At 53.1% G+C, this 70,997-nt stretch overlaps 3 protein-coding genes across 5 annotated transcripts; all 3 read left to right on the top strand.

The window, feature by feature from the left end:
• Positions 1–18,549: 18,549 nt before the first annotated feature.
• LOC119091637 (guanine nucleotide exchange factor for Rab-3A) lies at positions 18,550–23,310 on the top strand (the record flags this gene model as incomplete). The annotated part of the gene is made up of 7 exons (XM_037214444.1): position 18,550; positions 18,600–18,766; positions 19,354–19,543; positions 20,204–20,337; positions 20,777–20,994; positions 22,016–22,130; positions 22,824–23,310. Coding segments are annotated over 7 exons (966 nt in total), but the record flags the coding sequence as incomplete, so codon positions are not given.
• Positions 23,311–29,725: 6,415 nt separating this feature from the next.
• On the top strand, positions 29,726–54,611 carry LOC119091752 (putative phosphatidate phosphatase). 3 transcript variants are annotated; one of them, XM_037214618.1, is made up of 8 exons: positions 29,726–29,861; positions 30,492–30,624; positions 41,223–41,374; positions 47,329–47,485; positions 48,763–48,904; positions 49,712–49,769; positions 52,069–52,245; positions 53,091–54,611. In XM_037214618.1, the coding sequence occupies exons 2-8, from the start codon at positions 30,561–30,563 to the stop codon at positions 53,187–53,189; spliced, it is 849 nt and encodes a 282-aa protein (XP_037070513.1). In that variant the 5' UTR covers positions 29,726–29,861; positions 30,492–30,560; the 3' UTR covers positions 53,190–54,611. The 3 variants fall into 3 exon arrangements, with proteins under 3 accessions (XP_037070513.1, XP_037070514.1, XP_037070512.1); XM_037214619.1 differs by lacking the exon at positions 41,223–41,374 and adding an exon at positions 37,780–37,931; XM_037214617.1 differs by lacking the exon at positions 41,223–41,374 and adding an exon at positions 36,339–36,490.
• A 9,379-nt stretch (positions 54,612–63,990) lies between these two features.
• On the top strand, positions 63,991–66,789 carry LOC119091750 (dynamin; the record flags this gene model as incomplete). The annotated part of the gene is made up of 1 exon (XM_037214614.1): positions 63,991–66,789. A coding segment is annotated over exon 1 (2,424 nt), but the record flags the coding sequence as incomplete, so codon positions are not given.
• Between the last annotated feature and the right edge of the window lie 4,208 nt (positions 66,790–70,997).

Here is a 70,997-nt window from a genome sequence, read left to right as displayed (position 1 = left end):
GAGCAAGATGTTCTCCGCTGAATGACCGAGACAATGCGCATACTGACATCTGTTGAGCAGGAAGTTGGCTGCCAGATATCCAGCTAAGCTGGCCGCAAACGAAGCGCTCTGATTGGGGAATCACTGAGGATGGTGAGATGGATCCGGTAATTAATCGCCAGGCCGCGGTCACCGTTCTTGTACAAATAAGTCACTTTTGAGAATGCACTCAGAGAATCCATTCGGAACGCTGGATGGATTCCTTCCAATGGTACAACCTGTCTAACTGGGGTAAGTGGCGCCACCTGTGGTAGGCAAGATCAAGTAGTTCGTTCATGGAGTAAGCCGCATCGCACGTAATTTCAGTGTGCTATGGCATCGGGAAAAAACTTGTCTATGTTGCCTCGTATTTTGTTGTGATTGTGGTATAAGAAAATTGTGGCCTCTTTACTAATTTGGCGTTTCAGTTACTGCTACTCCGATATCGTTTCCTGATGTGGCAATTATCGACCAACGCGGGCAGCATAAACAGAAGCCTGTTGTCCGGATGACACTTATTGACACCATTTTCGGTGCATTGAATCGCTGATACAACATTCCCCACACACAGCTGCCACAGCATGTATCGCCTGACATTTTGGAAGAATGTTGCTACTGCTCCGAAATGTTTGACTGCCAGACGCGAGGTGAGCTGCGGTATACGCGGCACGCGTACTTGCTCACCGCTGTGCATATCATTCAGATCAGTCCGGTAACACTGTGAGACCTCGAACGCACATTTCAACGACGGCAAAAGCTTACAAATGTCTGTCGTGCTCGCCCCAAGACGCACATGCGCATGCAGCCGGAACAACACTAAAACATAAAAGGTGCTAATGTGTAAGCCGAGTGATTCAAGACTGTCATTCGTCGCTTAGATTCAGGGCAAATATGCTTGATACTAGAACCTGGTTATGACATCTCAAAACGCTCTTCCATAGCCGAATGGGTCCTCAAATGAGCTTCATCCTTTTAGCCCGATCAGACCCTATCCACATGCCTCAGGTTTCATCGCAAGCACAAACGGCTTCATAATTTGTAAGCATGTCACGAACCATCGAATCAGGCAACATACGTATGGCTATTTATACCAGAAATATATCTATAAATTATGTCAATTCCTGGCTTCCATGCAACCCCACACTTTCGTCCAAACTAAGAATAGATCAAAGCCAGCAATTTCCTTGGGGAAAGGTCGTGGAAGGTAGGGGAAAGTTTCAGAACCTCAAGCTTCCCCAACCGTCTTGGAAAATGCTTCTGATTTTCCAAGCCTCTCCCGATCAATCCCTACCATCGGCCACCGCCTTGGAAAACTTGGGATTCGCCCGAGCCTCCTCGGCCGTCAGATGTGGGATTTGCTTAAGGAAGTCGTTTTTCGTACGCAATCCCCACAGGCAGATCGGAGAACGTTCGTGATTCCGTGACAGGCTGTTTGGGAAAGGTCGGCAGATTCCAATCCGGACTGGACATTTTTCAGTGCGTAATTGCCATCGGTAGCTCGAGGAACACCTCGGACACCCTGCTTACGGAAATATGGGAAACGATTCGAAAAAGGATCGAAATCACAACCCGAATGCATCACTTTCGTAGTTGTTCCCAGGCATTCCCCAGCCGGAAAGTTGGCGGACGGCCTTGATATCCCGGTTGGGGTCCGACCGAAATTGCGAGCTGGGTTGGTACGATTCCAGCCGGTCTCTTGCATACACGTAAGAACAAAGCTACACTTCCTCCGCATAAAAAGGATTGCAAGAATGAAAAGGGAGTGCTTGCTCACCGTGTGAGCACTCACACGATCCGCGCGTGCTTGCTCACCAACGCAAGCCACACGCGGCACCGCTGGCCTCCCACGGTTCGGAGGTCTTGTACACTCTGCCGTGAGTGTGATCTAGTGCCCGCTTCAGTTCTTGTGCAGCATCTGGGGTTGCTCGCCGCGAGTTTCGAGATTTCCACCGACAAGAACCAGAAATGCAGGGGTGACCGGCCCGGGCAGCGAGCGGGTCATGGGTGAGGCGCAGGGCGGCTGGTGACACGGCCGCCGGACCTCCCTGGCGGCCGGGACGGGATGAGATCGCCACCGACGGGAACCGGAAGTGCAGGATGACCGGCCCGGGCTGCGAGACGGCACGAGACGGCACAGTCGCACCGATCGATGGAATAAGAGCTGTCGCCGTACAGTAAGCGCGCATTCCAGGCAGGAGCTCGCTCCGGAGAAACAGACGGCATGTCTGACCAGTGAACGGCTCGTCTCTGCACAGCCAGGTTATGAGTCAGTCCTCCTCAACACTGGCCCCACTCCCGGCCTTTTTCCCAGCCATGAGTCCTGCATTCGGCACTGATCCGTCAGACTGGGTTGGCTGGGTCCCCAATATCGCTCATTTTGCTTGAATTGTGCTGAAGACAGAATCCTTCATCATCAGTCCAAATTACATTCTCTTCGGATCCATCCGGGAGGCCGGGGGCGCTGGCAGAAAGTGACGCGGCCCGAAGAGTGGCTGGGAGGGTCCATCCGGAAGGCCGGGAGGCCTCTGGCAGAAAGTGACGCGGCCCGAAGAGTGGCTGGGAGGATCCATCGGAAGGCCGGGAGGCCTCTGGCAGAAAGTGACGCGGCCGACGAGTGGTGGAGGATCCATCCGGAAGGCCCGGGGGCCTCTGGCAGAAAGTGACGCGGCCGACAGTGGCTGGGAGGATCCATCCGGAAGGCCGGGAGGCCTCTGGCAGAAAGTGACGCGGCCCGACCAGTGGCTGGGAGTAATAGGCACGACAGTGTGTGGTTTGACAAGAACCATCCCAGTTTCGTTTGTGGCACTCCGCACCGTTGCAATGGAGATGTTAAGCGGGCCCGGTTCTGATGACGGGGACACGGGCTCCCCTCTTTTCTGGAATGGTTTGATAAACTTCCGCACCCTGTCAGCCAAGTCAGCAGCACGCTTCACCTGCGGACGCGTATGACATGCCTGTTTCAACTAAATCGGTCAAAAGCTTTTGAAGGCATACAGCTTTAGCGCTTGCGTTGGAGATAATCCGTACTATGTTAAAGAATCTCCTTCGAGCAGTGGTAGCGTTTCAGAGCACACTATGCACAGGTAGTCTAGAATCATCCAGGCCTCCTGGTCGGCCTAAAAGACGGCCTTTTCGATTTTATTCTTGATTAACTGTTTTACTTTGACCTGCTGTTTACACAAACTGTCTAATCTTCGACTCCGCGTTCCCAACTTCGCCGACGAAACGCGTAGTCTTCAACGGCCACCTTAACAAGGTGTTAAGATAAGTCCATTTTCCGCCAAATACTATCCTGCAAATATCTGACATTTAGTAATGCCAACTCCCTTGTTGGTATGCCAGTCTAATAATATGACCAGATTTTCATGAGATAACCAAACTGGATGGCTTAGGAAAAATTGGAAAAATTGACCCGTAAGACGCAGCGGAGTAAAAAAAACAGTGTGGCTAAGATACAAAGTTAAACAGCATTTCTTTGAAACAGGGGGAAAGGTATTTGTCAAAACAAACGTTACTGTGGTGTATCAAACGTCCGTTCAATGGCAAAACACGAGCAGCGCCAGGTGTAGTCATCAGCGATTTCACACCCGGCAAAGCCTGATGCACCGGAGGGAGCCCAGAAGTCCAAGCTGCACAACAGCTGAACATGCTACAGGTGGTCGATTGTCGGCCAGTCTTGTCGGCCGGTGATGCCTTCCCTCACAAGTCTGAAGGCGGCTTCCAGTTCTTGAAGGTCGCTGGTTGTCCGGGTGGACGTGGATCTTGAGCTCACCCCACACCCACAGCATGAAGCCCAGGCAGAATTTTGCGTGCGAAAGCATACCATGCCACAATGCCCGGTGCGGCGCTGAGGTCACCTGCCTTCTGAGGTCAACCTGGCCCCCGTTAGCGTTGGCTGCTGTCACCGGCTTCAGGCCTTCCCAGTCAGTGACATACAGCCAGCACCTAAAGCGACTCAACGCAACCCGCCACGGTTGGGTGAATTATCGGATCTTAAATATCATGACAGTGCTGGGGATATGACGCGCTCAAGAATGCTGTTTGTGATGTGACATCACATATGAAGTCACTAAAAACTGCCAACAGTAAATTGAAAAGGGCTAAAAAAGTCACATTCGTGTTCTCAGAGTGAAAGAACACAAGCTGGTGTCATTTCAGCGCATTGGGAAAGTGGGGGGCAAAAATCGCTATTCACTGGATGAGTTGACATGTTACATCCCCCGTATTGTAGCGAGCATCAGAAACAGTCGCCGCGGAATAGCCAACATCAAAGGCACCGACGGCGAGTTTCTGCTCAGTCATGCATAGTCCATGGTCTGTCTAGACGCATCCTGCCCAGCCAACATAGTTCACTGAGTGCGCGTGTTGCAAATTCTACGAGAAATGAAACTAATGCTCCCAAAACGCGGTCCGTACAACTGATGTGCCAACAGTGTATAGGATTCGTCCATATATTGCCTGAAATATAACAAAAATGAAAAATAAAAAATGATGAAAAGCTGACTCTGTTACGCTTAGGAATTCAACCTCAGCGCGACAAGGAGAAGAAGGAGGTGGTTGATGGCTTGGTAGCGAAATATAGTGATCAGGCGTTAGTTGCAAATAATGCCTCGTGTTGTCATGTTTTAACCCCTAAAGCTAGATGTCGTTGTTGATGCATATGTTGCTATTGTTGGCTTTCCCTCTTAACAAGTAATATGTTGCTTTTAAACTTTAATCCCGTCTAATCCAGACCGGCTCTCCAAAATTGAATTTTTTCACTCTTTTTTTTCCAGCTTTGTCCGGTCCGATCCAGCCGAGTTATAAGTATGCCTTTGTTCACAAAAATCGGTTGCCAGCCAGTGTTCATTTTTGTAGTCATAAACCGACAAATATGGTACAGCTCAGACTATTTGCTTGTTTCCCTTTAACAATGTTCCATTCCATTACATAATTCAATATAAGTAGTCTGCTTGGCTGCAGTTAATGCTCAGTTTGAAACATTATGACTGGCTGCAATAATCGGCTGATACTTAATAATAAGCAGGTCGTGTCTCGCTCTTTGCCAATGCAATGCCTGGGGTCCTGAGGATGTTTCCCAGTCGTGGGAACTGGGGTATCTAGCCCCCCACTCACACTGCCCCTGCTTAAGGCATCTGAAGAGTGCTGGGCGGGCATTTGCGCGGCAGCCTGATCCGCGCAGAAGCCTTTTCAAGCAGTGAGTGTCTCACCTCAGTTTGGAGGGGGAGGGACGGCAATCGAGGACCCATTGACCTAACCTCTCCAAATGTGTGTTTCTCTTAGGGGCTAGTCGCTTCGTTTCGACGTCCACCAATATACGACAGCCATGCCATTTATATTTGCATTTTGTGATTTTTAGAGTCGATCAAAAACCCTTCACTTGAGCGGCATAGGTAGAAATTACCTGTAATTAACGTCCAAGGAAGACTGAGTTTGGATCAGTCGGCTTTTCACCTCTTTTTTTGTTCTTGTAATATTACAGTCACCAATCTTGGGGAGAGCCCGGGCGAACATGGGAAGCAATTATACATTGGAGGGCCAGCGCTCTCACAAAAAACACAACTCGACATCCCTGATAACGCCTGCAAAATACATGGCATTCGCGGTTCATGTGCAAAGCACATCAGTGAGTTCCCATACTTCAGCGCGCATGGGTCACTGAAGAAGTGGCGCTACATTTGAACCCTGATTGCCAGATTCATCTAGGTTCTCCCTACCAGCGTACTTGATCATAGACACACGTAGGTAGCCGAGTATCTATAACACTTCGGTGCATCTATAATGCTTTGCGCATTTTATTCGTTTTGGCAATATTGCTGAATTGCATTATTACTAAAATTAATACAATAAAAACTCTTTGCCCTTCCACAAAATAACGCAGGCTTTGCGCTATATCCTTGCCACCCTGAACAAACTTGCGATTTTGGAACGTGTCAGGGAGCAAACAGAAGAACTGGATTGGTAGCAACTCTTGAATCGAACAATCTTGAGCTACTCGTGGTCTCCACCAGCAAAAAAAAAATTATTTAATATGTCAATTCACATCCCTTCAGCAACATAATACTATCCTACCAAATCGCTCTCGTTCTTAGCTCACTGCATTCACCGTAAGACCAGTAACGACTATCGTCGCACCGAATTTTTGTTATCGGCGTTGTTGGATTTACTGGGGGCTCCAACAAAATAGATTATCCATCATAACATGGGTGTATAGATCATCCCACCTTTCAGAGTTCATCCGTCAACGGTAGAAAATCAGTGCGACGAGAGACGAAAGTAGCTCTCTCCCGATCGCTGTGTTTTAAGATAACGCTCCAGGTAAGTATTCCACGTATTTATCGCCACAATGAGACCTTGGCACGCATCTTGGTGCGAGTTTTGTCGAGGACGGTATCAGATAAATTTATATAACGGCATTAATAGGACGTGCGCTCGGAAAATGCTACCGCACATGACATGCCTATACCTCTGTGACAGGCCTACGCTTCTGAGTATACACCTCTGATTACGTGACATGCATACACCTCTGTGATATGCCTACACTTCTGAGGATACACCTCTGAGTACGTAACATGCCTACACATCTGGGGCGTTAAAAAGCTCGAGGTTTTTTGCAGTTCTGAGGTGGGGGTAGCCTGCACGTATTTTAATTTTTCTTCATGTCTTGCATAGCATCCAATTGAAGCTACTCAACAGTATCGAAAAATATCATGGATATCATCTTTAATATTTATTTTGTCTTTTACGCTATGTGTTTTAGGTACCTGGATAGCAGTCAGCTTTGGTTTACCCCGGCAGCGTAGGCTCTGCAAACGGTTCTACAACTAAAACCCAGGGTTCCAGTATTGTCTGAATTGGGTCCGTAATATGTTTCTGCATATCTTCGTAACAACATATTATCAACTCCATGCAAGCTGCATAACTGAGACAATCCTGGTCACAATGCCGAATATTGCGGCTTGATGCAACCCAACATACAATTGTAGCTGGTACGCGCTGCGTTTTGTGTGTGTGTGTGTGTGTGTGTGTGGTGTGTGTGTGTGTGTGTGTGTGTGTGTGTATGTGTGTGTGTGTGTGTGTGTGTGTGTGTGTGTGGTGTGTGTGTGTGTGTGTGTGTGTGTGTGTGTGTGTGTGTGTGTGTGTGTGTGTGTGTGTGTGTGTGTGTGTGTGTGTGGTGTGTGTGTGTGTGTGTGTGCTCAGTGCTGTCAGACGACCCGTCCAGTTAACAAACAGCTCCCTCCTGAGCTTCCCGATCCGGTCCGTGGCTTCGCACCTTCAGAGGGTGTAAATGGTGGCTCTATCCTACCAACGCGAACAGCCCGATCCCTAGAGACGCGCTAAGCACTGTATACTGCCCTTCCTAGACGAGCCGAGGCTGCTTCTGGTTGGTATGTGGCCGGCATCAATTGCTATAACGTTTCCGGAAGCGCGAGGTACAATCCGAGGCGTATTCACTGACACCAGGGTCGGTGTGCCTGAGCAACAGCGGTGCCCCAAATGAGCGGAACCGTTAACTCGGGCCGGTACCAATGCCATGTAAAGAAGGCATTGCGGCGTTGGTCATGGCGGGGATATGGGACATCAATATTTGTTGCAGTGCAGATTAAATCGTAAAGGAACATCTGCCACCCAGTTTTGATGGCTTACTGCCGATAAGCAGCGGCAGGACGCGGCAACGCGTTCGCGAACGCGCACACAGATGTCACACGATACGAGGCACGCCACTCCCAGTCACGCTCGTCGATACTCACTGGCTTAGTCAGAGGGAGCTACGCAGACGCTTAATTTCGATCACATCCAAAAATACGCTCGCAATAAAGATGTCAGGTTTGGGACAACTGTGCCCGCACAGCTTGGCGAATAAACACCTCCGAATGTGTGCAGTCGGTATCGGAGCACTGTTGACTTGAACTGAATACATGGAGAGCCTGTAGCAGTGATGATACCAGCCGGATCCTTCCGAGTCTACCGCGACGACCATGAATCTGGAATGCTGTCGGCGCGCGCGGTACAATATTTCCAAAAAAAACATTCCCTCTCTTTTGAGCGATCCTCGGCCGCAGCCCCAGTTTCGCCCGCCTGGCGTTTGTCGGGGGCGCCCTGGCCACAGCCTCACCTGTGGCCGACCCACCGCCGCCGAGCGCGTGGCCGCGGCGCGCGCCGCGCCGTCGTCCCGGCGTCGCTCGAGCGCCCCGCTCCAACTCCCTCCAGCCGCACCTCGCTCGCAAGACTGGAGCGCGCGCGTCGACGGCGGCGCGCCGTCGGCACCGCGTGACGGCGTCGGTGCGCCGTCGGCGTCGCCGCTTAGCGCGTGGGTGGGGCCGGACCCGGGGGAGCGGCGGCGCCAGCACTGAAAGCCGCGGGCTGGAGAGGCAGAGTGGCTGGCGGACACACGGCATCCGCGGCGTCTCCGTCACCAGGTGGTGCGGCTCGATGCGAACGACGGGCGTCATGCGTGCTTAGATTGCATGTTGTGGCTGGGGTACCGTCATGCGAATTGAATAACCTGTCTTTTTTTGTATGCCGCCATTGCAGTGTAATATTTGCTTTGTAGCCGAGGCCTCTTTTTCATTCCAGCTACCTTTTGCTTTGGTGTTGAGTTAACGCGCGCTCGTCAGATAAACCCAAACGCTCATGTCAAGCGAATGAAAGGCTAATCGTTCGCCGCGATGCATAGTTTGACTATGGGTGCCTGAGGTACTGACCACGTGATGTTCCTACAATGTGCGCGGACGAGTGAGAAACGCCACAGTGGGAAATGTGTTGCTAGCGCAATTGAATGACGTACGCGCAGCGTATTTCCTTGCCCAAGTCACGACATCGGCATGGATTACGTCGTAGGAGCGTAGTCCCACCTACGAACAACGTGCATGAGACTTGACGAGCCAAAATGGGGTGTGTTCGTCGTCATTATGGTGTGCTGCGTTATTTGGGCTCCTCACTTCTTAAGGTCCCGATTAGATTCCATACTTTTGGAACTCCAGAAATTTCCCGAAGTCAGGCTGGAAATTGGCCGGACAAGAAATACGGTCTTGAATTTGTTTAGAAAGCCCATGTTATTCTGTCGTGTCGCGAACTGGCATGAACCTCCACATATTCAATGCTGTTCATTTTCAAAATAACTTGATTCTGAAGCATGAACAAATCGATAACAGAGCACACTAGAAATCACTGTCTATTGAAGCATGAAACAGGACCCTCATCATGTGCGCCGTCATATATGCCTCAGGCCGGTACTTATCAGCCGAGATGGGAAGGCGAGCACTGATTATCACAACATTTACAGTTCGCAGCAACTGCTAGATCCCCGTTTTACAGCTGCCGCCTTTGCCGCCATATTCTCATTGAGCAGCTTCAGTCTGAAATGCACTCTAAAATTGTGTTCCCGGAAGAACGTGATGCACATTGTTTAACCACGATTATTTTCTTTCTTACTCTCGATTCGAATGAGGGAATCCAGCGACGCGAGCAGTGACCAGGATGATCGGCTATAGGAAGTAGTTATTTGATAGAACTTTCAGAAATTGTCCTCTCTGGTCACCACCAGTTTTATTTGAGGTATGCTTTCCCACACATGTGCCTGATAACCAAGAAAAGAAGCAGAATCCCAGAATCCGTTGGTGCCTTGGTTGTCTGTTTCCTACCACGCACTTTGGGCGGATATTTCGCCCCGTCCTGTGCTCACTATGACACGTTTCGCGAGCCACTCGGCCATGCAGATGTGATTTCATTGGCCTCCGGTTTTCCAGCCTGTTTCGGTGGCTTTCGCCTTCCATTACAGCACAAATTTTGTATGGTCATGCCAGCAGGCCTTGGCGTGATTCATACACATTAGTTTCTGATTGTGCGTAAACGCGAGGCCTAATCACGCAAGTACACTCGTAATGACTTCGCACTGGCGCACACCATATCACATTGCCCTATATTGCGACCTGCGATGGCAAATGGGCAGCAATATGGATATATATATATATATATGTATATATATACGCATATACATGTATATATATATATAGATATATGCATATGTAGCGGCGTGCAACAGCAAGCTGCGTGATACCTATCCTTGAAAAAACAAGCACGCAATCGTGAACGTACCTGCGATAATCGAAAGAGAGGGAGTCAGACGGCAAAATCCCCTTTTGGAAAGAAAATGCGTAGGTAACCATTTTGTTTTTTGTACGGAGACGTGCAAAAGAGAATTTTGCCGTCTGATTCATCTCCTCTTTCATCTCTGATTCCTCCTCGATGCTTACTGTTCAAGAAATAAATGCGTTGAGCAGCGTGACACCTGGCATTAAAAAGAACTAATTGTCATCATACATGTGATAAAGGGAAGGAGGCGGCACAATTCTGTTTTTAGCCGTCTCGTACGCAAGGAAGGTGGTCGCCTACACACGTCAGCACACCGAACGTCTGTGGTCTGGGCACGATTTAGTTCATTTTGGGTGCCGACAGTGTCATCGTTAACTCGTCTGCGTTAACCACTGCGCGTCTGGGAAACCAAGGCACGAGGTTCGATTTCCCGCGGTGCCTGCTCTTCCTGCCAGGGTGAGAAGCAAGCGGCGCCGTGCGGCCCAGCAGCTGAGCGGATCGTGAAGCCCCAATGACGACGGCGACGAGCTATTTCAGTTTTATTTCAGAATCACCCATGCTTTGTGCCTATGGACGGAGATTCGTAGAGCATCGGCACCCATCTCGGCTCCATTTATCAATTCTTTCATGCTGAGCCTAGAGGCCTGAAAAGGCATTTCGGAAGCAGTGGCTTGCCATTAGGAGTTGTCTTTTTCTTCATTTAGAGGTGACTTCACTCTATGTATCTGCCGTTGTCCAGGCCCTTAGAAGTGACGAACTTCAAAAAGTATTTGGCTCTGCCGCATTTTAGCTCAGTCACTGAGAGTCTAACTTTGCATAGCTGTGGAAAATTAAATAGCGGAGCTTTATATGCAGAGAAATTGATGTACCTTGTAAGGTCGCTGGCCTATCGCAGACCAAAGTCAGGCCATGGCTGATAGCAAAAGACATTCCTAAGGAATCGCTCAATGTGATGCAACAATGGAGTTTTGGCCAAAGGCATACATACATACATATATATATATATATATATATATATATATATATATATGTGTGGTATATATATATATATATATATATATATATATATCCGAGATAGATGGATGGATAGATCAGTTTAAAACTGGATGTGGTCAATTCAACACTCATCATTATATTATACTGAACTATGGCAAAATCATCTGCATCCGATTTCTACTAACATGGCACAGGTATTTGCCATTTGCCATGGTCTATACATTCCCAACCAGCTTGGGTGATAGGCGGGAGCTCAAGGCGGTACATAAGCCATTTAACCATTCCCGCCAGGGCAAAAACTCAACCGAAGGCTTGCAGTCTACCTTTATAGGGAGTGTCCCACCTTTGGAACATATTCTATATATATATATATATCTATATATATATATATATACTATATATATATATACATATAATATATATACATAGATTTTAGCGTAACCTCAAGACTATAATTTTAATGTCTAATAATGACACTGGACAGTACCACTACAGCGCCCGTCAAGACATGATAGGGAAATCAGTTTAGATTATTTTCAAGTTCAAATTACGCTGTCGACGGTTTATAACAGCATTACACCTCTTCCCTGAAGTCACGGCCACCGTCGTCGTGACAGCGACCGTGCGCACCCCTACTGGTGCGAATAAAAGAGTTAAAAAATTGACACAGCGGACATCGGCCTGTGGACCGAAAAGCGCAATTGTTAAATTTGGAACCAGTGCGCCACTTTGGACCATCTGATATTCCCATTCCCAAAGACAAAGTGCGCCTCGACAAGAACCAGTGTGGTTAACGTCACCGGGGAGAATCAAGGCCATAGCATAACGTTTCGTTGAACTCGTGGAATAATAGTTTCATGTTTGCCTAGCTTTATGTATGGAGTGTTTCAAGCCTACGTAGCATTTATTGCACGAACATTTTCATACATTGGAGTGTTGCAAACAGTACCGAAGACATACGTTGGAAAAAGCAAGGCAAATGAAATGCATTACTTTCATAGTGCCAAGCATCGAGTCGCATGAAATGTGTCCCGCAGGGTCGCCTACTTCAAATCGAAATGCTGTGCTATTCAGAAAGGTCTCGAAAAAAGCTGGCATTCCTGATCAAATCGTGCGCGTCTGATGTAACCATAATTGAGAAGTACAAAAAGGCGGGATGCTCCATTTTAGTAAGTTGATTGACATGTTTCCAATCATACTTTCCCCTGCCCCGACCCTTGTCACGGTCTTTGTTCGCCACACAGTGGGGAGTCGGTCCTGCACAGTCGGTACTAACGTGACTTTTCTCGGCATTTTCCACCATGATTTTACTAATTGCCATTACACTATGGCGATTAGTAAAATCATGACGACTCAACACATCGATATATTGGATCACCACATCTCACCTTTCCAACCACCTCCATTCCTGATTTTCGCCCGGTCATGACAAGTTAGTGTCCGGTCACGGTCCGACATATCAGTGCTTACATAAACGGGCGCGCGCGCGCACGTGTGTTTGTGTGTGTGTGTGTGTGTGTGTGTGTGTGTGTGTGTGTGTGTGTGTGTGTGTGTGTGTGTGGTGTGTGTGCGTGTGTGTGTGTGTGTGTGTGTGTGTGTGTGTGTGTGTGTGCGTGTGCATTCGCGTGTACGCGACATGTGCACGTGTGCTCGAATGCACAGGTGTGTTTTGTACCTCACTGTTATACATTGCTCACACTTTGTAACAATTTGTCTAGATCGAGCAGTACTGATATGTTTGAAAGTATCAGTGATAAAAGTGCGTATGTATGGTGGCAAAAGCTTCGCAGGGTGATATTTCAAGTACGTTTACCCCGCAGCTATACTATGGGGTGAACGCCCGGAGCGTGTTTTGTTTGCTTTTGAAAAACCGAAAGCAGAGTAAATCTGGACATTTATGACGGTGCTGATCACAGATTCCCAACGAAACTCTGCTCGAGGATCGCAGAGTGCACATACTCCTTACAAGTTCGCATCAGCAACGTCCATGGTGCGGCCCTAAGCACAGCCAACGTTCTCTAACGTGAGGCATTTAACCTGATGAAGGCGACTGCGGTATGATCTAGATCCACTCGATCCAGACGAAGGCCGTGCACGTGACACACTTCTGTTGATTTGATCCTCATCTGCGTCACTATTAAACAAAGCAAGTTTTCAGTTCCCGCCGTGCGCTGAAACTGCATTCACCTATGCCTGAACTGGCATGCTGGTCATGAGAACATCAAGTTTGATGACGTCTAGGATGGGCTACTGCGCGTTGTAAAATCTGTGAAACGTAAAAATATAAAAATCTGCAGTGTGAAATGTAAAATCTCCTCCGAAATCCTGCGAGTTTGGGCCAAACGTTGTTTTGTTTTTATGTTCATACTTTTGTTAATAAAATTGATATAATTGTTTCTATTTCAATACCTTCGATGTAAGGACCGTCCCAATAGCTCTCTTGATTACAGCCAGGGTGGCAGCCAAGGGAAGGCCTGGGCCTCCCTTGGACCTGGATTTTTCGTTTTTCACCATGCACGGCTCCCGACAGGTTTAAAAGCAGTAAACTAGAATACAGACCTCGTTCGGGTCACGTGCGCTGCCTGAGCGAATGCGGACCTCGTGACCCATCGACCGGGACGTGACGTGACACCCCCCACAGTGGCAACGGCGATTTCACTTTACCAATCCAATCCAGGCAACAGGCAATCCAATTACCAATTAGGCAACGACTCAAACACTCAACAACGTCAACAACGACTCAAACACTCACACGCACCTAACCAAGCGCTTCGCCACGTTCAGACAGGTACAGATCTTCGTCTCCGTTGGTCTTATTGCACGTGGACGAAAACAGAGCGCCGACATAACGAAGACATCGACAGTAGCAAGGGGCCCGCCCATACTCAGTCGCGCTCTGCCTGTCGCACCAGCTACAGCATGGTGTCGGCGTCCTCGGTTGCAGCATGGTCCACTTTGCTGGCTTCTTCTAGTTCGTCTCTGCAGACAACGACGGAGCCCTGCTGACGGCAACGGGATTGGACGCGATGAAGTGGAAGATGGTGCCGAACACCAAATCCAACGTCGACATCAACGTAGACGGCGATCATGGGACCATCAGCACCGCTAGCGCCATTCATACAAGAGGCGTGAGTTTTACTGGGTCAGCCACATCAGTTCACCAGGCAAGGTGGCAAGGCGGTGACGGGAACGGTCACCAATGAGGGTAACAAGCTGCTCGAGACGCGGAAACACGAGCAAGACGCAAACCTGGAGATCACGCGCAAGTTCACCGACTCGCAGATGATCATCACCAACAAGGTCGGCGACGTCGTGTCCGTGAGGATGAATGAGAGGAAGTGAGTGGGCAGCGGCAGCCGTCGCTACCGATGCCAGTTGGGCGCAGCAGCGGAGAAGACCGCCTGTAACCACAGCAATACATCATGCAAAATGGACAGCACCCGTTATGAGCGCCATATAACTATCGTAGTCGGTGCGTCCGAAAAGCCCCAAATCATCATCATCGGACAGCACCCGTTATCTATAGTTTCATTCCGAATGAATCTATGTCTGTTAAACTCCCAATCTGCCATTTCTCTTTTTGGCCCAGGAACTTCCTTGGTTTTGACTGTGCTATTGTTATGCCTGTTTCATCAACATTGAATGTTCTGTGCGGATCGGTGATGCCACCGCGTTCCTGTCCCATCAAATGGAAGAACTTGTGAAGGGCACCATGCTCAATCCGCGCACACGTGCCGCAGACGTAGCTGTCGTTGTTTGTGATACTCCACAATGAAGGTGCTGTGGCGCTTCTTTTGTGAGGGGGGGTCTATCCAGAATTTGGTCAGTATGAAAAGCAAAGAAATCGTGGTGTCCCTTAAGATGAAGGTTTCGGGGCCTTTTCAGTAGGCGGCACGGACTTATTGCCTCTAGTGTATAGATGTTTTGATGGTGCGAAATGAGGTTTTGGTGTCCCTTAGCCAAATGGGTCGCCCTGAAATTTGTTGTCATCGAATATACAGGTCTAGGAACGTTTCAGGTACCCCTGGAATTAAGCGTCTGGAGAAAATGCAGGTTACGGATCCCCAAAATTAGAAATTCACATTGGTGACAATTTACCGAACTTCGAAGAACGGGCCGATCAGGAATTTTGTCGCAGTGAAGCGTACAAAGATCCTCTTGAAAATGAAGGTCATGGCGCCCAAAAATAGAAGTTTTGCTGAACATCGCGCTCAGAAAATATTCCAGGATTTGTTTCGGCGTGTAAGGCACAACATTGTAGCGTTTCTTGATAATGGAGGCTTGCGGCCCTTCGGGATGTTCTCCGGAATTTAGTGCCTGTTGAAAATAAAGATTATAGTGTGGAGATATTGGTTTTAGTACTTTTTTACCGAATGCACCAATCCAGGATTTTGTCAAACGGACAACGCACATATCTTGTATTGCCCCTGGAATTCGATACCTCCCGCAAATGAAAATTCGGGATCTTTTGCGGTGTTCCAGGAACTTGGTGCCTCTTTGAAATAAAGGCTATGTGGTTCCGGAATAAAGGTCTTGGTATTCCTTCACCATGAGTTTTGAGTGGTTTAAGGGGTCGGGTACCATAGCTCATGCCTTCTCCCACCCATCCTCAGGATACGCTCCTATCTGTATTTTCGATTACAAGCAGAATGGGACCATCGCATTTAGACAGCCCTGGAGCATTGCCATCACGTCATTCAATGCAGGATCTTCTTTAGCACTAGTGACTGATAATGCCGGCAGGAGCCCAGCAGTCATTTAAAATCACAAGGCTCCACACAGCACACAGCACAAAAAAATCACAAACCGGTACCTCCTTATACATCGAAGGTCGTTTACCCAACGCGAGGACTTTGAGCTCATAATGCCGAAAAACCAGAAGCTAAAGGGCTTTCTTTATGGCCGCAGAGTAAGTGAACAAAACTCGCGGAGATATGTGTCTCGGATACAGAATGGTCAATCTTTATGGATTCGCCCCCGCCCCTCATGTAAAACGCAAAGCACCACCTCCGGCTGAGACATCAGAAAAGTAAAAAAAGATGTTCCAACCAGCTCTTGCATTGTTGACTGGTCCTAATGCGCTTGATCTAATTCCCCCACTGGAGTCGATCTCTTTACCTTCTGGCTCGTTGCCTTCCGTAAATGTTACAGGGGCTTCCGGAACATCAAATTCGTTACATCTTAGGCACGTTTCGGTATATTTCTGAACATACATGTGCCTGGATCCACAATGGATCCTGGGTCCTATAGGATTTTATAATTCCGGAATCTTGGATCAGATACCGATATTTTTCACGTCCAGACATGCACATTCTAGGCACAGACAATAACCCCTCATTACATGGGCCAGGCCGAAGTTGGAAGTCGAGAATTTCTATTCCTCTTATGGCGCCGCTAGAATTATCTCTGGATTAAGAGGTAATAGTGAAATATAACGCAAATATCTCTAGGGTCGTATTACCTGGCATCACTTTCTGGGGCGAAAGTGACGCGCACACTCGCGTGAACCAAAACAATAGATACGCCTCGATCGGCATTGAGTATCACGGTCCGATGGATATCGTGGTTTCCGGGGACTTGTCGTTCAAGGGCAAGGGGAAACACGGCCCACCGTCGGCTAACTAGGTAGGTTGGTGTCTTCTACGATCGTCGTGTGACTGCCCTGTGACCTAGACAACGAAGTGAGCACTCACATCGCGTGCAGCGTCAAAAGTCTGCTCTGTGCGAACAAGGACGCGTGATCAGTTGTATGGCTTGCGTAGACAACGTAGGCTGTTGCCTTCGTCCCCCCCCCCCCCCGAAAAAAATGTTGTTTCGCTTGAGTATGTCCAGGGAAGATGATAGTTGGTCCTGAAAAGCTGTTGGAGGTTGGTTTAGATTGATATGGCCAGGTCATATGGGCTTTCACTAAAGTGAAAGCTTAGTGCAAACATATGTATGTTGTCCTAAGAGAAGTTAATGGAAGTTTTGATGCTTTTTCTTGAATACCCAATTATGGATGCTGATCCTGGATTTAGGCATAGTTATTTAAAGTTTATTTTCATTGTAGACCCACATGATAAGGATGATCACCTGGTGCTCAAACCATGTAAGGATCATTCCCTGCGCCCCTAGCTTCTCAGAAGGGGGGGGGGGGTGCTTAGTTGTTTTTCCATGGTCACTAGTCCTGGGGGACATTGTGTCTCATATTTAAAATCGCATTGATATTTTTAACCACATACATTTTTCAGCCTGGGCTTTGTTGTTATTGTGATTAGCCATAAAAGGGTACTTATGTCTGATTATTACTATGCAAGCACTTAAATGATAAGTTTGTTTGTTTAGCCTCTTGCACTTAAGATATCATGTGAATTTTTAACATAATGCCATTTGATTTGCTTTGTTTTGAAAACTGGGTTGTTTCTCAATAGTTGTGGGTCCCGATTTTGCTCAAGGAAATAACCATCCCAGGCTCTGGTCAAGGGATAGACATTTTTTAATGAAGTGGAAACTCCTTACAGTCAAAACATTTCTGATGTGAGCAAAGTCTGTTGAGTCTTAAGTCAAAGTCCATGTGACTTCATTATTCATTGATTGTATTACTCTTTACTGGGGATTTAGGTATTTGGTCTTCAATCATGTTTGTATGAAAAATAAGCTGTATTTAAAGCAATATGAAGACTGGACTACTGTGACAGTGGATTTAGAGGGATTGGGCATGCCCTAAATAGTCTTAACCAACGTTCTAGAGAAATGAAGTAATGAAGGTTATGACTGTAAAAGATAACTTCAATTCCAAGAAGCATAAAACAACATGATTAGGCCACTCTTGTGCTTTCTTGTGCCTTTGATCATGGGCAAAGCACTGCTCAGCAGGAACTCTGGAAAATCATGCATGCAAAAGACATGGTCATATCTCCCATTGTCAGGGGTTAAGGTCTGTTCAAAGCAGTCTAAGTTGTTTGTCATAGCACACAACCAAACTTCTTGCCAAAGAAACAGGTTTTCACCTACCAACAATAAATGCAAAACAATATATTTATTGTCACTGTTACACATCTGTAAGTGCAATATATTCATTGAATTGGAATGTGTCTCCCACATTGCATGTGGTTTAGGCATAAACATTATATTTTGCAAGAACTCTGGTTCTGAGCCATGCATCTTAAACATATGACCATGGGAATTATTTTTCAAAACTTGTTTCATGCTGGCAAGGTACCAGAGTCTCCCAACCAAAACTTTAATGTGTGTGTACCTCTGCCCACAGGCCATGCCAGGCCCTGAGGACGTGGCGCCGCCGCCGTCGGCGCACGCGGTGGCCGAGCTGGGTGAGGGCGCGTGCGACGCCGACTGGTCGGACGAGGCGGACGGCCGGCGCGGTCGTGTGGCGCCGCTGACGCTGGCCGCCTGCCACGTCTCACTGCTCGAGCTCAGCCTGGAGGAGCCGGAGCGGCGCGCGGCTAGCGGCGGCGGCGATGGCGGCGCGCCGCCCGACGCGCCGTCGCCGCGCGAGCCGCCGCGCGTGCGCGGCCTCGACAAGCTGGAGCAGCTGGAGAAGGAGCTGGGCGCCGCGCAGCAGGAGCTCAAGCTCAAGGACGAGGAGGTGGCCAAGCTGAACCGCATCCGGAACGAGATCGAGGCCGAGATGGAAGAGCTGACGGCCAGTCTTTTCCAGGTGGGCTGGAGCTGCCATGGTGGGCTGTGGGGGGAGGGGGTGTGGGCCATTTGTGGATGGGGTATATCAGACCATTTGCAAAGGTTGGAGTGTCGCCCGTGATGTCACTCAGACAAATAGTTGGCAATCAGAGATTTTCATCTGGGGAAATAGTTGTAGAAGTGTATGCTACTGGACTTTGTGCCTGCTAAATTATGTACTGTTTATGTTACAGCACCACTTTGTGTGTGCATCTATTGGAAGTGTAGGCAGTACCTTGACTGCTGCAAGGTTCATCATAATAGCCCTGATGTCATCATACTGAGTGTCAAGCATCAATGTTGCTGCAATCCTCACTGCCCTGCTAAGCTTCCTTGGTGTGTTTGCTCGCTGTCTCCACCTCTGTGATTGGAAATAACCATACATGTTTTAGTGATTTCAGTCTATTTCATTCAGTGTTTCTACTTTGGCTTCCACTCTCCCAGAATTGTGTCAGATGAGGTTTGACCCTGTCCACGTCCGTCCACTGTTTTACATGGATGGAGACACTCAAAGTGCTGTGAAGGGTGTGGCATTGTCCGTGACTAACCATCCGCCTCCGTCGGCAGGAAGCACACAAGATGGTGCTGGCGGCGAACGAGAAGCAGGCCGCGGCCGAGAAGGCGCTTCAGGAGGCCACCATGAAAATCGACGTGCTGCAGGCTGAGGTGGCCGCGCTCAAGACGCTGGTCATTACGTCCACGCCCAGCCGACCCAACGCCCACCTGCATCCACAGATTGACCTGGGCAAGTCAAATGGTAAGGCTGGAGCCGACCCTGGCCTGGCGGCAGCCACGGCCAGCCGGGCGTGCCGACGTTGGACTAGTGTTTTATTGTTTGTGAAGGTTCATGGTCTGGCATGATTCAGATTCAGATCCCAATACTCAAATTTTGCAACGATTAACTCAATCATGTTTCAAGACATCGCGTACCGAAACTTTCCCTGGTGAGGATGCCATCTGCACTCATCTACCATTGTGGCTGAGTTCCTGCCAATGTAACGCCTCCCCCCCCCCCCTCCCCCACCAATGTGGCTAGACTCCCCACCATTGTGGCTGAGCTCGCCATCATTGTACCTGAGATTCCCGCTATTGTGACTGAGCTCCCCACCATTATGGCTGTGCACCACCCATTGTGACTGAGCTCCGCAACATTGTGGCTGAGCTTCCCACCATGGTGACTGGGTGCTGCGAGTCTGCTCTCCGGGCGCCCTGGAGGTGTTAAGTCTTCAGCAAGACCGGCCGGTATCTCTGCCGTTGCTGGCGTGCTGCCCGCACTCATCTGCTCATCACGGCTCATCTGCCCATCATGGCGCATCTGCCCATCATGGCGCACTTTATCACCACCCATCATAGCGCTGCCCGCCATTGTCACCGGCCGTCGCGTGTTCGTCGCTCACTCTCGGCGGCTGCTCCACAGGCATCAAGATATTCAAGAAGGGCCACCACCGTTCTCCGTCGAACCAGGAGCTGACGCGGCCGGACGCGTCGCCGCCTGACTCGCCGGCCCGCTCGCCGCCGCACCACCCGGCCGCACCCGAACACATCGACGAGGTCAGCGACCGGCCCGGGGTCGGGTCACGCCTGTCTGCCGCCGCCTGCGGCCAGTGCCGCCACCTGGGGATCCCGTATCACAATTTGTTACGGGAGCCAGTCTACGGATAGAGCTTCGTCTGCCTTGTCGCTGATTCAGTCAGCCGCAAAGCCGAGGGATGTCGCCCTTGTCTTGGTTGTCTGCGGACGGTGAGCCGTGCGCGTCACGTTCCGGAGCGTGTTTGGTACGACACTGATCCCGCCGCTCATTTGCTGTCTGCGTCCTGGCAGTTAGCGGAGCACTTCTCATGCGTGTCATGCTGTCACACCTGGAACTAGTGCTCTGTCTGTAACTGGTGAACACGTATCACTGATGGTCGCGGCGCGGGGCTGAGCGATGCAGCACGTCTGTGACCGGAGCCGGTGAGGCGCTGAGGCTGCTGCGTGCTGCGTGCGCCAGGTGGACCCGCGCCTCCTCTCTGACGTGTCGGCGTGGCGCGAGAGGCCGTCGCTGGAGCTGACGGCGCCCTTCCTCTCGGACGTCTACCGCGAGGACATCGAGCCGTGTCTGCGGTTCGCCAGTGACCTGCTGACCGAGCAGGTCACCAGCGCCGTCCTCCAGAACTCGGTGTGCATCGAGGACGTATCCACGGGCATCCGCGGGCCCAACTTTCCCAGGTAGGCACGGCGCGCTTCTGGCCTGGGGGCGCGCTCCGCGTGGCGGGTACGAAACGCTCAGCCATCTCATGACATGCCACACCAGAATACCGTACTACCGGAGCGAGCTTGGGATGAATGGCCCGTCATGCCGTGTGGTAAGGATAACTTATGCAGCAGCCTATGATGGAAGCATGGCATAGCGCATGTTTCATTGTTGCTGCGTTTCGCTGGGCTGCCTGCTTTTCTCGGACCTGTGCTCTACGCCATGTTGAGTTCTGGTATGTTCGTGGGTTGTATCCTCCAAAAAGGACGGAACCGTTATTCATGGGGAGCGTCAGCATGGAATAATTTTGTGCTGAACGAAATATGAATGCTATAAATGATACGATATGGTCGGTACACTCGCAGTTATGCGTTCGTTCTTTTACGCGTAAGTAATCCGTTCGTTTTACATGCATTTATTTTTCATGACGCATGCTGCAATCGGCCCGCAATCGGGAGTTAGTTCCGCTGAGTTCTACTCTGCGAAGTTTCGTGATCAGCACTTAAGAAGATAATCTATGCTAGCATGATATCGTAGGACTGATTCGGGACGGGAATTACTTGGCTCTGCTTCCATGTGAGGGGTCTAGGGCGTGCCTAAGTGTTCGCCTTTCCGAGGCATGACTCCTCCGTAATTCACAGCGGGGAACAGCAGCGCCGAAGCACGCCGCTTTGTACCGCCGCACGTGCATCCGTGCGCCCGTTCGGGCCGTGTCACCGCCTGAACGTCTCAGATTTCGATGTTTTCACCGCGACTGGCAGTTTGATTGTTGTGAATGTGCCACGCCGGCTGCCGCTGCCGAGCGTCGGCGGCGCCGCCGCCCGTGTGCTGCTGCGTGTTCGTGCCTGATGAGTGTTCGCGTCTGCCCGGGCATGGCGCCGGCCCGACTCCGGTCGCTGCGAACGCCGGCGTCGCCTCGGTGTCGAGCTCGGCTGCCGGGCCGGCCGGCCGCCGCGATGCGCCGCTCCCGGCGGTGACGCCCGCCTCTGTGCTCAGCAGTGACGATTCCAGGCGGTGCGCCCTGCTCAACGTGCACAGGACGTGCCGCTACCGCATGAAGCTGCCGTGCCGGCCCGACTGGATGGACATCTCGCAGATCTGCCGCAACCGGGTCAGTGGTGGAACGGTCCGAACCTATGGCAGAGACTGGCGGATGGAGTAACCCGAGAGAAAATTGTGGACAAGACGTGAACGAGCTGCATGTGAAGTTTAACCTACATGACCTTGCCATATGGAGGGTTGAGTATCAGTAATCTCTTTGCTGCACAAATCGTGTTTTCAATATGTTAACTATGCCGTGGGCTGTCAAAAAAGGCATGTTGTAAACCCTTGATGCTGCCAACTTGCCTTGGTGTTGGCAGGTTCATACTATACATGATTTGACGTGCCGTTAGCGGGAAAGATTTGCACCAAAACAAGAAAAGATCTGAAACAGCTATGAGCTTAGTGATATGTCCCGGCTATCTTTTTTGTGCCACGTTCTGCCCTAGCGTCTGTGTGCCAAAACCATTTGGTGGCACTTGATGCTGCTGAGACCTGTCACATTGCTGCGATCCCTGCGTCTTGTGAAATGTAGCCCAGCCAGCTAGGCCCCATTCTGAGAGCAGTTGTGGTGCTGCGAAGCATTGGAATTTTAACTCCCTGCCTCAGCCCGCGAGATCCCTGTATGTGTTTTCATGAATGTTTGCGCCGACGTGTGGCTCTCCGGCGCGAGGCTGCTGCCCGGCCGGGCAGCGGCATGGCGACGCCCGAATGTCGGCGCCGCCGCCGCCGCCTGCCGCTGATATTTCTCATCCTCGGGCAGATCACGGCCGTGTGCGACTTCCTCAACTACCTGCGCTACATCCAGCAGGGCATGGTCAAAGGCTCCGTGATAGACATCTACCGCGAGATCATGCGTCTGCGTCGCAACATGGCCGTGGCGCGGCTCGGCTTCACCACCTGAGCGCCGCCCGCCCCGGGGCACGCTCGGGCGCGACCTGACCTGGCTCGCGGCCCTCCCGGCCCTCCCGGCCGGGCCCCGCAGTGTGACCCGGCCTCGACGCACTGCTTGACCTTGCCCGCCTTGCCGTCGTTTGCCGCCGGCGCCGCGTGAGATCGCACTGCGTGACCGCGGCTGCCGGCGGCCGCTAGGTGTAACTTGCAAGAGGGCGGCTGTCGACGGCTGGTGACGGACAGACGGGTGGCGTCGCTCGCCAGCGCTGCGAGCAGTGGAGGCGGGGTGGCCGGCGTGCTCGGGTCTGGCAGCGGCGGGCGGCGGAGGCGGGATGGCCGGCGTACCCAGGCCTGGCAGCGGCGGGCGGCCCGGCGTGCCCAGGCCTGGCAGCGGCGGACGCTGCTGTTACCCCTCTAGGGTCGTCAGGAGACTGTCGCTCAGTCGTATCGAGCCACGCTTGGTCACCCGGCGCGTTTCCTCTCGGCCTGCTGGGGCGTGTGCGGCGGGACTCATGCCTCTGGCGCCTAACGCGATGTCAGTCGCGCAGTCTCCCCGACACGTGGCGGGCCGCGGCAGGGTCGCTCTCGGCTGGCCTCCTTCTCTCGCCGGCTGGTCCGACGCCGGTGGGCGGCCGACGCCGTCTGCGATCGCTGCTCGCAGCTTCCCCGCAAGAGGTCGTGGGGTCCAGCGAGTCTCCACCCGTGCGGAGAATCTCAGACCCCAGCTCCTGCCGCGCGTGGGGGAGAGGTCGTTCCACGGCGCTACCAACCGGTGGTCGTGGGTCCGGGCTAGGGGCGGATGCACAGCCGACCTCTCCCGAGGTCAGAGCATGCAGAATGGCTGTTCACTTTCGGTCACAATGGCCGTGGTGCTTGGTGGTGTATGGTGCAGTAGCTGGTGATAGAGGACGTGGCCACACACGTCCATTCGGTTGATTGTACTATGATGTTATAACGAACGCCGCTTTAAGATGTCTCGCAGCGGTCTATTTTTGGTGTTGCCTTGTACGATGTGCGGGGCAGCAGACGTCACGTAACGGCCGTATTGCGCCTGAGGCTGGTGTTCTCCGCCTGTTCAGAGGAAACAAAACCGGCTGGTCGTTCAGGCGGCCGGCGTACGCCACTCGCGAGTTGTTGGCGTTATCTGCGGCCGGTTTTGACCGGTCCAGACCCGTCGCAGCCGGTGGAGGTCTCGGCTGACTGGATAGTGGACCACTGACACGGTCACAGTCACCGGCTGAGGCTCCGTTCCCTCGTCTCATTCCTGCAGCGGCCGAGGAGCGCGGCGCGCTTCCCTATACTCAGGCGCTGTTGTTCCGGAGCGTGGCCACTCATTCGCGAGGCGCCACTGAAGCCCTGCATTGTTGGTTTGTTGCCCGGGCCGGACTCAGTTGCAGTTCAACTGTGAATCCATATGATTTTGCCGACAGGTTTGGCGTTGTTTATTGCATTTGTGTTTTCCCCACGGTACCTGCGGAACTGTGAGACGGCCGAGACGACGCCCCAGAAAGCGGATGGGACGAGCGCCGATAGGTCAATGATTGACGGCATGTAGTGGTCAGGTGTAGTAGAATCTAGTGGTTTATCTGATGTCTATGCTCATTCGATGGTCGTGGGGTGTTTGGGATGTACGTATCAGGGGTGCATAGGCGCGCTGCCCCGTTTGATCTGAATGTCGAATTGGCTTTATCCCGAAACGGCGTTTCAGTTTTCGGTCTTGCCTGGAACACCTGTGAAAGAGATTGTGCCAAAGCCAAACCGAACTTGCCAGCCGAGTCTTCCAAAACAAACTGCGTTCGTTGATCGTGGTGGAGTCGGTGAGGTCTATTGGTTTTCGCGTACGCCATGTTCGATTGGAGCGCAATCTCTTATGATATTTGTTATTTGCCTATGCTATTACGATCGTAGAGCACATTAGAGCTGTCACGCGATGATACACCATGCATAGCGTAAGTAATGCACCGTTCAATCCACACTGATAACGTCGTGTGAACGAGCTACATTCGGCGAATAAACGAGTCACTCAGCAGAATTTTTGTGTCGCCTCCAGCGTGTACAGCCTGATCGCTCACAGTCAGTCCTATATTTTACCAGCGTCGTTCCACTGCAGCCGCCGCATTGCATTGATACACTCCGACGTTCTCTGGCTCAAGGAATTTGTTTGCTTTCCAACTTTCCATATAAAAGCTCATTTCAGAGGTAAATCTCGGAATAAACTACACCAAGCTGAGGCTGAGGTCGCCATTTCACGGGCGTCCTCCACCGGGCGCCCGTAAGATGGCGTGTGCTGAATTTCGCAAAAATGTCATGAATTTTGCTCCTATGTCGGCGAAGCATCCTTCCATCCTCCCCGTGGCAGAACCAATGGTTGGAGCCGCGGCCGTAGGAACGGGGTGTCCGTGGGTACCATCGCATCCCCATTTTCCGTGTATGCTGAACATTTATCCTGGCGATATGACACAAATCCACATCGAAACTCGATTTGGCACCTCTTTCTTCTGAGACATTCCTTCGCTGATGACTGGAGCTCTAATAGACACGAATGTCTGGTTGGTTTGCAGCCTGCGCTTCAAAGTATCAGAAGGTGATGACACACGCCCTGGACATCGGGAATGAGGTCCGAGGCTCTCTAGACATCCAACAGATGCCATTCTAAGAGGGTGTTCTACGGAAATGGGTGATATCTTCAAGAGTCGTCTGGGGTGTACTTGACGAAATGCTACACCTTTTCATCATCTACAACAAAGACTGGAAAATGCAAGTGGTTTGGTACAACCAGGTACGCAGCCAGTCTTGGCAAGGGAGAGGCGCATGACTGACAAAGAGCTCTTGTCAGTAAAAGCCCCCCGCCCCCCCCCCCCAAAAGCCAAATTGCCAAATATGGCCCATTTGTTAATGAGACAATGGTTTTCTTTTATATTTCTTTTCATTTTTATCTTCTAAAACTGGAACAGAAGTCATAAGCTGCCGCGCGATCGATTCTGCCTGAATTTTGTAGCCAATCAACTGAAGAAATCGTGCGTTAAACAACTGCATGAAATAAATCACCAGCGCTCTTCGTTCTATGATGGTCTAGTGGATTTTTTTCCAAACTGATAAAGCTCAGAAGCTTTACCAGATTCTTACCTGGGCTTTACATAGACTCCAACAACCCCGCAAATGCAGATCGGAATGGGTTAGCGATTTGCATCGACATGGCCAAGCCATGTTTGCCTGGAGACGTTCAACATTCGGTCAGAAATGATTTAGTGATACGAATTATGTAACGTAGTTCTAAGCATGCGTCGTCGCTTTGCAACAAAAACCTAGGTGCCAGGCGCTGTAGCCTCGGCAGGTCCCGCAGGTCGGCCCAGCTGCTAACACTGAGATGAGGCCATCGGGTGGACGGAAATGATGGCGCATCTGGCAGATATACCTTTGAACATCAAACCGTTCTTTTAAAGGTAGTTGATGTACGTTTCACCTGTGTGATTTCAGATCGATGAAATGACGAATTAGCCTTTACAGCACCGCGAAGCGATGCTGCAATATGGTGGTAGAACTGGGAGAGCAAAAGAAGAACCTCTATTTTTGGTGTTGCTGCAGCTGTTGATCGCCCCAGAGCACAACCTCAAAGTTGAAAAGGATATGCCCAGCCTAATTCTGAATGGTACGAATTAAACTTTAAAATATTGGGAAGCATTATACCACGACGGTCGTTGACACGCACACGCACCTGCCGCCTCACGTTACCTGCAGTGGCCGACGTCGTTCGGTTTTACAGAAACTGCGACTCAGGCCATCGCTGTCGTTGCTGCCGAGATGCAGTCGCGCAGGCTTAGACCCTTCGATTTCTTGTTTGGCTAGTCGATTCTGTGACAAAAGTTATCGGGCAAACATGGGATGGCCTCGTGCGTGTCTGCATTAATTTCGACTCACTCAGATCCTTTATTTATTTCCAGGGAAGAGCCCCCTTGAGTAGGACACTAGGGGACACATTGTTGCTTCCTGCCAAGGGCTGAAGAGCCGTTAGGAAGACACCCACCACGGAGTGTCTTCCGGTTGTCATTCTGACGACACGAGGCGGGATCCCCTGGTCGATCCGGAGGCCCCCAGAGGAATGCATCATATCACATTGATCCTCCCTGACGTGGGAAGCATTTTGATCCGTGCAGATTGCGGTAGACATTGGATCGATGCAGGAAGCCTCTTAAGGATGCCAATAGTGCAGTGGTTAACGCGCCTGCAGTAACCACTGCACGTCTGGGAAACCAGAGGTACGGAATTCGATTTCCGCAGTGCCTGCCCATCCTGCTAGGGTGATAGGCAAGCGACGCCATATAACCTCAGCAGCTGAGTGCGTCGTTAAGACCCAATGACCAGGTACCCTCATTGACGCAACAACATTCCTGCTCGCCGCAGGTGGTCCAATAATCGGTACATATACTCTAGTTCGACTTAAAGGGCCCATGCCGGAATTGGGTTGGAGGGCCACCTTTCGGCACAGGGAGCCCTGATTGGCATATAACCCTTCCACGGCATCAATGTGAGCAATCATCGTAAGCTGTCAAGTTTCCTTTCATAGTCAGAGCCCCGACCAACGCGAGAGGCCCTCTGTCACTCGGGGTCCCGTCCACATCCCTCATGAACAAATTTCCCCTGACTGACTCGAGGCCCCTTGTTGACAACGAATACTGTTAGGCACTGTGGACCCCTGAACGATTCAGGGACCCCGCATTGTTGGAGGGGCCCGACCAATGTCAACCGCGGGCCCGGCCGCGACCCTGCTTGAGAAATGGGGCCCCAGAGCCCAGACCGACAGCGAGCCAACTGTTCCATGTTGGTGATCTCTGGCCAAAACAGAGGAGCGCGCTGTCTCAGGGGTTCCCCATCGGTGCGAGAAACGCTCCAACTGACATTTGAGATCATGAGATCCTGACATACGAGGGGGATTCCTAAAGGTAACCTGCAGGCTTCCAATCTGGCCTTTGATCTTTAGTGTCAAGAGACCCTTGAGCACCTCTTCGGACCCCCTCAAACACCGCTCCTGGCCGACTCGGACCATTCACCGCCACAAGACCCCTGTTAGGCACTGGGGCCCCTGACCGATATGGAGGCCCCTCATTGTGTTAGGGACCCCAAAAAATTGCAAATCGCGGGCCCCAGCCTCTATTCTTCTCGGTAAATGGGTCTCAAAGGCTCAGACGGACATGGAGCCGACTGTCTGGCTCACTGTCGAGGCCCTGTATGAAATGGATATACCCCTAATAAGAGGGCCGTAATAGAAGCACTCAGACTGACATTTCAGGTCACAGTACTACGCGTGGGAGGCCGGACCCGAGTCTAATCGGGCCATTGATCTGAAGTCCCGAGAGGTTCTTAGACCTCTCTTCGTACCTCCTCAAAAAAGCCCGCGACCTACTGGGGGTCACTAGCCGAGATATGACCCTCTGTCATGCACTGTAGGCCTCTGACCGACACAGGGATGTCAACCACTGTTTCAAATACCCGGACCAATGCAAATCGTAACCCCCGGCCTCCGCCTTGCCCTTGCTTGGCAAATGAGCCTCCAGGGGTCAGACTGGCAGGGAGCCAACTGTTCAGTGTTTGTGGGCTTTGACCGACTTGAATACCCGCGTTGTCTCAGTGGTCCTCAAATGATAAAGAAGGGCTTCTCAATGATACTTTAGGTCACGAACCTACGGGCCGTGATTCTACATGTGACCTACAGCCGGTCCTTCAATCTGCGTTCCAACGGGTCCTCTGATAATCGGTACCGTTGGGCCGCACGGGCCACTCTTCGGGCCTCACTGAAAACTGCCGTTGGTAGGCTCGGGACCTCTTGCGAGCACAGCCGTCTGTAAGGCGCTGTGGGCCCCTGAAAGATACAGGGGCCTGAACAGCGTAAAACGCTGGCCCCTGCTGTGTCGCTGATTTGGAAGTGGGCCCTTAGGCCCATGTCCATGCGGAGCGGACTGTGCGGCACTGGTGGTGCTTGACCGTCATATACATCCGTATCGACTCGGTGGGCTCTGATTGGCGCAAAGGGCTCTCTGACTGTTTTTTGAGCTTCATTCCCCGCGGACCAGGCCCCTGAATAAGAATCCGACCAGCCCTTCGTGCTCGTAGACCCTCCAATCGAGCCCTTGATCGTCGGACATGGTGAGCCCTCCAATCTCTTCGGGTCTCCTCAAACACTGCCTCTGGCCAACTTGGTACCCTTTACCCAGACAGGGCCCATGTTAGGCGTTGTGTTGCCCCGACTAGCGTAAACCGCTGGCTCCGGCTTTGTCCTTGCTTGAGAAGTGGGCCCTCGGGGCCATGCCGCTGAGGAGCCGACTGTGCGTTATTGGTGGCGTCTGGCCGAAATAAAGGCACTTGTCGACTCAGGGGCCCCTGATCAGTGCATAGGGCCCTCTGGCTGGCGTTGGATTACCCGCTCCGACGGGCCGGACCCTCGAATACGACCTCTGGCCGGCCTTTCGAGCCCTCAAATCGGGCCCCAAATCGTAGGTCCCGAGCGACCCTTTGGGTCCCTCTGAGCCTAAGGGGCACGTGTCCCCTGTGCCCCTTCCCCCTGCCTGCACTACGAAGTGCGATATATGAGGGATGAGTTGAAGGTGGACAGAATAGAGAATGGGAACAGGCCTGGGAATTGAACCTCTTATGACGTCATATTCTATCATCGGCTGATATCCTATCTGAGTTACGTATCGTGGCGCACCAGGCACAGTTGAAGCCTGAGATGGACGCGATTGAGCGCTGCGAGTCCGTGCATTTTTGGCTGGGGGCTGCTGGATTGTGGGCTGGGTTCGGCGGGGTCCCGATTCCCGCTTCATGTGCCAGGGATTGTTGGCCTCGGTCCATTTATTTGCTTGCGTTGAGTGAGTGGTCGCAGCAGGAGTTTTCAGCATCATCTGGTGACCAGGTAAAGGAACGTGGGCATTATTCGTGGTTGCCTCTAGACTCTGTGTATTGAATCGGTGCAATGTGTTTGCCGCCCGCGCCCATCTGAAAGGGAAGTAAAACCTGTCTTGACACCTATCGGGTTAAAGGGTCATGATGTGAACTCCGTGGTGAACTACAACCACAACAGGGTCAACCCTGTTGTAGTTCATCTCATGTTGACATTCAGTTCAGGCATGTTAGACATTTACATCTGCTATGGGATGTGACTAAATAGGAATAAATTGGGATATGTTCTCTGCTATTGAAACCCTTTCACCAGAGAGTTTGTTTAAATTCATGCTTTATTTCCTCATGAATATGGCATCATAATTGCTTATGCTGGCCAATTTATATGGCAGTTGACTAAGGCCCAGTTTATTTTGGTGCCTGCATTGCATCCTATCAAAGAGTTCAGTTGCAAGATAGGAATAAGTGCCTAGAACTGCAGGGGCTTTTAACATTAGTAAGTTATAGTTTTAAATATGCAAGGTCAATGAGGTCAATCAAACCTTGAAATACAAATAGCACTTAGACCATGGTTTCACCAGACTGTGCAATGGCATGTTTTTTTAGCAGTTTGAATTGAAAATTTGCTTGTATGTATTTTCAGCTTCAGTAACCAGGTGCTCTTGAACCAAGAGTCCAAGACAGTCCATCAAGACTAGCCACAGCAGAAGACATGCCAAAGAGCAATAAGGAATGGGCATGGCGCATCACTTTTGATGTTGCATGTCTGCTCATAGGTAAGTACTTGAGATAAGATAGCAGATTAATATGTTCAGTTTGCACAGTGTTATAAGGTTTACTTAGACACTATGTCAGGGTTGTCCTGATTGTGTTGTGACCATGCATATACTTGTGAAGAAGCTGTGCCAAGTTTTGAAGACATGTCATGCCATTTGTTGTCTAGAGGTAGAAGCCAGCTGTTTTCAGTTTACTTATTCTGGTTGTGTTATGGATTGCATAATGTGAGTCCTGTATTGATGTGAGCTTTTAAGTGTCAGTAGTGCCATAGGAAGAGCAACACAAACAGTATTTAGTCTATGTTATGAGTTGCATCATGTGGGTTTGGCATTGATGTGTTGATCATCATGAGCAAGATCATAGGTTGCATTAGTTAATGCCCAAACATTGAGAAAATGCTCAAATATGGCTTCTCATCACAAGTTACACCTACCACTGATCACAGATTTGTGAGGTCTTAAGTACCAGGAAGTGTGGTTCTTTTAAAGTTGTGATGTATAAGTTAAGAGTTATTTGCATTCAAACATTTGTACCACACGTGATCTCATTGCGCCACTGCAATGCAGATTAATAAAGTCTTGATTAGTTGATTTAGATTGAAATTGTACTATGTGTTGGTTCTGACCAGGCTGTGCAACATGGTCTGAACTGGACACAGATATGACTTGGATACCAGAGCAGCACAAGGCAAACACCATTTGGTGGATGGGGAAATGGGGGGGGGGGGGGGGCTGTTGCTGGCAAAAGTGCACAGGTGTGCAGCTGGTGTATGTGTGTGTGCAATCCATAGATCCACCATTTTGTTGTTTCTGTGTTTTCAATGGTTGATGTCAGATCTCAACCAGGACAGGTGCAGATGTAAGACACAAAACATGACACTGTGTAGGTGAGTGCACCACATACAAATCACTGGTGGATCTCAGTGCTGCCCAACATAACAGTTGCATGAATTGGGAAGTGGCTGGTGTCATCTGTCTGGAAACTGGTCCTGATTGCAATGTGGTGTGGCCCAAACAGCAACAAAACAGGGCCATGCAAACTACACAGGCATGGACAGTCACACATGATCAGTGGGCAGAAATTCTTGATCCACTGTAAACTGGGGGATGTTACAGAGCATTGCAGATGACAGATTAATTTTGGCCATGGTGCCAAGATCAATGGTCATCTGATGCAATCAGTGACAGAAATGCTCAGGTGGTTCCTGAAGCAATCAACAAACAGCAAAGCAGCCAGAAGGCTCGGAGCATGCTGTGTAAAGCTCTAAGTTGATACTAGTGACTGGAGGAAGTCGAGATCCAGAAACGCCCGATGTGGTGTGAAGGAAACCAGATCCATTCGGACCGTGAAGTCCGAATGAATCATAGATTACAAGATGACCGAGAGGTCACGAACACGGGGTGGGAACACGAACACGAACAAGTCCCGATGTGGATATCAGTAGGCTTGCAACGAGAAACCATCTTCGGAGATGATCGGTGGTAGGGGGTGAGACGGTCTGCGGTGCCGAAAAGACTCGCAGGGCTGATGAGATGCGGTGATGAGATGAGCTCTTAGCACGAGAAGGTCGAAAGGTCGATGTTCCCAGCCAGTTAGGGCCGTTCATGATCATCGGGGAGAGAGACCGAGACGGTCACGGGTGGTCCAGAAGGACCCTCGCTTAGCGTTGGCTAGAGGCTAGAGTAATCCAGTAATAGAAACGTCGACGGTCCTTCGATTCTTGCCAACTGCAAAAACCTTCATGAGTCATAGAACGGCCAACCTCTGGTGGTTCGTGGGACCCCCGAATGAGCTTGGTATGGTATGTCGGTTTAATGTTACAAATTGAGCACAGTTAGCTTTGTTGTAAGCGTAATTTTGAGCATTGAATGCCAGTGGCCGTGATCCCAAGCAGCGAAATATATAAATAAGGGAGGTGTTTCGTATGGAGTGTTCATTGTTAAGTGGAAACTAAGTGCAAAGAGCATCATGCGGTTATAAACTTATGTAAAGGGATCTCTCGGAACTAGTGAGCATGATCTCGTGTGGGATTAGAACGGACTTGAACGGATAATTACCAGTGGATGCCGGTCATGGATGGGAGTCCCGCATGCCGAGGTGGGCCATCCTGTCAACCATATTGCGGGACATTACATTTTGTGGTATCCCTTCGTGTGGGCATGCCGTCATAAGAACATGTTGAAATCGGAGGACGCGCTTTTTGCTGTCGTGCGTCTCGTCATCGTCTGACAGATTATTTACATTCTGGTTGTGTGGTTGTGTGATTCGCGGTGCTCAATGGCGAAGGCCTACGCTGAGCTTCGGAACCGACAACCGCTGCCGCGTGGCGCGGACAGCTGCAATGCAGGCGCCCTTGGGATGACGCGGACCCGAGGCGTCCGCTCGATATATCGAATGGCGCTATCCCCCACCGTCTGGCCGCCAGCCTCGCAGTGCCAGCCCGACGCAGAGTACGCCACGAACGTGATCGGCTGCCGCCCGAGGGAGGGGACGGGAGGGGGAGGGGGGGGGGGGGGTGGGGCTGAACGATCACGGACGTGCGGTGGGTGGCCCACTGACCGCCTGCCACGGCCGTGTCCTGTGCGCGTCACCAGCGCCGTTCCGGCGCGCGTGCTGAGTCGGACCGAGGCGTGACCGGCACACTCCCTGTGTCGGTCGAGAGCCATGCCCGCGGTACCCGGTCGTGTCCCTCCTGTACAGTGGGCAGGCTCGGTGCGGTCGGTCGTCCGTGTCCGACAGACGCGATCCTGCGATCTCGTCAAAGATCGGAGAAAAGAGCACACCCCTTGCAGTGCACTGTTATTATTTCAGCTCGTTACAGCGCATCGTTACAGCTAGTGGATGCCACTTTTCTTCCCATTTTACTCCGTTTTGTTGTTAGTATGGACACTGTGAAGCATTACACCATATCAGCAGGATGCGCTTAGTCGAACCCAAATAAAAGCACATGAGCCGTCATGCACCAAAATGTACCGTGCACGAAATTGCCGTGACGTTTGCTACAATAACGACACGGATCAAAGGAACTGAGACTTTTGACCAAGCTGAGATTACCGCCACAAGAACCCCAACTTCGAAAAACTCGCCAGCATCCTGACGTATTGGGCAGAACACTTGTTGTTCCGTCGCATCGTGGCATTGGACAGCGAAAACATAATGGGATGGTATGTTACATTTTTGTGACGCTGGTTACCTCGAGATTAATACTTCTATTGATCATTGAACGCGCTCCCCGTGGACAAGTGCCTGAAAAATGCGTTCAGAATGTTGAATCCCGAACGACACGGCTCTAACCGACATGTCGAGGTGCCCCAGCATGAGCTCTGTGTCGGGCCATCGCAGAACGCCTGGCCCGACTGTGCAGCTTTTGTCGCACCCCTGTGGGAGTCCTGTCGTGCTGTTAGTGCCTGTCTCGACTGCGCAGCCTCTGTCGCGTCGCTCGTGTAGTCCTGTCGTACTGTTAGTGCCTGTCTCGACTGCGCAGCCTCTGTCGCGTCGCTCGGGTAGTCCTGTCGTACTGTTAGTGCCTGTCCCGATTGCGCAACGTCTGTTGCATCGCTCGGGGAGTCCTGTTGTGCTGATAGTGCCTGACCCGACTACGCAGCCTCTGTCGCGTCGCTCTGGGAGTCCTGTCGTGCTATTAGTGCACCGCATGAGATGACACATCTAGAAGGCTCACTGCGTACGCCGCACTTGTATGTCAATCCGGCGATGTCGATGTCCTAACTGACCTCTTTCAGCACGTGCTCGTTTTAGCTAGCTGGAGTAGCCTGGTTGTTCCGTGTCCTGCTGACCCTGCCACACCTCTATAGTAACCAGCGCATGCTCTGACTTGGTTTTAGTGCGATTTGAGAGCTATTTTGAAGGTGTTGGTGCGGCCCTTACGTGACAGCTGGACTGACCCATTTGAGACAGCATATGGTGGGCATTCGTGTTTATCGTGTGCGTGGCTGTAGACAGCCAGGATGGGTTGGCAAAATGCATGAAAGCCCGTAGTTTTCGCGCCACAGGTGTAGAAACGGGTCCGGGAGGCTAAAATCTCTCAAACTATTCGTGAAAGCTTAATATTAATAATCGGTCATGCATCTAGAGTTGTTTTTTATAAATTGTTTGACAATGTATTGTTTGAGTGCTCTGAAATGTGGCTGTTGCACGTTTTTCAAGGATTCAAATGCCAGCCAGAGATGAAAATCTGTGCTATATTCGTTTGCCATCGGCGGTAGTCATTTTTGTCGAAATTTAACATATGTTTGTAGAAACGAATCCATCAAATAAATGACCTCACCACTTATAAAGTTTAATTAATAAGCCTCCATAAAATAACACAATTGGTAAATAATGTTTCTGCGCGATGTGCATTTGTTCGGTCGGTGGATCTCATCGGACTCAACATAAAAATGATCTTACGGCGCTGAAAATGATTGAGATCATGTCACCGTTCTGATTGCTGCATCTCTATCCGATGTCGCGTGAAAAGGAGCTCAATGCTTACATTGTTTGGATCCTTGACAGGGGTGATCGCTCACCGCTTCTTCCTCCTATCCAGATTCCATCGGACGCCTGTGTTTCAGCCACCGTCTGTTAGCTGAGAACTCAAATGGAACGTAAGCAGATATTTGTGCTAATAACAAATGTCAACATAAAATTCGCCGAAATGAACGGGGTCCCGCACCAGAAATTCAGGGATGCTTTGTTTTCTAAAAAAAAAACAAGTTCGCTACGCATTCTGCTGGTCGCAATATAGTTTAAGCGTGCTTACTACGTAATATCCGCAACGATGTAAAACAACGAGCGGGTTTGATATCTTCGCGTTTTGGAAAAAGTAGCCGAGCATCATCACGATTAATTATAAATCGGTGTCCCAGTGATGGACGCATATGCTCCCCAGAGCTAGGGTGTTGAATGTCCTCAGATGTCATGGCGCAGCTGCCAAACCGTATCGTTTTGCTATGCTGAAACATGCGGTGATGTTGCAAAAGCTTAACATGGAGCTGGTAACGTGACACAATAGCAACGCTATATATTTTAGTCTCTACAGATAAGGCAAAACGAATCCGACTGACCCCTCCCCGAACTGCTCCTCTCCTAGACCGTTTTGCGTCGCGTTTCACATATGCGTGTAGTTCCTGTTCCTGTTCCTGTTTATGGAAGAAGGACGGTGCACATTCAACAGTTGGGCGCGCAACGCACATAGAGGTTCAACACTAATAATTTTTTGTATGCGTTACACTGCCACTCCGAGCAATACGCGTGAAGCGCCGTGAGACCATGGGACACTGACCAAGACCAAGGTGATCATAGTCATGATCACTTGATATTTGAGCTCTTGCTGGGGTGTGGCTCGCGTCTTTGGCACGAAATTCTCCGCAGTTTTGCGTGTTCAGTCAGTTGAGCCTTTCTCATAAAAGAACCATGTCAAGAAGTAAGAGAACTTGAAGTCTTTCTGGGCTGTTTGTGCAATCGCTCGGGCAATAGCACAATAGCAGTGGAAGAGACAGTCATCCTACACGGCGCCATCCTCGCCGCATGTCCCCTCTCGGCCTTGGTTTGCGTTTCTCCAGGCTGTGTTCCAACCGCTGCCAGCCTTCTCTAACACCCTGGTTTTGGCACGATGCTGTTCCGTTTGGCGCGTTCTCGTCTCGTCTCGTCTCGTCTCGTTTTGTTTTGTTCGCCGTGCTCTGCTTTGGTGTCATGCGCGCTGTCTCGTTTCCAGTATTCGGTGCCATCGGACTATGCAGCAAAGCACCTCTTCCAAAGGCGGGATTCTTTTGTGATGATGCTTCGATTAATTATCCCTTTCACGAAAAAGATACGGTGACAGATGCGTCGTTGTACGTAGTGGGGGCTATTCTTCCCATAATCTTGGTAAGTTACTGCCGACAGTGTTAAAGCAAACGTGTACATAACAGCTTGAACCCGGTATTGAAATGAGCAACTCGGCATGCACCAGTGCTTCTTGCATCTTTGTGCTCACACACTAACACAAACATGTCTTGGCAGTGCTTTCATCTCCTCGAAAACTGTTGGATGTGTGCTTGGTTGCACTCTTTTTTTCAATCGAAACACGGCGGACATTGCCGTCCTTCAGGGTACATTCAGGCGATACGGGTGCTTGCTGCCTTCCGTAACTGACGTCGGCTGACTGACGGGCCCGCGGCGCCGGTCAACATCCGGCTGGAGCGAGCTGTTGCGCGACAGGGCGGCTCAGTTTGGGCGGCCGTGTGGCGAGCCCAGCGCACGTGCGACGGTCTCCGTCGGAGGGGCGTGTCCGCGGCGTCGCGTCTGGTCGGGGTTTTCGGGGCTGTCCGTGCGGCCACGGCGGCCGGGGGTCGTGCCGGACACATCAAGTCATCCTGCCTGGGGCGCCCCCCCCCCCCCCCCCCCGTTGCCGGCGGGGCGGCGCTCAGCGTCAAGGCCAGGACATGGCGCCGACGCCCCGGGATGAGTGTGGCATGGGCGCGACGATCGGGTCACCCGCGCTGGCTCGAGCCGTGGCCAGGGTGTGTGGAGGGCATGTGAACAAAGGGCTACGCAAGGAATGCAGTCTGGCGGAAAGTGGTAATGCATTGCTGCCATCCATGTGCATGTGGCGTAAAACTGGGAAATCGTTCACTTACTAAACTACATAGAGTGAAAATAGGAAAAACGATAAGTAGCAAAGTGATATCGTGATCGATTTTCAAAAGCCCTTGAAACGCTTCAGTGCGAGATGTAATCAAAAAATGAAAATAGTTTTGCTTCGAAATTTGCGAAGTTTGCCGTCTGGCCTCCTTTATGCTTGCGTCACTTTGCCACGTGATCGTGGTTTTGGTTCATACATTACCGAGACTGACCACTATAATAGCTTCCAGTGGATTTTATATCAGAGGGAGGGCGAGGGTAGGGGGCACGGGGAAGGCCATCTGGAGCTCTGTTGGGGTATTTGGGGAGTTATGCGGTCTGGTCTGCACGGAAGCATGCCTTGCGGGCTCGCCTGCGGGCCTGCACCAGACCGCTGGCGCTGCTGGTCGGACTGACCTCGAGTACCTGGCCACATCGGCCTACCGTCTTTGACACTGTGTAAAGCCCAGCCTGAGGCGTTTGTTCCGGGAGGCGCCATGGTCGTGTTCAGAGCATCGTCCGGGACATGACGGGCGGCGTCCTCTGTTTTTCAGTGGGCTTCTCTGTCCTAGCCTTTTACCTTGCCGGCCGGCCGTACGAACGGGGCTTCTTCTGTGACGATGAGACAATTCGGCACCCGTACCGACACGGTACGGTCTCCTCGACCGTGCTCTACTCTCTCGGTTTTGCGCTGAACATTGGAGTGGTGAGTGCATGCCCCCCCACCCCAACCCCCGCCCCTTCGTGAACGTCGCCGGGGAGGAGCGCTGGAAGCACCAGCGCTCTGCTGACCACACCTGGAAATCCCGAGGCAGCTGTCGAGTGGCCGATCCCGATGGCCGCGGGACGTATTTCTGATCCAGCCGTTGGAGCTCCTGAGCCGGACGTTCGGGCTTGGACCGTTGGGATGGATGGAGCTCGCTGGCGTTTGAGTTGTGATCTTAGGCGGGCGCCCCACGATCCGCTGAAGCCTGCCGCTCTACCAGACCTGGTTCGAGCTCCTTGAGACCTTCGTTCGAGCTGTGGGCCCCGGTGGGCGCCCAGACCGCCCGCTGATGTACAGACCTCGCTCGGTGCGGGTGGGGCGACATGAGCAGGTCCGGGCTGAGGACCGTGACGGGCGCAGATCAGACCCCCTCCCCCGAGCGTCCCCGGCGTGCTCTCCAGCTGCCGGTCGCGCTGGTCTGAGTTGTCCCCGGCCGGCCGGCTGTGCTGCGGCGGCGCGCGTGGCAAGCGCTCGTAACGGGTGGCGGTGACCGAAGGTCGACGTCGCACCTCGCCGCCGCCGCCGCTGCTGCCGCTGTCGAGACGCCAAAGCGACCTGGCCGGCCTCGAACCCACGTCCGGTGGTCCATCGCCAGAGATGGGGTCATGCAATGGTTGATCCCGCGCTCTCTTGCATGACTGTGTCAAATGCCGCTGTCAGTGCAGGGCATTGATGTGTACATGTGTTTGTTGCGCCAGCGGTGCATGCGCACGTCGTGTTGGCTATTAACTTGGCCTTGGGAAGGGGCGAAAATGGAAGCCGAGAGACATGTGAGAAGTGGCTGGGCGGCCTGGTTGGGTCCAGACAGGACGCGTGGCATGGATAAACGGAGAGGATTCTGCAGTCTAGCTCGTCAGACATTTGAGGGAGCCAGACCCAGCCGTCTGTGCATAGTGGTATGCCGTTGCGTGTGTCGCACCGGCTCCAACACGCCGCGGGGAACTGGGATGGAGGCCCCGACTGAAAGCAATGCTCCGCAATATGGATTCGGCTATTCCCATTTCCCAGAAATGTGCAGCACGAGTCTGGAAATAATTCCAATAAGGTGCTGGTCCGACGTACTAAACGTTGCCCCGCACCCTTTTATGGAGCGCCTGCAGCTACCGCGGCTATGGTAGCGCCCAGAGGTGGGGCACGTGCTGGAAATCGAACCTGGACTTCCAACAGCGAAACCGGCATCGTTAGACACAGGACTAATGGCACCGTGAAGTGTATATCTACTTGGAGACCCTCGTATCTGCCTAAATGTGCGTAATTCTATTCTTGATTCGACGTCATGATGACTTATCGCGACGCATGATTATCCTTTTTGATGTTATTAACAGCACGTTCGGTCGATCGGGCTACGCCACGCTTTTTCTTATCAGTAGTGTTACCCCCCCCCCCCCCGTAATAACGCCTTGCAGACGGGTTCAAAGTTCCTGTTGACTCGCACCCCTGAACGGCATTCATGTGACAGGCGTCAGTGTTTCATACCTGTGTCGGTTTTAGCACTCAGTGTCATGACATAGTCAGTCTGCACATAGTCGGATGACAGTGCCGGTAGTGTGGTGGTTAACGCGTCTGCGTTAACCGCTGCGCGTCTGGGAAACCAGAGGTACGGGGTTCGATTCCCCGCGGTGCCCGCCCTCCCCGCCAGGGTGAGAGGCAGGCGACGCCATATAGCCTCAGCAGCAGCGTGCGTCGTGAAGCCCCAATGACGCACACATAGTCGGGCCACCAAGTGATCTTTGGTTCATCTTGAGTTGTACTTCAGGATCAGATTAGGGCTAACGGCATTGAGTAGAGGCAACCAGGAACTTGCAGGCGTTATTATTTTTGAAGTACAGCTGGGTATGAACTCTCTACTGGTACTGTGACAAGCCAGGTTGTGAAGGATGGGGCGCGAAGCATGCCGTGAGTTTTGTGTGCCTTGCTATCCTCCTGGCGTTGTATGAGAACAGCGCCAGGAGGATGGTATTGTAGGGCCGCCGCCCTGAGCACCATCCTCCCGGCGTTGTCTGATCAGCAGCTCCCCGCACTCTGCCACCGGCCAACCCGCCCTCATCCCGCCGCCCACCCGCCTGGCCTTCTGCTGTGTAAATACACGAGTTCGTGGTCCCACGGCCACGACGCGGGGCCGTCCGCTGATTTTCTGGCACGTTGCCAGCGAAGAGGGCTGTCCGGAAGTCGTGGAGCTGTCGTTAGTTTCGTTAGGCCCTGTATGAGAGCATGGGGGGGGGGATCTCTCACTGATTTGACGAAGGTGCACTGGCAAGCGATGTGCGGTTCGCGGGCGAAACGTATTCCCTTGTCAATGCACTTGTCCGTTCAGTGTTAAGACTGGCGGACGGACGGTAGGAAACCGTGTGACCGGCCTTTGGGGGCGAGGAATCCAATGGAAGGACTGTATTCTGTGTTAGGGTATTGTTTTTTGCAATATAGTTTTTAGAGGGTTTAATTCCGAAAACTTTTGAATGGATCGATTTTTTGGATCGGAGCTCACGCTATGCATTGCTTGTTGTGTGAGGCCTGACCCCCACCAGCCAATCGCGCAATTCCATGTCAGCGGCAGAATTTGGTGGCGAAAGCGTAACGTGCGGCGGTGCTCGGCACGGTCCGCGCTGGAAATTTATGTTTGGACGCTTTCGAAAGGAACGTTCCGTCTTTCCGGTTAATGCAGAAACATACCAGTTAGCGAATAGCGTGTTTTTCAATTTGGAAAGTACGTGTTGGATAAGAATTGTCGATTTTGATTCACACACGAAACGAGAAAGAGACACAAGCAACCACAACATTACAAAACGCAATTTATTTTCGCAGCCACATCCGCGGTCTAGAAAATTGCACCATTAGTATATGATTTATATATATATATATATTTATTTATATATATATATATTATTATTATATATACATATAATATATATATATATATATGCAGTACATGCTCAGCTTGCTGCTTGCGCGGAGCACGCCTACGGCATTAGCGGCTTGTGAGCACGGTGTTTAACATCCCGAGGTGGCATACTCAGCTCGGTAAACCCAAAACCTGCCTGCGTGTCCGCTAGCAAACTCAAGCCGGCGCCCTGAGTCCTGCGGTGGTCAGGTGGCCGTCGGCGCGCCCGCCGCCAGCGGCGGGTCGGGGCGCTGGACGCGAGGCAGACCGCCCGCCCGTCCGCCCGCCGGCCCGCCCGCCAGCCTGAGCCAGCCGGAGCCAGCCGCCGCCACCGCCTCTGCTCTCCGTTGCAGTGGCCGCCCCCCTCCTGGTCTTCTACTATGCCGTCGAGCCGTTCCAGCGCGGCTTTTTCTGTGACGACGAGTCGATTAGGCACCCGTACAAAGCGGACACGGTGTCCACTGTGGCATGCTATATCGTGGCTGTTACGCTGTCGGTGATCATGGTGAGTGAGGCGCTCTCGTGGCGCCCATCCCTCTCGTTTTCCCGGTTCCTCGACCCCAGCTCCGATTGCTTTCGTTCATGCTAGTATCCTTCAGTGATGTGCGCCCTTTGTCATTTTGCTTCGTGGTGGGCTTGTTATGGTCTTGCGTTATAAACCTAAAGATCCCGCAACAACCCCGCTGTGCGTTCGTGCTCTTTCGCATTTCATTTCGATCGCAGCCTGTGGCACGTTGTATTTTTTTCTATAGACCTCTAGAGCTTTTGAAAGCCGACATATCACCGGCACGGGCAACCGCATTAGCTGCTTCGTAGCCCTTCCTTTGTGGCGGAGAGGGCCGTGGCCAGGTCGCTTGGATCGGTCTGGCCCACCGGGGGGGCGGGAGACACCCCGGATACACGCGCACGGAGCGCGCTGGTGGTAGTTTTCCCTTACACCATTGACTGGTGTTGCGATCACTGCGATGGGAGAAACGGGGCTTGTCTCATCGGTGCCCCTCGCCCCCTGTCCATGCCGCCTGAACAGCCTAGGAATAAGAGTTTCTTGCTGATCGGCTGAGGACTTGTTTTGTATGTTCGTCCTCAGCGGGCGGTCATCACCAAGCGAGGTCCGAACTTGATTTAAAATATTCACAATACAGACGATTCTCGAATACCAAAATGCGTCAATCCCCAAAATGACGTCCCACCAAGATGTCACCTTCATGTGCTTACCCAGCCGGGAGCCTTTGAAACTCCCCAGTCGGAAGACACAGCTTCCTTCCAACTTTTTTTGTCGTTTTAGTATAGTGCATTTATGGGTGGTCATCAGGTTCCTCAAGCGAAGGACATATGGGGTTGGATCGATGACATAGCTAGGAACATTTTGAGTCGTCCCGGAGCATGCGCGGGCAGCGATCGTTGATGCGCCGTAACCTGCATTATTTTAGCCGAGATTGGGCCCGCTTTCCAATACGACATGGATGACGTAGGAAAAGCCTCTCATTAGTATTTAGGAAATGGCCTGAGCGACAGAACATGACGCAGCCGCTGCCCGACTTGAGTGCGTCGCCGCCGCTGACCGACCAGGCTGGCGTGCGCTAGTCGCCATCCGGTAAGCTCGGCTGCGGCGAGACCCTCCGCCTCGGCGGCGCTCCCCCGGGCGTTCGGTCCGGCTGACCGGCGGCGCGCGGGGAAACCAGAGGTACGGGGTTCGATTCCCCGCGGTGCCAGCCCTTCCTGTCAGGGTGAGAGGCAGGTGGGGCCATATGGCCATGTAGCCTCAGCAGCTGAGTATGTCGTGAAATCCCCAATGACATGACACATGACCGCCGGCGCGGCGTACCCGTGCCGCGTCGGCCGGCGGCACGCCCGCGCGCCACGCCGTCGACGGCGCTGTGTGCTCGGGTCACGCGAGATATTGATACAAGATACGCGCTGAGTCACTTCCTGACCAGGCGCGGGTCTGAGCGCGTCCGCACTCGGACGTGTGGCGTGATGGGACCGGACTCATGACAACTCTGGACTCGGGCTGAGGCGATTGCAATCATCTCAGAACTCGTGTCTCGGGACTCGGACCTTGCTTCAATGTCCTTGGATCCGGGACCCAGGTTTATGTTCAAGAAATTTGTGAACGTGCCTCGTGCCCATACTCCACAACTGGGGCTCGGAGACTCTTCTGACTCTTTTTTAATCTGACTCATACTATTGCCTGAGCTAGCAGGTGAACACCGCGTCAGGTATTTCCGGGGAGGCTAGCCCAACTTTCGAGAGATCGCTCCAATTCTCCGCAGGTTCTTGTGCCACCGCACACCCGCCGCCGCGCCTCCCACGGCCGGTCCGCCGTTTTGACCCAGTTTGCTGCGCTGCATGTGTATGAGCCGACCACCAGCTGTGCGCTCACGCCCCTGTCTGGTGGGTTCGGTCCCGTCCGTCAGGGTCCGGTCCTGTCTGGTGGGGTCCGGTCGTATCTGGTGAGGGCCGGTCTTACCCGGCTGGGTCTGGTCCTGTCCGGCGGGGCCTGGTCTGACCGGCTCAGAGTCCAGTCCTGTCCGGCAGGGTCTGGTCTGACCGGCTCAGAGTCCGGTCCTGTCCGGCGGGGTCTGACCTGACCGGCTCAGAGTCCGGTCCTGTCCGGCGGGGTCTGGTCTGACCGGCTCAGAGTCCGGTCCTGTCCGGTTGGACCTGGCCTGACCGGCTCAGAGTCCGGTCCTGTCCGGCGGGGTCTGGTCTGACCGGTTCAGAGTCCGGTCCTGTCCGGCGCGGTCCGGCTCGGGCCGGCTCCAGGTCCGCACGTCAGCCTCGGGCGGCGCCGAGTGACGCCGATCGGCCACAGGTGCGGCGGCCGCGCTGTGCGCCAGAGTGCCACGCCGTGCCGGTCCGCCCGCTCTCTCCCGCGGGCTGTGGCTGCCGCGGTTGGGGAGGGGAGGGGGATTGACAGCATAGGACCGTGTGGGCGATGGGCTGGATTTCCTGTGTCCGGGCCGGGCTGCCCTGGGTTAGGAGCACGGCCGCCTAGCCCGCTGGGGTAAACGTCACACCCTCTCCGGGAAAGACGGTGGCGTCCGGAGGTGGGCGGCCGGCTCATTTAGCGGCTGGGCTTAGCGGGAATGTTCCTGGTCGGTATGAAGCAGCGTTCGCTGATCCATACGCAGCCATGGCCATTATTACTTTAAGTTGACGGTTGTTAGTTACCGCGAAGCGTTTTTGCTGAAGAAAAAGCCGTTTTCGAACCTCAGCCATATGTGCGGCCTTAAACGTAACTGGCGCGTTTAGGAATACTGCTAATGATATGTTTATGTTGACCACATTGACAATATAGGCGGAACCTTGATTTTTGTCTCATATTAACTCGGTTTTACCAACTAAGTTAGCATACCATCACTGTACAGCTTGTTAACATTGGGGTGATATCGTTCCACTAATTGTCGCACGGCCATCTTATGCAGTTAAACCCGTCATTGACCGAGGGGATTGTCAAATCTCCCCCGTCGAAGGTTTGTGATGCTTCAGAAGCGCGTTGAGGTATTCGTGCACAGATTTCACTTGCTATCAATCATTAAGTTTTATGCCTTGCGCCAAAATGGCAACTATGAGGCTAAGCTAGGCTAGAATTATTTCATTATTCACCTGCGTTGTCGTTGTAATGTTTCAATGTTCCACATTGAAATATTTGCATGTCGAATAGCAAAGATAGTGATGAAAGTATGTTGCAAATTGTTGATGTTTGACCCAACTTATAAAGTACCTGAAACACCGTGTACAATGAAGAATACTTACAAAGTTCCAAGCGGCTGTCTGTAACAGTGACTAAGTTCTGACTTGAAATGCGTGGTGGCGTGTGTTGGCAGCGCCGATGTGGGCTCGGACCCACGGCAGGGGACGGCGGGGCTCCGGCCGGCCGCGGCGGCGTCGTGACCAGACGGCGAAAGCCTCTCTTGTGGTGTGGTCCGAGACCGTGCGCCACGTTCCTATCGTTAGCCATTTGAATTTTTGAATTCGGCTCGACCGTTCTTGAGATAAGCAGAGGGGAGGGGTGCCAAATTTGCCCTCCTCCCCCCCCCCCCCCCCCCCACCTCCTCTCCTCCGATCATTGATGCGCTGCTCTGAAACCAGGTCGATGCTAGGTTAAAAATCGATCTGATTAGCTCAGCCCATGAAAGGGGCTCTTCCTTTTGTGTTTTCCGTAGGGGTGAGCTCTGCTTGTCTTGAATCTGGACTGTGAGGAATAGTATAAGGGCCCGCTGTTTTATAAGGGCCAGAGGCAATACGTTTGTTCGACGTTGTTTGTATTCGTTCCATTGCTGTTTTTTGTAAGTGGTAGACGAGCTGCACGTCACGGGTCTGAAGAGAATCAAGAACATTCAGATAGAGCAAACTGGTGTCATGGCAGTTCCATTTTGACAAATGGATTCAAATCGCCGGGGGACGTACCTGGGTTCCGAACGTATTGTGCTTTTGGTGCGATAAATGACGGCTATGGGAATGGTTGGTACGGGCACTGGGTCGCGGCGGTCGTTGCGGTTGTGTTCCAGCCTTTGAATTGAGTCACGAACGCCAGCCGAACAATGGAAGCCGCCCGGCGCCGGACATGTCCACGCGCCCCCGCGCGTGAGCGTGACGCTCCGAGTGTTAACTCACTGATAGCGGCGGCGGCGGCGTGGGCGACCGGCACGCTGGCTAGTCATGTCGGCCAGTCCGGACCGGAACGGCGGACCGGTCGGGCCAAAACAGCGGACTGGAACAGCGGACTGATTCTGACCGGCTCTGATCGGATCGGCTCGGCAGTTCGCTGCGGACCGGGGCGGACCAGCACGCACTGGTGTACGTCGGAGCGTTCCGTCACCAGACGGGGCTGAGGGTGGCCCCCGTCCTCTGAGGAGCCACCGGCAGGCGGCTCCCCTGTACTCCCGATCTGGCCGGACAGTGCCGCGTCCGTCGGCCTCACAGAGCCGGCGCCACTGTGCCGCTCCGCGGCGTCTGGCTGGGGCGCGGCTGTCGTCGGCTCCCTGCCCGGGCCGTGGCCGCAGAGATCGCGCAGCGAACCGTGGCTCGGATCAGACGAGCTCAATCGCCGACAGCGGGTCGCGGGGTCCATCCTCGCGGGCGGTTGCGGCCCGTCGGGACTAGGACGTGGGCGCGGTGGCTCGTGACGCTCCCTCCCCCCGCCCTCTCCTCCCCCTCCCCCGGGTGATAGCTGACTATGTGCCGACTTCGCCTCTCTGTCTTCGCATGACCCTGTCTCGGCCGCGTGCAACCGGTCGGTCGGTGCATGCCGTCTGTATCTGCGTGTAAGCCTTGGATTCCCGCTGCGCGCATTGTGGCTCACTTTGTCTTTCTCCGTGTGCGCTGCTAGACTGCTTTTGTGTTATCGAGCTTTTCTTACGGTTTGTCGGTACGGTTTATCGTGTGATGTGTTTTCAAGTGGGTGAAGTGTCTAAAGCTTTGTCATTGTTGCAGTTACGGTTTATGGTTAGCAGGCGACGTTCTTGTAACCTCAGGTCACCGTTGTAGCTTTTGAAAATACATTGTTTTTATGGTGTTTTGCACTACGAATGAGATCATTTTTCGGGCTGTCGTTATTGCCTGGTGTGGTGCTTTGTACACAACGGCTGGCCGAGTTAATTCTCTGACCGTCTCCCGGTATTTCTGAGACCTCAGGACTAACTCTCTGACCGTCTCCCGGTATTTCTGAGACCTCAGGACTGACTCTCTGACCGTCTCCCGGTATTACTGAGACCTCAGGACTAACTCTCTGACCGTCTCCCGGTATTTCTGAGACCTCAGGACTAACTCTCTGACCGTCTCCCGGTATTTCTGAGACCTCAGGACTAACTCTCTGACCGTCTCCCGGTATTACTGAGACCTCAGGACTAACTCGCTGACCGTCTCCCGGTATTACTGAGACCTCAGGACTAACTCTCTGACCGTCTCCCGGTATTACTGAGACCTCAGGATTAACTCTCTGACCGTCTCCTGGTATTACTGAGACCTCAGGACTACGTGGTGTTCGGTTGTCAGCCATGTTCGGTCATTTTTCGAATCCCTGCCTTGGAATTGCCGGGACTCGAACCGGGGTCGCCTGGTCGTGATTCCAGCGCTCTACCAACTTAGATAACCGGGAAGGGCTCGGCTCAGTTTGATAGAGTGCTGGCTCACCATCAGATACTTCGTTTCAAAGCGCAGCAATTCCAAGGAGAAATTTTAGATGGTGGCGCAGGCATAGCCGAAAATCAAACGCCATTCAGACCTTCTCAGGACGAATAACACCTGACGACGGGTGGAGAACAAACCGGCGAGAACTTTGTGCACATACCAACGCACCACATGAAGGCCCGAACAATGATTCCATTCGTGCTCTAAATGCCTTGCTGCAATCTCTCCGCAAACCTCCGAGTTAATTTGTTGCTGTATGTCAAGCGGTTCCGCTTGCTTCGCCGTCACATGTCTCGGCTCACTGGGACGCCCGTGTGCGCGCAGATGTCTATCGTTGAGTACTTCCATTGCAAGCACTGCCACCGCCAGAAGACCATGCAGGTGTGCTGCCTGCGCGTGCACCCCTGGTTCTGGGCCATCTACTCGATGGTGGGCGTGTTCGCGTTCGGCGCCGCCTGCTCCCAGCTGGCGACAGACATCGGTGAGGCCACAGTCGAGCGCTGCCGCCGGTGGCACCCGCCGGCTAGTGGCGGCACGGTGACGGGTCCCGCGGTCAGCGGCTGGCCTTGACGGGGCTGGGAGCTGCCGACGCCGCGCCCGTGACCCGGCGCCGCGCTAGCCGGGGCCGCGGGAGCGAGCGGCTGCCCTGCGCCGGCCGCGTCGAGCTGGCGCCGTGCTGCTGACCCGACGCCGTCGGGCAGCGCCCCCAGATGGTCAGCGTGCTGCCGCCGCGCCACTGGCGCCGCCGTCAGACGGCGCTGGCATGACCCGAGGTCGAATGCTGGACGGGAGAGCATTGGTGCTCGCCAGTTGGACGGAGCTATCGAAGTGCTCTGGACTTGCACGGCCCGCGCGACCTCAGTTGTTGTTTTAAGTGGTGACCGTTGTTTGTTAAGAAATACTGTCTGTAGCGCGTCTATGCTGTTGTGCCTAGTCATGCGATCTGGTTACATTTGTTGTTGTTAAGCGTCGCATTTTGTAGATACCGAGTGTTTGCATCGGTATTGCCTTTCAGGCAACGGTGTATGAGCCTGATAACGACGTTGCGTGCATAGGAACATTGCGTGCGTTAGCGTGCATTAAAACCCCCATTTATCATCGTCTTCAGCTAATGAACATCCTTCCAGTCGCATACGTTTGAAGCCTGATTTTGTTTAGTGAATCATATCCCGCGTTGTGCATGTCTTATCCTCAGTCTCTCCAGCACGTGTCTAGTGGTGCATGCCCAACAGGTTCTTGATCTGCCTCGATCTGTTTTCCGCTCGTCAGGTGGGTCGCTAGCGATTGGTCCGCTACTGCTGACACCGCTGTCCGGCCCCGCGGCCGATCCGTCTGACGCGTCTGACACCTGCCCCTGACCCGTCTGACGCGTCTGACACCTGCCCCTGACCCGTCTGACGCGTCTGACACCTGCCCCTGACCCGTCTGACGCGTCTGACACCTGCCCCTGATCCGTCTGACGCGTTTGACACCTGCTCCTGACCCATCTGACGCGTCTTACACCTGCCTGTGACCAGTCTGCCGCGTCTGACACCTGCCCCCGATCCGTCTGACGCGTCTGACACTTGCCCCTGGTCCGTCTGACGCGTCTGACACGTGAACCCGACCCGTCTGACGCCTGCGTGTGACCCGTCTGACGCACCTGACACCTGTCCCTGACCCATCGGACGCGTCTGACGCCTACCTCTGACCCGTCTGACGCGTCTGACACCTGCCCCTGACCCGTTCGACACCTGACCCCGACCCGTCTGACCTCAGGGAAGTACACGATCGGGCGGCTGCGCCCGCACTTCATCACCGTCTGCCAGCCGGACTTCAACAAGATCAACTGTTCGGGACACGCGTTCATAGAGGACTTCGAGTGTTTGGGAGACAACGTGAAGGCGATCAGGGAGGCAAGGTGGGTGGAGGCGTCCCAGCCGTGGCCGTCGGGCCGGGGTCAGTCTCCGGGGCGGAGACGGGCGCTGTCCCTGACGGAGGGGAATGTGGGTGGCGGCGTCCCAGCCGTGGCCGTCGGGCCGGGGTCAGTCTCCGGGGCGGAGACGGGCGCTGTCCCTGACGGAAGGGAATGTGGGTGGCGGCGTCCCAGCCGTGGCCGTCGGGCCGGGGTCAGTCTCCTGGGCGGAGACGGGCGCTGTCCCAGACGGAAGGGAATGTGGGTGGCGGCGTCCCAGCCGTGGCCGTCGGGCCGGGGTCAGTCTCCGGGGCGGAGACGGGCGCTGTCCCTGACGGAGGGGAATGTGGGTGGCGGCGTCCCAGCCGTGGCCGTCGGGCCGGGGTCAGTCTCCTGGGCGGAGACGGGCGCTGTCCCAGACGGAAGGGAATGTGGGTGGCGGCGTCCCAGCCGTGGCCGTCGGGCCGGGGTCAGTCTCCTGGGCGGAGACGGGCGCTGTCCCAGACGGAAGGGAATGTGGGTGGCGGCGTCCCAGCCGTGGCCGTCGGGCCGGGGTCAGTCTCCTGGGCGGAGACGGGCGCTGTCCCTGACGGTGGGTGACCTCTGACGTTGCAACCCGACGCCGCCCGAGCTGAAGTGTCCAACCTGAGACGAATCCGGCTATGAGGCTTGCTTGCCACGTTGATCGGGGAGGGGGGGGGGAGGGGGGCTTTGACCGGTACGGCAGGTGGTGTCCCTGGGTTGGATCTGTTCTCCCCCGAGCCGTCACAGGCTGGACGGCTCGGCTGGGCCTGACTCATGCGCTTGTTGCAGGCTTTCGTTCCCGTCCGGCCACGCTTCGTTCTCGTTCTACACCATGGTGTACCTGGCGGTGAGTAGTATGGCGGCGGCGGCGGCGGCGGCGGGACGCTCCCGGTCGTGTCGCTCCCGTCGTGTGTGGCGTCCGCGGGATCTGGGGGTCGGCCGCTTCCCCGGTGCCGTTGAACGGCCTGGTGGCACGTCATCCCCGACACGTTTCAGTTCGGCGCCTCTATCGGGGGCTGGGCTGGTCGACGCGACTAAGGCTCGGTGTTCCATGGCAAGTCCCATTGGGAGGGCATCCCGCCGGCATTGTCAGTAAACTTGACAATGCCAGCAGGATAATAAACGATGTTCCCAGACCTCCTGCAACGTATTCCTGGTCCCTGTTCCTTTGTTCTCAGTCTCCCGTTGGCTACGCGGGCGTGGACATGGCATTGCTGACATGGGTAAGGCTGCCTGCAGTCAGCATCCGGGACGGAAAGCCAGCTGTTTTCCCCGCGGCCTAACGTGCTGATGAACGCAACCGTGGCCTTGCACTGACATCGTACTGGGTTGCAACTGTGCCTGCCGAGGAGGGCGGGGGGGGGCGGGGGTCCCGTCGTACTGTCGCGCTGTGTACCGCACACTTGTGATGATGTGGCATGCACCACATACGCCTCTGGCGTGCTGGCGTGTTGTGTCCCACATACGTCTGTCGTGTTGGTGTACTGTGTCCCACACACGTCTGTCGTGCTGGTGTTCTGTGTCCCACATACGCCTGTCGTGCTGGTGTTCTGTGTCCCTTACACGTCTGTTGCGCTGGTGTACTGTGTCCCGCACACGTCTGTCGTGCTGGTGCACTGTGCCACACACGTCTCGTGCTGGTGTACTGTGTCCCTCACACGTCTGTCGTGCTGGTGCACTGTGCCACGCACGTCTCGTGCTGGCGCACTGTGCCACGCACGTCTGTCGTGTTGGTGCACTGTACCACACACGTCTCGTGCTGGTGTACTGTGTCCCACGCACGTCTGTCGTGCTGGTGCACTGTACCACACACGTCTCGTGCTGGTGTACTGTGTCCCTCACACGTCTGTCGTGCTGGTGCACTGTGCCACACACGTCTCGTGCTGGCGCACTGTGCCACGCACGTCTGTCGTGTTGGTGCACTGTACCACACACGTCTCGTGCTGGTGTACTGTGTCCCACGCACGTCTGTCGTGCTGGTGCACTGTACCACACACGTCTCGCACTGGTGCACTGTGCCACACACGTCTGTCGTGCTGGTGCACTGTACCACACATCTCGTGCTGGTGTACTGTGTCCCACACACGTCTGTCGTGCTGGTGCACTGCGCCACACACGTCTGTCGTGCTGGTGCACTGTGCCACACACGTCTGTCGTGCTGGTGCACTGTGCAGCACACGTCTGTCGTGCTGGTGCACTGTACCACACATCTCGTGCTGGTGTACTGTGTCCCACACACGTATGTCGTGCTGGTGCACTGTGCCACACACGCCTGTCGTGCTGGTGCACTGTGCAACACACGTCTGTCGTGCTGGTGCACTGTACCACACACGTCTCGTGCTGGTGTACTGTGTCCCACACACGTCTCGTGCTGACTAACAGCACCCTCTGGCAACCGTACGTACCGTCAGGGGTGTAAGTCGGCCGGTGGCATGCGCGCCACGTCCCTGCTCATCATGCTCCACATGTCTCGGACGTGACGCTCGGTTCTGAAAAGTTCTTGTTCCATGCCTGGCTAGAAGATGAGTGATTTCATCTTGTGTTCATTTACTCATATAGCATCGGGTGCTCCTCTAGTTCCGAGCATTCTGTTCTAAAAACATTCGAGCGTTTGATTTTTTGTTCAAAACTGCAATCAACACGCGCTTGCAACCACTCTCGCCACGCAAGGACAGTTGACCGAGGTGCTGCGCCCCCGCGAAAGGACACACACTATATGGAGCGAGAACGGGTGTGTGGAGACCATGGTGTCCGCCGCTCAAGCGGAGGCATGAGTTGACCAGCAATGTTTGTCGAGCTCGCATCCGGCGCATGATAGGTGATCTGGCCCTGCATCAGGTGCCGGTTTCCGGTCACGTATGCAGACTCCTCGTGACCGCACCGGCACACTGATCAGCAGCAGCCAGTGTTCGGCGTCCCCTGTCCCCCCCCCCCCCCCCCCCCCCTCCTCCCGGCGCCGCACGGGCACCGCCAGCGTGCGTATAGGAGAGATCTGGTGTGCCAAAAGACCAACGTCCGAAAAACGCGCAGCGTTGCTGAGCACAGACGGCGTCGTTTCACGCACTGGCCCGTTGCAGCGCAGCTGACGAAATGCTTGCGCGGGGCGGCAGGCACCTGTCTCACTGACGTCGCCCCCGTTCCTGCAGCTGTACCTGCAGGCGCGCCTCACGTGGCGCGCCACCAAGCTGCTGCGGCCGTTCCTGCAGTTCATCTGCGTGATGCTGTGCTGGTACACGGCGCTCAGCCGCGTCTCCGACTACAAGCACCACCCGACCGACGTGCTGGGCGGCGCCGTGCTCGGCACCGTCGTCGCCGTGGTCGTGGTACGTGCCGCCGGCGAGGCGACCGCCCGTTCGGTTGCGCTGAGGGCGGGGTGGGGCAGTGCGGAGGATGCCCCTCCGGAATCGCGGTGTGACGGCGTTGTCGGCGTGTCCGTGGCCCGGCAAACGAGGAAGCACAAGACCGCTCAGCTTGTTCGATGTTTTAAAGTATGAGGTGCGGACATGAAATTTTCAAATTAAAAGCAGTAGTGTTACCGTGTGCGGGCGCGAAAGCGACGATCGCATTCCACACCCCTAGAACACCAAGCCGCAGCGTAAATAGTCACAAGTTGTCTGGCGCACGTGAGCCAGCAGACTTCATCCATGTCGTTTCCCATTAATTGGGTTTTCTGGTTGTAGGTTTGTACCCAGGTTATCTCGATGTACTCCCTCCAGCTCGTCCAGCCTTTTTTATTGCGTCAACATCCTGAATTACGAAGGTTTTCACGACGAATGCGCGTCCCCAACTACGTACATCAATAGTTATCTTTAAAAAAACATTGCAAATCATCATGTTAACAATAGGAAACGTGATAAATGTTTTGCGTGACTGTGGAGATGATCTCCGTTTTTATGTGACACTGCGATCTGGCTCCGCCCGCCGCCGCTCACCAGTTGCCGCCCGCCGCCGCTCACCAGCTGCCGCCCGCCGCCGCTCACCAGTTGCCGCCCGCCGCCGCTTACCAGTTGCCGCCCGCCGCCGCTCACCAGTTGCCGCCCGCCGCCGCTCACCAGCTGCCGCCCGCCGCCGCTCACCCCGCCGGTGGTCCGGCGCCGCCCCGACGCGGCACGAGCAAACGGCTGACCGTCCCTGGCCTCCAGAGCTGACCGCCCTCCCCCGCCCACAGGCCGTCTACGTGTCCGGCATGTTCAAGAAGCGCTGCGCGGCGGCCGACGTCCAGCCTCCTTCCCGGCAGAACACTATCGACAACACCGACATACCGTAGCGACCGGGCCGGGCCGGGCCGTGTCGGGTCGGGTCGGCCCAGGCCCGTGTCCCCAGACGCTCTGCTTGTTATCTTCCGCGGCGGAGGCGCTCGTGGGCCGCGGCTCTCATTGGATTGGCGTGATGGCGAAATGGTGCTCGTATTGGGCGGTTTTGTGTGACGAGGCGTGAACAGCGATGTTGGGCTGCCGCTAAAGAAATAAGTAGACTATCATCTAGTTCAAACAAGCGGCGTCATGCATGAAAGCGCTCATGCCTTGTTCTATGCAAACGCACAGCAGGAGATAGTGGATTGTGCCTCACGTTTTTCTCCGTAGGTCTGCCATCTAGAATTTGTCTTGATATGGGTTCGTCGCTTGCGGTGCGAATGCTCATACGAGTCGAACTAAAAGCGTGCATCGTTTTTTTTTGGGGGGGGGGGTGGGAGGTTGATCCAAATCTTTCGAATGGATGGACAACTGGGATTAGAGTTCACGTTAAGCAGTGCTTGTGTGAGGCTTGACCCCTACCGTCAGATCGCGAAAATTCCAGGTAAACGGCAGGATTTGGTGGCGCAAGTTAAGCTAGCTGCAGCGCCCGGCAAGGTTCGTGCTGCCCTCTGACGTCACCCGACCGGCCGCCGCAGCGGCCTTCGTTCACACTTTTTTGTGATGAAGCTAGGTCCATGTTGTGTATCCGTCATGCGATGAACTGGCAAGATATTTGCGAGCAGTCGTCGGTAGTGTTTTTTTATGATCGGCAGTCCGGTGATGTTATGTGTAAAAAGGTCTACCGCACATATTAACTAGAATGTTCATCCGATACATTCTGCATTTCAGCGTGCAGTCCAATTCTGATAGCATGGAATGAATTATGTGTAGATGCATTGCTAAAACATGAGCGCTGCATGATTTTGTCCAAAGCTGAAGGGATTTGTTTTTAATTATTCCAATATCGTACAAAGCGACATGTCACGGCTGCGATGCGTCTTATCTACCCCCAAAACGGTGCACTGTCTCCTAACCAAACAGTGTTTTGCGTAGTTGAAGTTCAAGCCCAAAAACGATAGCCGGCATCTTGCTTATGACATCTTGTCGATATACCTCGCCATTCCTCGGAATGTATCTCTGTGGCGTAAATGCGGGAGACGAAAAAATGTTCTAGCCCGTGAGAGCCGAATTTTGGACACGCGTCATGAGCAGTGGTGAGAACCACGACCGTACTTGTTTGTGCTGGTGGCCGTATCAGTCACAAGCGGCCGATACTGCGCCACGTCACAGGCTCGGTCGGCCTGACCACCGTGACGTCACGGGTAGACCCGTAGTACCGTGGTGCGCGCGTGGCGAACTGCGGTGACGTTTACGTATACTGTAGAGGTGGCGGCTGGTCACGGGTTCCGAGTGCCGGGCACGTCGAAGTCCATGTGCGATTGTCCGACCGGCTGACCTCCGCCGTAGCCGCCGTTGCGGAAGGGAGCGGTGCTCTGCCCGTGTTAACGTCGCGTATTTGCAGCTCGTATGAATGCTCTCTGTCGCCTCGTTCCCAGTAAGCTGTGGCCCAGCCGTGGCAGGCAGTTGTACGTAGTGTTGCAAAAGTCAGCTATGGTTTGGTGATTTCCGTTAGTGGTGCTTTTTGTGTTGTTAACTTTCTGTGGGGGGTATCTAGCTCTTCCCTCAGGGAGGTGTGACGTATGGCGTACCATGAACGGCTTGAAAATGTGTGCCCGACATCATCGACGCCCGACAACGTAACGTTAAAATATGTGGTCGCAATGCGTTTTTAGATCATTTTGTTTCAACGCTGTCAGAACCGGGAACCGGTCCGCGGCATCACTTTGTTCAGAGACCTTAAAGTCTCTCAGTTATTGGTCCCTGGATGTGACACCTTTCAGTCGACCTACATTGTAACTCATAGGAGGAGAGTTGGAGAACGAATTTCTGAGCCAATGTTTGAGGGCTTTGGCCGTATTGGAGTGTGTTGAGATTGTGTTGTTTGCTCTAAACAATCTAAGATACTTGCATACTAACCTTCGTGCAATGTGGCAGGCTGCTGTTTGGTAGCTCTTCAGGTGGCTCAAACCTCTATCTTTTTTAGTTACTAATTCATTTAGTGCACGGTCCGTATACTTTGTGGTTGTAAGATTATATTGTAAGTGTTCATTCACATGATGTGTTTGATTATATCCTCGCTGGAATATCGCGCAATACATATAGTGCACCTGTAGCGATTCTTCGACCTCATTTTATGGAGGTGCGTGTTAGGCCCTCGTCTACACTGGGTTCTCCCTCTTGCTGAAAGCCTTGCAAGAATGAGTGACTGACATGGCTGGATCAAATTGGACCTACTGAAAGTTGGTTTTTCAGTGTTCAATGCACGAACGTACGTGACTTCATGACGCGTTCCCAAGGTGTGCGTTGATCTGTGTTAAGGTCCATTTCCATCGGAGGCCTACTACTTAGAAACTAAATTGTGCTCAATCGTTTTAGCGCTGCCTCAATTAACGTGATGCATCGAGAATGATATGATTGGAATCCCACATGTTAGCTGCCCAGGTATTTTGGCTTAATGACGCATGTTTACACGGACTCGTAATCGCATCAAGCGTTGAACCCAACCCTGCGACGCGATGGTTGCAAGACGTGGCATTCCGCAGGATATGCAGAGAAGGGGCTATGCTCAGGGGTGGGACCTCACGAGAATTGGTGCCCTGATGATCCAACTAGTGATCGGAGGTAGGGGAAAGCGGGGCAAAATGATGCACCCTGGTAAAACGGGCACCCCGCGATTTCGGCTGTTAGAGGTCGCGTCATCGGAAATCAATGGCTTAAGCTAAAGCTCTGACGGGACGGGAATGACGTGCACCAGGCCTTTCTGTCGGCGGCCGTGGTTGGAGGAGGATGTGAGTTTTGGCTTTCCGTTTTTTGTTATTGTTTTTATGGTGATTTGAACGCTGTTTATTGTACGAGTATAATGAATCGTGAATTCAAAGTTGCTGCGCTTTGGTGGTGTATGCATGCAGATTCCTTGTGAGCAATTGTGAATTTTTCGGGCCAATTTTCGTTGCGTGTCGAATCATGTTGTGTTGTTGGCGTCCATGGGGCAGAATGGTTGGGGCAAAATGGGCACTCGGGGGGGGGGGGGGGGAATAGCACACAAAAGCTCCCGTTTGCCCCACCTGAAATATGACTATTGCAAGGAAAGCTTGGCTTAAATAAGCCATGAACACTGTTCCAATGGTAGTAGCAGGTACATGAGTAGAGCCCGAAACAAGTGAATCGATTCTGTTTCATTTCCATGATTAAATGGTGGTCGAACTACTACGTCAAACTGGGAATGTGCGGCCTTGCGATTTGTCGTTTATAAGTTATTGAGGGCGCGCATGTGATGGCTCTATATTTATCGTTCCTTTTAAGCCTAATTTATTGTAATTATGTTGTTTAACAAAGCTTATTTGTGAACATAAGGATTGTAAGTACCTACCTGTGATGACTTGATTCAGTATCACGCATTTGCCCACCTCTTTGATAGTCTCTATAACTTACTTGTTAATCAGCAAACAAGCAACAACGACTTTCGACCGACCCGTTATGAAAAACGTATCCTAAAAAGTAGCTTAGGCTATGAAAAAGGTGGAAAGTTCATACATTTTTGGTCATTATTGCATAAAGCTCACAGTACGTTTCGTACTTTTCCGTACATTTAAATGGTGTGTTTCTCTGCATGCACAGACACTGGCGTAAGTACTAACGCATAGGTATTCTCTCTGATAGACCTGGGGTGAAAAAATAAATTTAAGTTTTCTTTTCTCTGCTTACGGGCAAGACCCAGCAAATTGCAATAAGTTGTAATGCTTATTTACCATGTTGTGCCCAGAAACGGTGCCAACTCCAATAAAGTGGGAGAAAGCCTTGCATTCCCTTAAAAAATATACGATTCAGTGTTTTGTTTTTAAATTATTAAATAGTTCAACGTTTTCTTGTTCCTTAAACATTAAGACTGACTTATTGTATAGTATTACATAGAAGGTGTTTTATCACATCGTCCTTAATATTAAACGTAGCTAATTTAACACAAGGACTGAAATGCCCTATAACCAACTAGTTATAGGCATGCAGTTGGGTATTTTGCTTTGATAATTGTACTTAATTTTCCGTGGCGGGTAAACGTTTTCCTTGTTTATTAAAATAAATATAGGTAAACTGGTGGGTCCAGGGAGGGGTGGGAGGGGGAGGGAGGCTTAAGGGGCAAATGACCGAAGAGAAAAACCGATCGGCAATCCTGGAAGCGGGGTACAATGGCGAAGGCCATCAAAGCAGTCGAGGTGGGAAAAAGGTCCACCAAAGAAGCGGCAGGCCGCTTTCTGGTCCCGAAGTCGACTCTTGACAGGCGGCTGAAAAAGGCACGGGCAATGTCAATAACAGAGGCCACAGAGAAGGTCCTGGGTCGACACGAACCTGTTTTCACGGAAGCTCAGTAGCGAGATTTGGTACAGCACATAATGGAGCTCCAAAACCGGAGGTTCGGAATAGCGCTGACTGACCTCAAGAAGCTCGCATATGAGTTCGCGGACAGGAACAAAATCACTCACCCATTCAACACGGTGACGAAGATGGCAGGGGAGGCGTGGATGCGATGCTTCTACAAGAGGAACCCCGCGGTCTCACTAAGGATGCCAGAGGCCAAAAGCGCTGCTCGCGCGCGGCGTTCAACTCAGTCAGTGTCAACGCGTTCCTCGACAACCTTGAGTCGCAGACGGATTCTGCCCAGTTCGGTCCTACACGCATCTACAACATGGATGAAACGGGATTCAACACGGTCGCAACAAAACAAGAGAAGGTGCTGGCGAGGAAAGGGTGCAAGCAGGTCGGCCAACTGACATCTGCGGAACGAGGCACGCTGGTTACCGGGGTGATGTGTATCAACGCTGTAGGGAGCTACATACCTCCAGGTGTGATATTCCAAAGAAAGAGAGCCAACCAGCAGCTGGAGAATGGTCTTCCCCCAGGTAGCCTGGTGCTGTACCATGAGTCTGGTTGTATGCAGAAGGAGCTGTTCGTGAAATGGCTTGACCATTTCATACCGCACGCGAAGCCCTCGAAACAGGATCCAGTCCTTCTCATATTGGATGGACATGCCAGCCACACCAAGAGCCTCGCAGTCATCCTGCTGTGCAGGGAAGCAGGTGTGGTGATGCTCACCATTCCTCCGCACACCTCACACCGCCTTCAACCACTGGACTGGACGTTCATGCCTCCCGTCAGCACCTTCTTCTTCCAAGGTCAGAGAACGTGCTCCGAGACAACCCTGGTAAAGTCGCCACACTGTTTGAGATGGGGGAGCTGATCGGGTCAGCCTACGTGCAGGCGGCAACAGTGAAGACGGCGTTGAAGGGCTTCGAAGTCATGGGGATCTTCCCACAAACCGCCATGTGTTTGGCGAAGAAGACTACGCAGCGGCAGAAACAACGAACATCTCGCTGGCCGGCATCGCAGACGCACCAGTGGGTCTCAACTCAGCAGCAGCTCCTCTGCCCATGCCTCGGCCCTCTGACGTTGATGTCTCTTGAGTCTAAAGGACGAAAAAGGAAGAGTGTAGAAACTCAGAAACCGCAGCGTAAACAAAAGAAGCGTACACCACGAACGCTTACCTTTGAAGAGTCCTTGGACGAAGAAGGTGTAGCTTATCTGTACTGCGGGTCTCTCTTCTCCATGTCCAAATCGAGCGAGTCTTGGTCGAGGTGTGCTCTCTGTGATAAATGGGCGCACGATGCCTGTGCAGGGATTGATGAAGAGGACGAGTGCGTGTTCGTGTGCAAACTGTGCCGGGATGAGTGGGCAGGCTGGTGTCTTGTCTAGTTTCGCCACTGGTCGTACCTGCTGACGGGTCCACTAGGCTGTGCTCCTCTCGTGTTTTGCGTTTACAGTGACTAAGAAGTGGATTGACGAGAAGCGCGAGTGAGTGTTCCTGAGCGAACTTTGCTCGATGACTTGTGTGCTCGAGACTCGATCGTTTTCGTCTCATTGTGAAACCATCACGCTGTGGTCCTCTAATTCTGTGTCTAAGCCATGCAGCAGTGGCTGTCGCTTCATACTAAGCTGTGATTCCCATTTACTGGCCGTTATAACTTCTATTCGTGGGATCATACTGAGGAAAGAAATATGGATTGGGATGGTTCGAACAAAATATGAGAGCCCAAACTTAAGCAATATAGCTATTGGATGTCCAGATAAATACCTACTCACCGAGCAATGCATTTATTGATGAGTTTTCATTAAAAAATGATAACTTTGAAAATATTTATTTCGCTTATTCAATCTCATCACTTGTCCGTTTTGCCCGGAATACTGCTTCGTTTCGCCCCAAGCCAGGGGCAAAATGAGGAAAAAACATTGCCTGATATTTAGGAGGATCACACTTTAACATGAAGAGATATCAAGCCAGCGCTTTTATAAGAGATAGACAATTGATCAGCCTTCCATATCCACCTGCTAAAGACTTTCTGGACAGACTTATGAGCTTGCCATATTAAAAAAGTTAAGGTGTCCGTCTTGCCCCGTTTTCCCCTACTCAAACTTCTGTTTAAAGCGGGCAAACGGCTTATGTTCAGATTCAGATCGTCAAAACAGCCGGCTCGGTGCCATTATCAGGGAAGGGGCAACGGATGTTCTCCACACAGTGGCGCCATGCACAAAGACTCGCTTCAGTTGCTAGTAGATAGGAGCGGCTTGCATCTTTTTTTGAGCAATAACTTGCGAAAGCTGTGGATTCGCTGACCGCAAAGCTTTGTAGGAATGTAAGGGCGTGATCAATTAGTTTCTTCCCATCCCTACGTTCGTTTGACGCTGGCGTGGAAAGGCGGTGCGTATACACCCTCCAAAACGGAGGGCGGTTACGCACCGGGCTTATACACCCTCAAAAAAATTCAGATGGTTGTACGTGTGAAGCATACGCAGATTGGCAATCTTGGAGGGAAGCGAGTGCAAAAATGCAGAATCCCGTGCGAAAAGTCGACTCCGTGTGTGATAGACGTCAAACGATCACGAAATCCACCAACTTACTCCGAACCAGTTTTACTCTGATCACCAATTTTCGGCCGCCGGGCCCGCATCTTCAGTGGATGGATGGCTAGCGTGCTGGTCTCGCACACGGGAAGCCCGGGTTCAAACCTCGACGACGGCCGCTGTTAAATGAGTGGCTTCATGGTCTATCGGGTTGGCGTGGTGATGTCAACTCGCTTCAATTCTAAGCGGGATGAATTATAACTTGGGCTTTTCATATCGACGAGTACCGTAGTTTCTAATGCCAGGGGAAGGGAGTCTGCACCCTACAAAGATATTGAAGATCCGGTGAAGTTTGACCGTAAATCTAAATGAGTGTGACACACTCAATAGCCAGTGGAAATGACGCATACAACGGCGCCGGCATGTAGAATTACGTTCGGCAATTGCGCGTAAAAATTCATCAGCGCGTATTCGATTGCTCTCAAAGGTGGAGGCACCAAGGCCAATAGGGACGGAACCTGAACGGTCATGGGTGCCGCAGGAGACCAACAAAGGGGCTCCCGTCAACAAGTATAGGGTCCTCAGAGCAAACAAAAAGAACTCAAGGCCCACGTGGTGGGCCCCTAAACGATCGGTAGCGCTTCGACAGGATGACATGTGAAGCCCGGTCATAACACAGAACCCTCCGAGCAAAGGGGAATTATTCAAGACCATAACTTAATACCCTTGTGCAATCAAGAGTGCACGGGCAGATTAACAACACGAGTCTCGATAGGAGTGAAAAGTCAGCCGCAAATGAGACCAAAGGGAGAGAGCCCTTGATCAAAAGTAGAGGGCCCCTGAGCATCGAGTGTCTTCGTGCCTTGCCTTATTAGAGCCCTAGCAACAGCACAAAGCCCTTCAAACCAGTAGAAAGACCCTGAAATTTATATGAAGGGCTCCTGAGCAACTGAATGTACTCTGGCATATGCGGCCCCGGAAAAGTGTATGTAGCCTTTCGAACGAATGAGAAGAACCCGTGGAGGAAAACCCGATTGAACAACAGTGTTCAGGCATGGAGGCGAATAGCGTCCCAACAGCACATTGGGCCCTACGAAAAAATGGGAAGCGATCGAGGGTAACGTGGAAAGCTCCTTAGCGATCAGATTGACGCAGCAAGTGGGCATATAGGGACAGGCAGCCATCAGCGTAATGCCTCTAGACAGCGTAATGAGCCCCAATATTTCCCCCAAGCAACATTTTCTCAGTCAGCGAAGAATGAACTTCGTTTTCTTATGAACTCTTTATTTTTGCTAGCAATGGTTCTTGGTCATATGTAGGCCCAAAGGCATCCAATGTTGTTGTGCTTTTGTTGTAAGGAAATTGCGTCCGTGCGGCCGATTATAATCCACTTCGGAGCATTTAGGTTCCCTCGACATGGTCCATGAAACCTGGTCCTGTGACTCCCTCCACCCTCTCCAGCCTCCACCGGCCCGAGCATCTGAATAAATGGGGCCCGCTGAGAACATAAGGTCATCCATTCAAATAAGAAACACTCCCGACGCAATGTGTAGGACTCTGAACGACCGAGTGCGCCAGAACAGGTTGACATATAAGGCCCCCGTCAAGAGGAAGTATTCAAGACCCAATGTAAGAGGCCCCCGGATGATCGAGTGTGCCCGAGCAGGTTAACAGACAAGGCTCCCAAAAAGAGCGTAGGATCCTCCATTCAAATAGGAAGTTATCAAGACCCAATGCAGAGGACCCTCGAATGATCCAGTGTATCAGAGCAAACCAACATGTAGGGTCCGGTCAAAAGCGTAAGGCCCTCCATTCAAATAGGAAATACGCAAGACCCGAGGTAGGGGGCCCCTGAACGATCGAGTGTACCCGAGCAGGTTAACAAATAGGGCTCCCAACAAGAGCGTAAGGCCCTCTATCTGAATGGGAAGCACTGAAGATCCTAAATGAATAGCCCCAGAATGATGCAATGTGCCCAAGTAGCGTATCAGGAGGAGCCCGACAAGAGCGCGGGGGCCCTTCAATCAAATAAGGAGTACCCAAAACCCAGTGCGAAGGGCCCCGAAAGATGGAGTATACCCGAGCAGATTGTCATGTGACCCAGGCGGGAGAGTAGGGCCCCAAATTTAAACACCAAGACCCAATATATAGGGCCCGAACAAACCAGTGTGGCCGAAGCGGCGAACAGATGGGGTCCAAGACAAGTGCGTAGGCCCCTCCATTCAGATAGGAAGTACCCAAGACATAGCGTGGAGGGCGCCGGATATTCGAGTGTGCCCGAGCAGGTTAACAGATGGAGCTCCGGCAAGAGCGTAGGGCCCTCCGTTAAGATATGAATTACCCACGGCACGATGTAGAGGGCCCCGAATAACCAAGTGCGCCAGAGCATGTTAACAGATAGAGTCTCTTAAAAGAGCGGAGGGCACTCCATTAGAAAAGGAAATACCCAAAACCAGACGTAGAGGTCCCCCACGATCGAATGGGCCAGAGCATCTTATCAGATGGGGGCCCCGACAGGAGCTTAAGGCCCTCCATTCAATTAAGAAGTACCTCAAACCCCGTGCGGAGGGCCCTGAAAGATGGAGCATATCTGAACAGGTTATCAGATGACCCCGGGGGGGGGGGGGGGCAGAGGGCCCTAAATTCAAACACCAAGAAGCAATGTGCAGGACCCACCAGCAATCCAGTGTGGCCGAGGAAGCGAACAGAGGGGGCCCCCGACAAGTGCGTAGGACCAATTCAAATAGCACGTGTCCAAGGCTCAATGTAGGCCCCCCCCCCCGAACGATCCAATGTGCTCGAGCAGGTTATCAGGTAGCCCCCCCCCCCTCACAGAAGCGTAGGGCCACCATTCAAAACATAAATATCAAAAAAAAAACCAGTGTAGACGGTCCCCGAACGACTGAGTCTGCCCAAGCAGGCCATCAGATGGACCCCCGATTAGAGTGTAGGGCCCTAAGCAAGTGACAGAGAATTGGAAACGCGCTAGACCAATGTAGAGGATCCATGGGCATATCGCTAGTATGTTGGTAGATTAACCGATACCCACGTAGAGGGGCCCTGAGCAACTATTGATCAGAATATGGCTGGTTCATAGTGAGCTGATGGATTTCGTGATCGTTTGATGCCTATCACGCATAGAGTCGACTTTTCACACGGTATTCTGCTTGTTTGCACTTGCTTCCCTCTAAGGCTGGCATTCGTGTATGTTTGACACGTACAACCATCTGAAAGATTTTTGGAGGGTGTATAAGCCCGGTGCGCAACCGCCCTCTGTTTTGGTGGGTGTATATGCCCCGTCCGTAACCGCCCTCCGTTTTGGAGGGTGTATACGCGCAGCCGCATGGAAATCGTCGAATGTTTGTGGCGCTGGTGTAATTCACCTCTTAGCTGGGGGGGGGGGGGGGGGGGGTTAGGGCGCATTGGCTGCTGTAGGCCATGCGGCCACTGCTCAGTTAAAAGAATCAATTAATTTGATTAGTTGCTGCAGTCGAGCATCACTTTAATGCGTGCATCGATATCCAAACTCTGATATAACTGGTAGCAAATGTGAAATGATTGATACACGTTAAGTAACTCACGCGGGAGCCTTTAAGGTTCTTGAAATATGCAGATATAACATACATATTTCATCGGAAAAATGCTTTGTCATCATTTACAAACATCTACGGTGTTTTGCTAAGTTTGCTTGCATTTCTGCTAATTTGCCGCGTAAGATTGAAGAAAGGAGGTGACTGGGAAAAATCGCAGCGTTTCAGCGTTGTCATTTAGTGTGGACCTGGAGCGCTGCGCTTGTTGCGCGAGAATCGGAAAGCGGGCAAGAGCGGTGTGCGCTGTGGCGGGCGCGGAGTATCTCGGTGTGTGGTGCGCGATGGGCGGGTTTTGTGTTGGTTGCGGCTGGGGAGGCTGAGTTGGTTACGTCGCTGAGGCTTCTTGCAATCGATTTCGCGGATCTGAACATCTGCAGCCGTTGCTGTGTGCAGTGGCGTGGCTTTTTCGAGACGGGATCACAGCGAGCGACTTCAGGAGTGTTGGTACAGCGCAGCTGCGCGCTGTGCAGGATTTCGCCAAAGTGGTATCGGGAGTCCTGGTCATTTTGCATGTTGATCAACAGCTTTGCAAGTTCATTTTGATAGGGTTGCATCTGGCACATCACTTTTGCATTGTGCAGAAGGTGCTCAGCAAGTGGCCTGCAAAATGGCTGGAAATGTGGGGATGGAAAGCCTGATTGGCATAGTGAATCAGTTGCAGGATGCATTCACACAGATGGGTGTTAGCATGCAGCTGGACCTGCCCCAGATAGCTGTTGTTGGTGGTCAGAGTGCTGGGAAGTCCTCGGTATTGGAGAATTTTGTGGGGCAAGATTTCCTACCCCGTGGCTCTGGCATTGTCACAAGACGTCCATTGGTTCTGCAGCTGATCAACAATCCTACTGAATATGGAGAATTCTTGCACTGCAAAGGGCAACACTTCACAGATTTTGATGACATCAGAAGAGAGATCGAGGCAGAGACTGACCGTGTTACAGGTGCAAACAAAGGGATCAGCCCAATTCCAATCAACCTCAGGGTGTATTCGCCTCATGTTCTGAATTTGACCCTGGTGGATTTACCTGGCATGACAAGAGTGCCTGTGGGAGATCAGCCCAAAGACATTGAGGAGCAAATCCGAAACATGATCATGCAGTTCATCACAAAGCCCAACTGCCTGGTGCTTGCTGTCACACCTGCCAATCAAGACATTGCAATCAGTGATGCTCTGAAGCTGGCAAGGGAAGTTGATCCTGATGGAATGAGGACCATCGGTGTCATCACCAAGCTTGACCTGATGGATGATGGGACTGATGCTAAGGACATCTTGGAAAACAAAACTTTGCCTCTGCGTCGAGGTTTTGTCGGAGTGGTGAACCGTAGTCAGCGGGACATTGAGGGTCGCAAAGACATCAGAGCAGCACTTGCTGCAGAAAGGAAGTTCTTCCTAAGCCATCCAGCGTACCGATCGATGGCAGATCGCATGGGAACACCCCACTTGCAGCGGGTGTTGAACCAGCAGTTGTCCAACCACATCAGAGAAACCTTGCCTTCACTCAGAGACAAGTTGCAAAAGCAGCTTCTAAGCATGGAAAAGGAGGTGGAGGAGTATAGGCACTTCAGACCTGATGACCCAAGCATCAAGACCAAGGCTATGCTGCAGATGATCCAGCAGTTGCAGGCTGACTTCGACCGCTCCATTGAAGGCTCTGGGAAAGGTGACGGCCGCATCAACACCAACGAGCTGTCCGGCGGTGCCAAGATCAACCGGCTTTTCCACGAACGGTTCCCGTTTGAGATCGTTAAGATGGAGTTCGACGAGAAGGCACTGCGCAAGGAGATCGCATTCGCCATTCAGAACATCCACGGCATTCGCGTCGGTCTCTTCACGCCCGACATGGCCTTCGACGCTATCGTGAAGAAGCAGATCGAGCGACTGAAGGAGCCCAGCTTGAAGTGCGTGGACCTGGTGGTGCAGGAGCTCACCAACGTGGTGCGTGCGTGTACCGAAAAGCTGGCACGCTACCCCCGGCTGCGAGACGAGGCTGAACGCATCGTCTGCACGTTCATTCGCGAGCGCGAGGCTGAGGTCAAGAAGCAGATCATTCTGCTGATCAACTGCGAGCTGGCATACATGAACACAAACCACGAGGACTTCATCGGCTTCGCCAACGCGCAGTCGCAGACGGAGAACGCCAACAAGACGGGTCGCAAGCTGGGCAACCAGGTGATCCGCAAAGGCTGGCTGTCCATCGGCAACCTGGGCATCATGCGCGGCGGCTCGCGCGACTACTGGTTCGTGCTGACGTCAGAGAGCCTTAACTGGTTCAAGGACGACGAGGAGCGTGATAAGAAGTACATGCTGCCGCTGGACAACCTGAAGCTGCGCGATGTGGAGAGCGGCTTTATAGCGCGCCGCCCGGCATTCGCCCTCTTCTCGCCGGACGGCCGCAACGTCTACAGAGACCACAAGCAGCTGGAGCTCAGCAGCGAGACGTCGGAGGAGATGGATTCTTGGAAGGCGTCTTTTCTGCGCGCCGGCGTCTACCCAGAGAAGGTGTCCTCTGTCAACGGGAGTCGCGACGACGACGACGACCAGGCTGCGTCGCTGGACCCCATGTTGGAGCGCCAGGTGGAGACCATCCGTAACCTAGTCGATAGCTACATGAAGATCGTGACCAAGACGACGCGCGACCTGGTGCCCAAGACCATCATGTACATGATGATCGGTCAATGCAAGACATTCATCATGGGTGAGCTGCTGGCGCACCTGTACGCCAGCGGTGACCAGGCCAGCATGATGGAGGAGTCCGCCGAAGAGGCCTCCAAGCGCGAGGAAATGCTGCGCATGTACCACGCCTGCAAGGAGGCGCTGCGCATCATCAGTAGCGCGTCACTGGCGTGCTCGGCTGCGCCCGCCTCGGCAGCCGTTAGCATGGACTGGGCCAACTCCACAAGCGGTGGCGGCGCGGCTGGCCGGCGCGCGCCACCGCCGACCGCGGCGCGACCGCCGCTAGTGACCGGTCGCCCGGCGCCGGCCATCCCGTCGCGGCCGGGCGGCCGTCAGGGCCTGCCGCCGCCGCTGCAGCCGACCCGTCCGGCCGCCCGGCCGCCCGTGCCGGGCCGGCCGCGCTAGGAGGCCGTCTCTAGTCGTCCGCCCTGCCTGCCAGGCGACCCCCCCGCCGACAGGGTAACGTAGCGTCGATGTGCCAGGCCGTAGGTGGGGCAGTGAGGCTGGCCGAATTATAGGCGTCTGTTGTGTCTGTGGCCGGCGGTGTCGCGGTGATGAACGCCGTCAGCTTATTGTTGGAGATAAGTTAGCGGACCGCGCGTTTTTATTGTTTGTTGTGTGATGATCCATGAGCCGTTCTTGACTATCCGTTGCTAGCTCCTCTGAAAGTCGCGACGGACGCCCACTGATTGTCGAAGTTCGTTTGGATATTGTGTTGGAAATGTGGCTGGTTGTCTGTTCAGCACCATTCGCAATGTGAGTCGTTCGATTCTAGCGTGCTTCATAACTTACGCAGACTCCTGTGGGCTCTGCGTACGCCGCGTGTGAGATCCAACCACTCTCCGGCGTCTCGTGGATTCCATGCGATTTCGCTGTTGGCCATTTCGAGATGTTGACCACACCCACCTCCGACTCTGGTGCTCCGACCATGGGTCACCTGGGCCTTTGCGCGATCGTGAGAACCGTGCGGGACGTAGATGCCCGGATTGTCACGGCCAGGCCGTGCGTTGCATTGAAAAACGCTTGAATAACTCATGTGTTCTAGGGTGGAACCTTTTCTGCGTTGAAGTTGAAATGAGGAGCGTAGTATCGGGCACAAAGGCGTACTGGTTTGCACTGCTCTGTGTGCGGGCACTGCCACTGTAGGCTATCCCTTACGACGAATCTTGCGCCAGTCCAGCGCCGAAGTCTCGGTGTTTATGATGCGGGAGGGCATTACCGCTGGTTGGTTTCCGTATAGGTGATTCAGTGTATACAAATCGAGTTCCAGTCCTATTCCCGTTTTGCCTGCCTCTTGTCTATCTGCTGTGAAAATTGAAAGCACGCGACTCAGTTTTGCTGCATGTGTTTTCGCTTCGTCGCGTATTCAGTGTGTTAGGGAGGTGCGCAGCTGGAAGTCGATTTGTTGTATTCACTGCAAGCGTAGTTTAGAAACATGTATCGTGTGCACGCTCTGGCGGCTTCCGCTGCCTCACCACTGCAAACGGCGCAGAGCCAGTCGGGCTCGGGGCAGTGGTACGTGTGCTGGGCCATTCCTCTCAGTAGGTTTTGATACTATCAGAGGCTGCTTGTGGCAGCGCACAAATAATTTTGCCTACTTCAGTGCACGTTTAGCGCTCAAATGTGATGTTCATCAAATTTATCCAAAGTTTTTGAGGTGTGCTATGCTTACCTTATACGCTGTGCGATGTTTACAACTTGCGCATGTAATAAACGCAATCGTAATCATCGCTGTGTTGCCTTCACTAGCCCGCCGGTCGGCATGGGCGCTCGGGTCCAGGCCGGCCTGAGAGCCGTCGCCTGTGCCGGCCGCACCCGGTCAGCCCCGAGCTGGCTTGTCCGAGCCCCGGCTGGCCGACGGCGTCGGGCTCGGGCCAGCTGCCGGGTCCGATAGCGCCCCGCTGCGCACAGCCAGAATATCTTATCTGACCGCCGCGGCGACTCGGCGGGCCCCGGCCCAGCGGCCCAGCAGGGCAGGCCTGGGGCAAGGCGTGACGTTGAAGTGGCCCTCTCGGGCCCGCCTTGCGCCTGGAACTCGCGTGGTTGCCGTATCTACACGTGCCACATTTCTGTGGAGCTGTAGCCGTTATAGGGGTCATCACCGCAGTGAGTGTGTGGCGCTAGCCGTGCCCTCTGTGCCCCCGGATATCGGGCAGTCTGCCATATGTTCAGACGAATGCTGTTCGACACCCGCTGCTATCTGTAGTCGGACGTTCTGTGATCAACCACCGCACCGGACGTTGGCACACGCCGGCTTTGAGATCACGTTGAAAGTGTTGGTGTCGGTACATCGCATCGGGTGTATGCGGCTTTAGCTCTACCATCCGTAGATGCTTTGGTAACGGCCCGTCCTTTTCCAACAGAACGTGCGGGTAATGCTCCTGCTGAAAAAACAAATGTTTCAAAACAGGTGGGCCTGTTGATGGGCTATTTCTTTCCAAGTAAGTAAAATCTTCCTCCTGTCACAGCAACGACCAGTCGGGGAAACACTGGAGCACCAGCCGAAGCATGAATGAAGAATATAAGTAGCCCTGCGCCTTCAAACTAACGCGTAATCACGCACGGCCTTGGCTTGGGAGGCGCCAGGCGGGGCTAACGCCAACGCAAAACCAATGTAGCACAACGGAGCGCACACAAAAACAATGTGGTACCTCCGGCTCGAAACACGGGCAACTGCCGGGTGGTGGACGTGGACAGAGTGAGGTAACCGACGCCAATAACCAAGGTCCCATTCGCCTTTCATCTTGAGAAACACCCCGCATAATGAGAACGCGTTCTCACCACACCGTTCAAACCCTTTGTCATCCAGAGGCTGGGCGTGTGAGTGCGTCCGGAACCCTGGCGCTGCGTGCGGCCAGGCCCGGCGTCCGCCATCGTGCGCGCGGCGCTCCCGCTGAGCGGTGACTCAGTGGCGCGCCGGCGCGGGGTCAGGGCGCGCCTTTGTACAGCGGCCCGTGACGCGCGAGCTGCCTCCGGATGCTCCGCCAGGCGGCCGCGCCGCACGTGCCGGCCCGCTACGCGTGGTGACGGCAGGCGGACGTCAGCGGTCGCGTCTGTCGCGGCGGCGGGGTCGGTGCGCGCCGCGTCACCGACCTGTTCGTCATCGGCGCCTGCCGCGCTCATCAGCATAACAAGGGATTTCCCGACCTGCGCCACTGTGTTGAACCGATTTTGCGCCACCGGTGTTTGACCGATTTTGCGCTACTGTGTTCGGGCCGGTTTTGTGCTACCGTGGCCCTAAACATACGGCGTCCGCGAACAGCAGACAGCTCTGCACTTTTCGACATCGGTAACTGTGATGCAGTGGATGCAGGACTGCGCCAGGCGTCAACTCCGACCCCATCTGTTCATATCGTGATGTAATCTTATACGAGTTGAGGGCACACTTTGCAGGAGTGCCTGAGGTCAGCAGGGTCAGCTCAGCACCGCCCGGTGTGAGACTGCAGGCTCACCACCTCTCGAGGCGGAACGGTCAGCTCAGCACCGCTCGGGGTGAGACTGTAGTCTCACCATCGCTCGAGGCGGAACGGTCAGCTCAGCACCGCTCGGGGTGAGACTGTGGGCTCACCACCGCTCTAGGCGGAACGGTCAGCTCAGCACCGCTCGGGTGAGACTGTAGTCACCACCGCTTTAGGCGGAACGGTCAGCTCAGCACCGCTCGGGGTGAGACTGTGGGCTCACCGCCGCTTTAGGCGGGACGGTCAGCTCAGCACCGCTCGGGTGAGACTGTAGGCTCACCACCGCTTGAGGCGGGACGGCCAGCTCAGCACCGCTCGGGTGAGACTGTAGGCTCACCACCGCTTGAGGCGGGACGGCCACCTCAGCGCCGCTCGAGTCCGCATATATGAATAAAACGAGGCCCATGTTCTGCATTATGAGCTCAGGGTTTTCATGCTGACAGATATCGGCATTCAGCGACCAGGAGGTACTGGTTAACCGACGTTATTGAGCAAGCATTGTACCGGGAGGTACTGGGTAAACGACGTTACCGAGCAAACATTGGTTATGTGGCCAATACTCAACATCTGAAGCTGTGCTTATGATCACTGGCGATGGTTAGTCGTGATAACATGATCGCTTGTGATCATCGCTCATGATAATAAGAACAGCTTGAAACGTGGATTATTTGCAAAATAACCAATGAATCCTCAATAACGCAGCCTAACCAGTCTCTCCTGGTATACTGAAAGTCGAAAAATTATCAAGATAGGCAATCTGAACTCATATGCCGAAGAATCAGGGTTCAAAGCCTTTCTTGATCATATCATGTCTAGGTTCTGGCTAAAGTTGTCGAACTTGGGGCATCTGACATCTAAGCGTCATCAGTTGACATTTGCTATAGGGCAGTATGTATATGGCAAGACGCTGCTCGGCCCAGGACACAGTTTCTGTGAGTCGCCGAACTGCATGGCTTACGAACATTTACAAGCTGTCTCTGCTGATGACTTGATAAATGTTATTCGTTTGGCTTTGAGCTTATATGACTACCCCTTTGAACGCCGATTTTTTTTGCAAACCCGGGCCTTGACCTGGAGATTGAGTGTCATTGATAATGCACTGATTCAAAG

The sequence above is a fragment of the Pollicipes pollicipes genome, unplaced genomic scaffold (genome assembly GCF_011947565.3).
Source record: "Pollicipes pollicipes isolate AB1234 unplaced genomic scaffold, Ppol_2.1 Scaffold_3447;HRSCAF=4054_pilon_pilon_pilon, whole genome shotgun sequence".
Classification (NCBI taxonomy): Eukaryota; Metazoa; Arthropoda; class Thecostraca; order Pollicipedomorpha; family Pollicipedidae; genus Pollicipes; species Pollicipes pollicipes.
Note: the sequence above shows the minus strand (reverse complement) of the source record. Positions and strands in the feature narration are given on the sequence as shown.

Coding starts and splice junctions, on each gene's coding strand:
- LOC119091752 (XM_037214618.1), top strand. CDS start 30,561: ATGCCAAAGAGCAATAAGGAATGGGCATGGCGCATCACTTTTGATGTT. Junction 30,625..41,222: donor TGTTGCATGTCTGCTCATAG/GTAAGTACTTGA, acceptor TCTCCGTTGCAG/TGGCCGCCCCCCTCCTGGTC. Junction 52,246..53,090: donor CCGTCGTCGCCGTGGTCGTG/GTACGTGCCGCC, acceptor CCCCGCCCACAG/GCCGTCTACGTGTCCGGCAT.